The sequence below is a fragment of the Sabethes cyaneus genome, chromosome 2 (assembly GCF_943734655.1).
Source record: "Sabethes cyaneus chromosome 2, idSabCyanKW18_F2, whole genome shotgun sequence".
Taxonomy (NCBI): Eukaryota; Metazoa; Arthropoda; class Insecta; order Diptera; family Culicidae; genus Sabethes; species Sabethes cyaneus.
In genome coordinates, this window is record NC_071354.1 from 159,868,982 (window position 1) to 159,937,006 (window position 68,025).

The 68,025-nt window shown below is 40.5% G+C and overlaps 1 protein-coding gene across 3 annotated transcripts; it reads right to left on the bottom strand.

Annotated features, from left to right (window-relative positions):
- Window positions 1-1,605: 1,605 nt before the first annotated feature.
- LOC128733888 (protein I'm not dead yet-like) lies at window positions 1,606-59,873 on the bottom strand. 3 transcript variants are annotated; one of them, XM_053827738.1, is made up of 9 exons: window positions 59,540-59,873; window positions 12,021-12,143; window positions 11,436-11,949; window positions 11,292-11,377; window positions 4,576-4,824; window positions 4,308-4,514; window positions 4,146-4,243; window positions 2,746-3,026; window positions 1,606-2,692 (listed from the first exon to the last, which is right to left on the bottom strand). In XM_053827738.1, exons 2-9 carry the CDS (start codon window positions 12,062-12,064, stop codon window positions 2,417-2,419), a joined length of 1,755 nt encoding a protein of 584 aa, XP_053683713.1. In that variant the 5' UTR covers window positions 12,065-12,143; window positions 59,540-59,873; the 3' UTR covers window positions 1,606-2,416. The 3 variants fall into 3 exon arrangements, with proteins under 3 accessions (XP_053683713.1, XP_053683714.1, XP_053683715.1); XM_053827739.1 differs by having other exon boundaries at window positions 59,458-59,873; XM_053827740.1 differs by lacking the exon at window positions 59,540-59,873 and adding an exon at window positions 13,103-13,208.
- Between the last annotated feature and the right edge of the window lie 8,152 nt (window positions 59,874-68,025).

The following is a 68,025-nucleotide window of genomic DNA, read 5'->3' on the forward strand; positions in this document are numbered from 1 at the left end:
CTGCCAAGTGTTTGGTGAATTTGTCCACCTCCTTCTACCTTATCTTCTTAGGAACGGTCAACCGTGATATGGTAACATAAAATTTCTGCACTGGCAATTATTTGTGGCCACCTAGATGTAAGTCTTACGGTCCATCACAATGCACCTCGGTCTTATCAATCGGTCTCGGTACAGCTTCCTGGCGCGGGATTTGATCACCGTGCCTTGTTTCTCGTTCCGGTTCTGAAAAGAACTTGAAGGGATCTGGGATCCACAGAGCCTGGGGAAAAAGTTAGGCTCGAATTCGGTTATTACTGGCTCCCATTATAGCGTGGTTTGATCCGCGGCTCCCTCAGCTTTGGTAAAGCGGGACGTTATACAAACCTAATAAGCGTTGCTTCAATGACTTACTTAATTTTCCGCTCTTTCCCCTTTACGCCTTGTCTCCCCTGAGATTTTCTTCTTCCGCCCCCTCCGTTGATTGCAAAAAAATAAACTAACGTTAACGCTATTCAAATGTTAGTTGAGATGTTTTCTAAACTATGCCGTCCAATGGGGCGTTCAAGATCCGCGTTGTTTGAGTCAATCTTCGTTTTGAAGGTATCTAAATGTATTTGGATATCACCCTTTAGGACTTGCTTTTCTTAACCACACTGTTCAGCTAGTTGTAAAGACTTGACTGTTTCTCTTGAGCATTCGTAGGTGCGTAATACTGAATAATCGTAAGCTTGCCCACCCGTGTTTTGAATCTAAAAAAGGATTATTCTGTCGTTTGACGGTTTCCATCTCATCACGACCGTATGAGTTCCCGGCGAGCTCGACTTTTTGTTTTCGTGACACATTATCACTGGGTCACACTAATGTAATGACATAGTAAAACATGCCCAGATAATATCTTGTTTTCAACAGTGTTCGGCAAATAGGTCTTGCTCAATCTCGCGTTTTAAGCTTCAATTGCACGTAGTAAACTGCACTTTCCGAGAACAGGCAGTTCTTCTTTTCTAACAAAGTTTTGTACGCCATGTAGAGGTAAGACTTCATGTTGATGGACAGAGGTAGTAGATTTGTATAGGGTAACTCTTTTGCCAGCCCAGAAGCTAACAGGTAAGCAAATTGACCAGCGATGAAAAGAAGTGCAATGATAAAATCAATAAAATGTCAACATGGTGGAATAGCCGGTGAACGATTTTCTAATGCCCAACAAGCTCAGACAAAAGCAAAAGAAATATGTGAATGTATTTAAACCTCTTGACTATAAACTGTTCATATCATTGACTTTTAAAACAAAACGGAATATCATTCGTGAGACTAACGAACAGTAGCGTGCCCAAATTGCTACCTCGAGGGACTACACCTAAATAGTGAAGTAGTGTAAACTGATAGTTCTATATGAGATGAAGGTAGTCAATATCAATCTAGCGATACTTTAGTTCATTACTGAAGCAAAGACAGACAGAACAACTATCAAAGGATGTTTTGTAAAACCATGTAGCGTGGAATTGATATTTATCGTTGATTGTGGACCAGAATTAGGAAGCATAAGCCCTTGACCCTGACGTCAATTATTGGGTGCTGGAATTATTTTATATGTTGAAAAACCTTGTTACAAACTATTATTACATTATTTTATTTATTTTTTTACAAAATCATACTGCATTATCCTCTTTAACATACATCTTTCTAACAACGATTGTATTCTAGATTGTTGCAAATCAACAACGAAAAATAATTTTGCTATTCCTAGTGCATGTAACACGTATTGAATTATACCAGTAGTTACACTCTAGTTTCTCTAGTTCTTAAAAGTGCATCTTTAAATCTATTTGAATTCTGAGTACTGCTTGTGTCATTGGAAGACTATCATGATTTTCTCTAACTATTGTTAACGGGTCTATACTGATCTCTACCAAGTGCGCTACAGTACTTTGCTATTTGTATTAACCCTTCTCTTATTTAACCAACAAAAGTTGGTGTAACAAACAGAAACAGAGTTTGAAATGCACGTTTTAGTTTGCCGTTAAAATAAATTCCGAAGGCAGATATTAAAAATACCACTACAGTACACTTCCAAACGTACATATTTCTGAACCAGCACCTAATTCCATTCGGTTCGAAGAATGTTGTTGAATATCAATCCTTCCTACTTCCATCTAACTCAATTCGACGCCCGTATTTATTGCTCATATCAAAATATTAGAACACACCTTAATAAAGAGGCAAAATGCATTATCATCTAACACTGCGCGTTCCGTTCATCTGTTTCCATCATTCAACTAACTAAATTCATTCCTGAAATATTGCATCTTCTGTAACCGCCAACGTAAGCTTTTTGTTTGCTTTTTGGCACAAGTTTTGGCTTCCTGCTGAATTCTTAAGTCTCACATAACCAATAATTACCATTTTGCGTTTTCTTTGTGATCCTGGGACCGTGACGAGTCTAATGCACAGTTAAATTTGATGGTCGGGCCCAATCTGGGAAGGTGGTCAGTTCCGGGTAGACAACCGCTCCCCAGGTTGGGAAGGTAGCCCATAGCACCACAACGGAGCAAATGGACGGACCAATTCCGGCAATGGCCATATCCTTGATCGCGATGTTACCCAATCCAGCTACGATCGCATTCGGAGGTGTTCCAACCGGCATATGGAAAGCGAAGCTACACGCCATCGCGGCAGGCATCATAAGATACAACGGATGAATCTCGATGGCAATGGCCTACGAAAGTGAATTTTAATATTTATTACTTGTAATGGATAGCAACTGGTTACCATTTCCGCCAGTACGGGCAGCATAATGTTGCAAATGGCGACGTTTGACGTAAATTCCGTAAGCGTTGAAGCAACGAAGCATACAACGAACAGCATCAACAGCGGTGGCAGAGTTTTCAATCCGGACAGTGATTGACCGAGTAGAGCGGACATTCCAGAGACGCGACCTCCTTCGGCAAGCGCGAAACCACCGCCCAGCAGGAAGATCAGACTCCATGGAACCTTCTGGTGGATGAATTTCCACGTAATAAGACCCGGAGTTGCTTCAGTCGGGAGGCGACCTGCAAAATGGAAAGAGATTGTGGAATTGAATTACCACTCGCATCATACAGAGGTTTAAAAACAAATGACCCATTTCTTAACGAACATGCGGTTTTCGACTCGCAATATATGAAGCGAAAATTTGAAACCTTGGAAAAGCGCACTAATTTAGAGTTTCATAATGCTTTTGAGCATAATAACTAACATTTTAACTTGAAAAAGCTATAATATTACAAACACTGGAGCACTCAGACTCGGGCACAGTAGAACATTGGGACACCGGGTCTCTATAAAATTTAATGCGAAACAAAATAATTCCTTAAGATGTAATCCATAAGTACGGAGTTTGTAATTCAATCGTCCAATATTTTTATTGTGATAAGTAAATTTATTGTCTAAAAGTAGATCCAGAATTGCATTGCCGCTACTCGTATAACAGTGGGGCTCAATAGGAAACTCCATAGAAAACGGGACGGTTACGCGAGTAGCGGCAGTTCAGGTATAAATTAAAGTCAAATTCAAAAGTTTTAAGTTCAAATTCAAATCCAGTTTCAAGTCCTGTTACAAGTAAAATGTCAAGTTCAATTTTAAGTCCTATTTAAAGTCTAACTTAAAGTTTATTTTGAAGCCCAATTTGAAGATGGATTTCAAATAAAACTTCAAGTCCCGGTTCAAGTCTAAACTCGAATTCAATTCTAAACTCTTATCTAATTACAAGTTCAATTTCAAATCCAATTCAAAACTGAATTTCAATTCCAATTTGAACTTGAATTTCTAGTCTAATTTAAATCCAATTTCAAGCCTGAATTTGAGTCAAGTTTGAAGTTTAATTTAATGATTAATTTAAAATAAAGATTCAAGTCCAATATTATGCCAATGTCGAGTCCAATTTCCAGTATAAATTGACGAACAGTTTGGAGTCAAATTTTAAGTCCACTGAAAGGTTCAGATTAGAGTACGTTTATTGTGAAAAAGAAATCCTCGTGATCCGAAAGTCGGGTATTCTAACAGTGAGTAAATTAATTGCATGAAATAGATCCGGCTTCTATTATTTGATTTTTCCAACGTTAAGCATGCTTTTGAAACATTGGCATTCCCCATTTATGTATGTATCTGGGTAAGTGAAGTATCAGACTTACCACTATTCCTGGTGCAGAATTTAAAGCAGCGCCAGCTGGCAGGTACGACGAACAGCAAAATCACAACCAATATGGCTGGTGTGGCATCACGGATTTTCCTACAATCGATAAGTCAAATATGAGCATTTTTCATTTCAATAGATTAAAACATTGAGCATTTACACAGCCGGCAGCAAATCAGCCCATCCGGTGATGAAACCTGGCTCACGGAAGAAAAACAACGCAACGGCAACCACGAACAGGAAAGCAACGCTCTTCTCATGTGACGACATCGGACCGAGCTCCTTGTAGCGGGTTTCTATCACTCGACGTGCAACTGCTTCACCCTCCTTACCGATGTTGGCAGCCTTGGCTTCGGGACTGTTTGGTCTGCAATTTAAAATCCCTGGTCAATTAGTTCATCCAAATTTTTTTCAAATAGATTATATACCTGAACATTCCCATGTACAGCCACTGTAGATAAACCCACGTAAGGTACGTGTTAGCCAACATGCCGGGTACATTGTAGAACATGAACTTGGGGAAATCAATTCCTGGAGCCGTCGGGAAACGACTTTCGTAGATACCTTTGAAGGTCAAATTCGTTCCGGATCCGACGATGGTACCGCAACCTCCGAGCGATGACGCATAAGCTGCACCAACGTAGTAACAGATGGTTTGTTTGGAAGGCTTCAGGGGTCTGTAAAAAAATAAGTTTTTAATAACTTGCTAGGTTTAACACCTTTTACAAAAAAAATTAAGATAGTGTTTTTTGATTTAATTTGGATCTGTTGAATGGTTCTAACCAATCTCTTACGACAATGTACCAAATCCTCATTAAACTGGTAGTTCTTTATGGACTTGAAGCTGTGACGTTGCTCAGGGAAGACATACGCATCTTTACTGTGTTCAAACGGGAGATGCTAAAAAGCAAAGTCATGAGTATAAACGTCTTTCAAAGCTTAACCCTTCCCAATCGACAGACTTCGCAGCCGGTTATTAGAGTACAAGAAATTTACGAGGCTAGTGCAAAGATCCACCGCTCAGTCGAGATTCGAACATACGACGACTGGCTTGTTGTGTTGTCTCAGCACTATAAGATGGTAGTCCCATCACGAGACTCGAAGGTGTGGCCATAGTAAGACAACTTAACCTTAAATCTACGAGCACTACACACTACGAGCAATCAAGGAAATTTGATTCGGAACATTCGCCATCGACAAAGGCGACGAAATAAGAACATGAAATAGATACTTGGAACCTGGAACTGCAGATTGCAAAATTGCGTGGGAGGCGACAAGGTGCTGGTCGATCAGTTAGAACACCGAAAGTTCGGCATCATGGCACTGCAGGACATCTGTTGCAAATGTGAGAAGATGTGGAGAATCCGTGGCAGGGAAGCAATGTATAGACCGAACCGAGAATGAGACCGCAAATCGACAAGCGAGGAATGAGTTAACCGTGATTCTGATGAGGAAAAAGGACAGAGATCGTGAAGAGCTAGAATAACTATTCCGGGCTAATGAGACGCGTAAGTCCAATGAGAAGGTGAACTAATCTCATGAAGGACATACACCGAGGCCAGATATGTGTAGGGACGAGGATAGATTCTTCGATGGGAATCTCAACGGCGATATAACAGAAGGAGAAGCAACGGAATTTAACTTAGGAGTGCCTACAAACGATAACATTGTGCTGTCTCGCGATTTCGAAGAGATCCGGTGAGAAATCGGTCAGTTGAAGAATAATAGAACGGTCGGAAAGGACGGATTCCCGCCAGAAGTTTACAAACTTCACTGGATTATTTCAAAGATCTGAGAAACGGGGGTTTGCTGGAGGATCTCTGCTGTATTTATCGTTCCATTACAAGATGTTCTCCCAGATTTTGTTACGTCGTCTATCCTTAATAGCAAGAGAATTCGTAGGGTAGTATCAGGCGGGCTTTATGGGGGTCCGTGCTACAACGCATCAATTTTTACTTGCCGACAAATTCTCCAGAAATGTCGGGAGTACAGCGTGCCCACGCATTACATACAAAACAGTCGAACGCCAATAGCCATGGCAGGTAATGCACGAGTGCGGTTTTCCGGACAAACTGACGCGACTGTTTAAAGCTACACTGGAGCGAGTGATGTGTTACGTGCGAGTTTCCGGGGCACTCTCGAGTTCTTTCGAATCGCACAGAGGGGAGCAACAAGGGGATGGACTGTCCTGTGCGTTATTCAACATCGCTATTGAATGTGTGATTCGGCAGGCCAGCATCGAAACGAGGTGAACGATGTTCAGTAAGAGTAGCCCACTTCCAGCCTTCGCAGACGACCTCAGCAATATTATTAGAAACCTTGCGATGGTGGAGGCATTCTACGCCAGATTAAAAATGGAGGCTAATCAAATATATGGTAGGAAGAGACTTCAGAGAAAACAACGTTTACCTACCACGGACAGTGAGTATTGACGGCGATGAACTGGAAGTAGTTGATGAGTTCGTATATTTGGGGTCTCAGGCCACCGCCGACAACAACACGTGTAAGGAGATTTAACTACGCATTCAAACTGAAAGTCGAGCCTACTTATCCTCCGTTAGACGCTTTGATCAAGGAGCATACGCCGCCACAGAAACCTGACGATGTCGCGGACTATTTTTGGCGGAGTACAAACGGATAGCGGAGAATAGCGTAAAAAGAAAAGCAAACCTTAGGTGCTACATTCCGTTATCGAAACTTGACTTTCTGTTTTTTTTACGACAGACATCGTAGCCAGCTGTTAGAGTACAGGACAATTGCTGGGCCATTTGCTACGATCAGGGCTTCGACAGATCCTTTTTTTCTACCGCAGTCACACCAACGCGCATTGAAGTTCACACCTTCCGTTTAGAGGTGGAATACGAATACTATGCATAACACAACTGGCAGTTTGCTCAGTCAAACGCCGATTGCACGCAGCAGAAAGAACGCGTTCTAAAACTTTTTGACATTTTCGTTTCGATCAAGTTGCCTTTACCGTTTGGAGCAGCGAATGACTGCAAAACAGTCAAACGACTGGCAATCACCACGCTAACGAAAAGCAACCGCACAATCGTATGATTCAATACTACAAAGAATCAGAGGGGTTGTGTACAAGACACGACATGCGTTGTATGTAACATTTATCACAGTAGTAACATTGCATACGTTCAATTTTCAAAAGATTGTGCATTTGAAAACAATTCATCAAAATCAAGAACACAAACTATTACTTTCCTGCTACCTTATTGAAATTAAAGATTGTTTTTATTATCCATGGTTTCCCACGTTGAAAGGATTTTACCAATTCGATCCTATTTTATCAACAGTACATCTTTTCACTATACTTCTAATGAAACGGCAAGCATGCGTATTCATACAGAGCCGTATTATAACCAAACACTACAGCTGTAGCACATTTTTCCAACACAGATATCAAATTCGCCGAGGTTTAATAGTCACGCAGTAAAGAATTTGCGATCTGTTGGGGAAACGAACTTGTCATTTTTTCTGGCACACTTCCCTAACACAGACATCAGATTGGACTAGGTTTAATCGCGTTCGTAAGAAATCCGCTATGTAAGTACAAATCGATATCTTGTACTCTCATGGAATTGCCTTATGGAAAGTTTGTGAAGATTTGGTGCAAAGTTTTGTCTATCCTTTTCACTCTTTAACAAACCTGTGCACCGACTTCACAAATAGAACAAACTTTGTAAGGTGGCAGCACCGTTTCGCGCACATAGCGAATCTGTTGGCACGAGGGGGCTTTGTCACTCTCTCTGGCGTACTTCCCAAGCAAGGACATCAAAATGGTCTAGGTTGAACCGCGGTGTTAAGAAATTTTGTTGAAATGAGGAAGCTTTGTCACTTGTTTTGGCTTACTTCCCAAACACAGATATTAAATTGGTATAGGTTTAGATCATCGTAAAGAATCTTCCAACCAATCACGAAGCGAGAATTCTGGTAAAACATAGGTTCATTATTTTCAATTTTTCAATAGTCCAACATCAAGAATCCATACTTTTCTTCATTTGGGTCAATTCTTAGAAAATTTTCCGATCGATTGGTGTAAGAATATTGAAAATCGATCGTAAAACCGCTGAGCTATTAGCGCTCAAAACCTTTCATTTTTCGTGACGCTCGCATTTTTTGATTTTTTGGAATGACACCCTATCTCAAAACATGCCGTAAGACGTAGTCCTACGTCAAAAACAACCATTACATGTGCATGGAAGAAGTCGGTCGGACTCCGTCCAATACAAACCAATATTTTGCTTGCGTCCGACCGACGTCCGGGTGACAAACTATTACAGTGAGCAGCCGATTTGGAGACAAAAAGAGAAGCTTCCAGTCAGTTTGCAGTTTATATTCTCAAAGCGCAAAGCAAAACGGGAGATCGACTGTTTGCTTTTGCTGAGATGCCGCATGAATTGTAAGACGGCAGCAGCGCACGCGGCAGATTGACTGGATTCAAAAAACAGTCAAATGATCGTTCACAAAGCGGAGTTTGAATGCGGAAAGTTCGCATTCACGGCAGTCACATTCAACTTGCGATCCCTTTTCAAGCCCTGGCTACGATCCTATTGACTCTAACAGCCTCTCCCAACCGAGATTAGAACATACGACGACTGGCTTATTAGGCCAGCATCATACCTCGAGGCCAAAGGGAGGCAAGCGGAGAATAGCGTAGGCGTATGAATTACAGGTACTACTTGGAGAGATTCCCATAGTACAACTGGTGATAGTTGAAAGACTATGATGGGCCGGCTACGTCGCAAGAATGCCGGGCGACTGTTCAGTGAAATCCGTTCTCTTCAAGAACCTCACCGGCACCAGAAAGAGAGGGGCCCAACTTGCTAGATGGCTCGATCAGGTTGAAGTCGACTTGCCTGTGTCGAGACGCTCAACGAATTGGCGCCGAGTAGCCCAGAACCGAATGCAGTGGAGAGGAATTCTTGATACGGCAAGAGTCACCCCTGTTCTCTGCTGCTAGAAGTAAGTAAGTACGATCGGCAGTTGATCTGGAAAGCATTGAAAACTATCAAAGAAATCCCACAGCTCTCAGTTTTAACGAAATACAAGAGCGAATCGAAAGAGCCTAGCCGGAAAAAGTTGGGCAATTATTAAGAGGCGGTTGAAGGAGATTGAAAAGATATTGGAACGAACTGGTGGCAGAAGTTGACCAGCAGCATATTTAGTAGATAAAGATAGGAATTGCGAAAAGTTCGTGACGCTACCTGAACCCCGTCAGAATATAGAGCACTAGCTGACCCGACAAACTTCGTATTGCCACAAATTAACCTGTGTTGTACATAAATCATGAATCTCGGATGATCTTTGTCACTTCTCGAGTTTTGCAAGCCCCCCAGTGGGCGGCGCTTCCGACGGCGGGTCACCGGCAACACTCGCGACCGGCTCGTCCTGAATGATCTAGTGTTACTATAGATAGTTTTTGTGGTCTTGTTATTGATTAATGTTTTATGGAAGAGTCTCGAATTTCTCGAGTTGGATTAGTTTTTGAGTTTCGCAAAAATTTCTGTTTTATTTGTATGAGAGTCCATATCCCCCTACCACAGGGGTGAGAGGTCTCTAACTATCATAAAATAAATTCAAGACTCAAAAATCTCCTACATGCTAAATTTGGTTCCATTTGCTTGATTAGTACTCAAATTATAAGGAAATTTGTATTTCATTTGTATGGGAGCCCACCCTCTTAAAAGGGAAAGGGGTCGTAATACACCACAGAAAAAAAATTCTGCCATCTAAAACTCTCACATGCCAAATTTGGTTCCATTTGCTTGATTAGTTCTAAAGTTATGAGCAAATTTGTATTTCGTTTGAATGGGAGCCCCCCCCCCTCCTAAAAAGGTAAGAAGTCCTAATTCATCATGGGAAAAATGGTTGCCTCCAAAACCACCCACATGCCAAATATGGTTCCATTTGCTTGATTAGTTCTCGAATTATGAGGAAATTTGTATTTCATTTGTATAGGAGCCCCCCCTCCTAAAGTGGGGAGAGGTTCTTATTCATCATAGAAAACATTCTTGCTTCCAAAAACACCTACATGCCAAATTTGGTTCCATTTGCTGGATTAGCTCTCGAGTTATAAGGAAATTTGTATTTCGTTTGTATAGGAGCCCCCCCCCCCCTCTTAAAGTGGGGAGGGGTCCCAATTCATCATAGAAAAAAATTTTGTCTTCAAAAACACACACATGCCAAATTTGGTTCCATTTGCTTGATTAGTTCTCGAGTTATGAGGAAATTGGTATTTCATATGTACAGGAGCCCCCCCTCTTAAAGTGAGAAGGGGTCCTAATTCAACATAGAAAATTTTCTTGCCCTCGAAAACCTTCACATGCCAAATTTGGTTCCATTTGCTTGATTAGTTCTCGAGTTATGAGGAAATTTGTATGGAAACCCCCCCTCTTAAAGGGGAGAGGAGTTATAATTCCCCTTATAAAGAGGGGAGGGGTCTCAAATTACTCTAGAATAAATTCTTGTCACCGAAAACACCCACATGCCAAATTTGGTTCTATTTGCTTGATTAGTTCTCGAGTTATGCAGAAATTTGTGTTTCATTTGTATGGGAGCCCCCCCTCTTAGTGGGGGGAGGGGTCTCTAACCATCACTAAAACCTTTCCTGGCCCCAAAAACCTCTACATGCAAATTTTCACGCCGATTGGTTCAGTAGTTTTTGATTCTATAAGGAACACAGGACAGACAGACAGACAGACAGACAGACAGACAGAAATCCTTCTTTATAGGTATAGATTACTGCTCATCACTAAGGATGCGATGTAAAAGCAAAGCAAAGTAAATCCCGAAGATAGATGTAATGTTTAGTACCAGTTTCTAAGAGGACCGAAATTTACACAGTGGCTGGAAAATATGTAGCAGCCCGTCCAGTGATAGGATTGCTGATAATACTTTCGAAGTAGTTGATAGATTTATTCAGCTGGGTACACAAGGGTGAAATGCGAGATTAAGGTAAAACAAAAAACGAGAAACAAGACACCGAATTCAGATTTAGTTGATCATAAAGCATTGATGCTTTGAAGGAGTAAAGAAAAGTTTTTAGAGACAACCATAATTTAACATTAGTCTCGGTTAACAAAATAGTTGTACCTTCCTTATCTTCTAAATTAATACGTCAAATACTCACTCATCTGATTCATTCTTGTCGTTACCAAGCATTCCTTCCTCTTCTGTAGTTTTCTTTGGTCGAACGTACATCTCACACAGTCCTTGCTGAAATTATCAAGACATGTCAAGTTCACCAAAATCTTGTATGCATGGTACCGCATACCGATTCCAGTTCCTCCAGCACTGCCTGCATAATCGGACACATCATGGCAACGGCAGCAGTGTTCGAAATCCACATAGAGACGAACATCGTAACGGTGATCAAACCAAAATTCAGTCTCCTCTGGCTGCATCCGATAATCGAGATAACCTTCAGGGCCACCCTTTTATGCAGATTACAGTACTCAACCGCCAGGGCAATTATAATGCCACCGATGAACATCAGCATAGTTTCCTTCATGTACATCATTGTGGTCCGATCGGTGTCCAGCACGCCGAGCAAGGGAAATAGTACAATCGGCAGCATCGACGTGATCGCAAGTGGAAGGGCTTCCGTAACCCAGTAAAAGGACATAATTAGCACCACGTACATGCATCGGTAGGCAGGAGTAGTATCGACAGCAAAAACACCCGCCGATATAATGGGCGCGAGAACTACCACCAACGCACGCCAGTAAACGCAAATAAATTTCGCTATCCTTCGGCAGCAACCCACTCTGGGGGCGGCGATTGCTTCACTGAAATACGGAATGTGAACGTTAAAACTATATTTCCTACAAACATCTGGAACAGATCCAGTCAAACTTACAGTGCCATTGCATCTTGAACATCCTTGCTTTGTTTGGTCGCCATTTTGTCATACAGGATCTACAAACGGGCACCAAATCTAGGACTATCTGCTTTTTCGTGTAACGCTCATTGGGTTGAGTTTCTGTAATAAAACCAGCAAAAGAAAAACAATTTTAATGCGGAACTGTACGCCGTTGTTTGATTAGCGTTTGTTATCGGTGAGCCCGAAAATACCCGTGTGATTTCGGCGCAAGAATGCAAGAAGAGTTACAACTAAATCGAAAGGTTGATAACAGTGGGTTTCGATACAAAAAAAAAAAACAGTGCAATTTCGTTATCAATGTGATTAACAACAACGAAATTGTTTTATCGAATCGGAACTGAGATTTGAGCTGTGAGGTGCTTTTTCATGGAATACATAAACGTTTACAAAGTAGTTCTAAACAGAACTAAAAATATTCAAGAAGTATGAAACTTATTTTGGATGTTTATCACATGGAAAGAGAGTTTCATTTTATTTTTGAAACTTTGCAGTCATTTTTTAGCGAACACGACAATTTCAGGGCTGGTGTTATTTTTATTATTTCGATTCTATTGACTGTAACAGTCGCTTCTAATCGAGATTCGAATATTTGTGATGACGGTCTTGTTAGGCCACTGTCGTACCTCGAAACCAGCTGAGAGCCATATGCTTATCACAGCGCTACAGCGAAATTAATCGAAGGGTTTTAATTTGAGATCGAAGGTTATAGAAATGTAAAAAAAGTCGATGTCAAGCGTTATAAATATTTTCTTTCTAACTATCGTAACTATGTGAAGTAAACATAAATACTCTTAACAGAGTTAGGTGAAAAATATATATTGATTCTCTGGTCGTGTGAAATTGTGTTAGGTCATTATCAGTTACGCTTATTTATTATTATTATTGTTGTTATTATTATTGTAATGAGGTTCGAGGACACAACGCAGATGGTTGGAGTATTTTAACAATAAAATATAGCAAATATTTCATAAAGGGTCAACACAGAAATTTTGTACGTAATAGTTTACACGTGGAACCACTACTTGAAACTGAAATCACCCCTGTTAAATGGCACATACGCTATTATCACCAGTTAATACGATTTCCGTCAAATTACATCTCATAAAATGCAAATTTACGACACTATACAATTTCCTAGAAAGGTGTGCTAGACCTGCCCACGTCAGTGACCTTGACGTATAGCTATGTGTTTTAGAGCCGGTACCGTGCTTAGTCTATCGAGGAACGAAAGTGCAAGTCTGCAATTACCTACATAGCTCCTACTGATACAGAAGCCCATCAGAAGGCAGTAGATTAGCATTTATAACTACTTTGCAGCTCCCAGAACCTGTTCGCGCAGAAAAAATGCAGATGCTTAGACAAGTGGAAACACCAGTGCCTTGCGTAAATGTGACTTGTTTAAATGCAACTACCGTGTTTATGGAAACCTTTGTCAGAGAATATAAACCACCTGAGAACAGGTTACATATTTGAACATCAGAGTCAACTCATCAATACCCACAGGGACTGGGGAACGGTTTGCTCGAATGAAACTATTTGTTGTAACTTTGATTTCATTCGTGATAACACGCATTACTTTGTAGGTATTTACTGAATCTCAAGTTCATGTTTTTCGCCCAGCTGATGACGTCCAGCACCTTTTCCGATGTGGACGGATGAAGAGACAACATTCCATGTAGGTACCGATGTCGCCGAGCTCGTCACGTCGTCTGGAGCCAAAGTAAATAGAATAATGTGACGCCTTATGAATGGATGTTTTTACATGTCAGTTACTTATCGCAACCAATCTCTAGGAGGCCCGACCTGACTGTAGTTGTTGATACGAATTGTATTCTGTTATGATTGATTCTGTTGGTAATGAGATGAGAGGTGTTTTCTAGCCCAAACATTAAATTAGACGCTATATTTCTTGTCAATAGGATAGGTTGTTTTCGCTCAAATCCATAAATATTAACTTTCATTCGCGTTATTTTTCGTCACCAATACAGCGCAATTTCTATCGTTGTTTTAACTACATACAAGTGAACCATATCGAAATGGTACAAATTGCGATTTGGATTTCATAGTAAAGCATTTAGTTTCTTATCATTGACTTTGACTTGAAGTAACTGGCCGATAAGAGGCTAGGGTGTGTATTTTAGCATGTAAAAGACATCTTTTTTGAACGATTGTGGTTTTTACACCAATGTTATAAGAACTCGCGCATGTGTGAAAATATTTTTTCATTGTAGAATGCTCTGTATGCTAATTGCTCGGTAGTCACTTCGATTGAAATAAACGAACTACATAACACCAAATAACTAAGTGTAGGCCTACAAATTACGTAATGCAAAAATTTCGAGTTTTTGATGTATTCCCTACACTACCCTCCGCTATGTAATAATAACTACACACAGATACACAGTTTGTTTAATGCCTTTGTTCCATAAATCATCGTTTAATATTTGGCAGGTGAAGCTCACTGGAGTGGAAAGATAGAAAAGCAAAGTCTAGAGACGTTTAATTTCGGATTCGGAGCTTGACCTTCAGTTTTTATTCGACAGACTTTACAGGCAGGCAGTGCTAGTGCTACAATGCTGTTGTCTCTAATAGTCTCTTCCAGTCAAGATTCGAACATACGATGACTGAATTGTTAGAACAGTGTTGCGCTTCGCGAGCGATTGGAAGGCTAATGGGTGTGTGGAAAAATATAAATGTTTCTTTTCCGGTTCAGCTGTTTACAGAAAAAAGAAAGACGAACTACAACAAAACGCTATTACTAAAACATATTGATAAATTTTTGACAACCAAGTACCTACATATAAATTAGTTTCACCTGCTATCTTATCGCTACACAAACTTTATCTCAAGAATCTGTAGTACAAAGCTTAGCAGAGGTGGGTTGGCATGAATCCTCTTTTGATAACACTGCGAGACAAATTGAAATTGAAGATATCTTCAATAATTTAATATTTAAATTGAAATCATAATTGTTGCTAGCAGCAGGGAAGCAAAAAGTTGAATGCAATTATATAAGTATTGCATACGTAGCATATCTCTGCTTAGCTACTGCAGCAAATCTGCACAATCAATACACAATTGTAGAATACTAGAAAAAAGATAAGCTTGAAAACATCACGACAGATAGGCAGGGGATTTAATTACAGCAATTGACAACGATCAGAATAGTTAGGCAAATTGATTTATAGCATTACGCCACGGTAATTGATGTAACTCAGAACGAACAAATATGCGCTGTATCGATTCATTATGCTAATTGTCAACTCCATAGGCTGGTGTCAATATTGAATTCCAGAATTATGAATGTAAATAAATACTATTTATATATCCCTTAGTTTAAAACCAGTTAAGTTAAACAGTAATTTATTTGCGTTGTCAGCACATTTTGCACAATCAAACCGCGTCGGTTGTCAGCAATTTGTATGGAACCAAAAATAAACGACATTACGACTTTGATAATGGTAATAATGATTTGGAAACAATATTTGAATCATCTCGCTTGGCAATTTAAGTACCCTAAATAAAACTATTGTGCAACTTTTAACATATTTCTTATTTCTCCAAGCTTCCTGGTTCTATTATGTCACTGAAGTAAAGTCAAGTGAAATGGTCGTATAATATCATTAAATCGCCGTTTGCACCATAATCCTCCCTACTGATTTCAATTTTAAAACCACCATTGGAAAACGGAGAAAAAATGCTACAAGATGTTTCATCAAATTAGGTGTGCATTGGCATTAACTAAGGCTTGTTTGCGACAAAATTTGGACACCCCTAAACACACACAGCTTCGGAAATCCGGATCTCTCGTTAAGAAAACTTGCCAGAAAGCTTGGATTTTCTCCAAGCACTGTTCACAATGTTTTAAAATCGTAACTCGCTTGACAACAGCTAGGAAGAAGGGAAGTGGAACAAAACAGATCTGAGGAACAACCACAAGGATGCGAAGGTAAAACAAGTATTACGGAGGAGACCAGATCTTTCTGTACGCACTTCTAAGCAACGACAAGGCATGAAGTCTTTCAAGGTGAGGACTATGCCAAATCGTAATGGTAAGCAAAATACGACGGTCAAAACAAGCGCTCGTAAGCTTTATCGCGAATATTTAACGAAGTTTCCATGCGTTATAATGGACGATGAAACGTATGTCCTAGAAGACTTTAAACAGCTACCTGGTATGTCTTTTTACACTGCCATGAAACGGAATGGCGTTGCAGAGCATTTTAGAATAAAGAAGTAAGCCAAGTTCCCCAAAAAATATTTAGTATGGCAGGCCATATGCAGCTGTGGTCGAGCAAGCAAAAGTTACATCACGGTTAACAAGGAAATATACCGGGAAGAATGCCTGCAGAAACGTTACCGTTCCTACACAGTCATGATGTACCCTTGCTGTTTTGGCCTGATTTAGCATCCTGTCACTACGCCAAAGATGTTTCGGAATGGTATGATGCTAATGGATTCCATATTGTACCGAAGGAGGCGAATCCACCTAACTGTCCAGAGTTACGCCCCATCGAGCGGTACAGTGGACCCCCGTTCGGTTGAACGATTCCTCATGCAAACTAACGGGGTTAGTTTTTAATTTGAACAACTAGTAACCCTAAATTTGCTGGTACTTGTGTGAACTGGCTGCCCTGCTCTTTGTTATTGTTTTGGTGGTTTGTTTGATTCAGTTGGCAGTTGCAAGCAACGAATATTCATTCTCCGATCGGATTTCTACCATAATCGTTGGGAAAACGCAATGTAAAACAGATTAAACACGCTAGATCAGCACAAGCAAATCGTGTTTATGTGCATTGTCTGCATAAGCAAATGACGTCATATTGAGTATGACGTTTGAACCATTTTTAATTTGCACGTCGTGCAAACCAACGGGATTCAAATTAAAAAATGTTCAGATTAAAAACGGTCAAACGAACGGGGGTTCATGGTATTGAGCTTTGGTGAATAGAGAGAGCTGTCCCAGCACAAACAACAAGCAACAACTATAGATAAATTTCGAAAATCTTGGACAAACGCAGCTAAATTGGTTGCCAACAAGTCTGCACTGACCCTCATGGTAAGGGTAAACTCCAAAGTTCGCCAATTTTTCATGCAGACCAAATAAGTAACGTTGTTTGATAATTATTAACGATACACACATAAATGATATAAAATTTTTTCATGGATTAAACTTCTAGCAAATTTGTTGAGGTGTCCAGATTTTGGCGCGAACAAGCCTTGAACGAAACAATCAATTATCTGCAGCAAGATTTTTTTGTTAGATTATAGTCACTTGAACACTTTTAGGTCATTCGTGACTTCTTCGGGTTTGGGATTTGAACCCGGGTCCTCGGCGTGATAGGCGTGAATGCTAACCAATACACCGGGACTGACCCCCTGCAGCAAGGTTTACAATTCTCATGAAGTGTTAAATTTTGCTTTATAAAATAAATTGCTTAACCAGGGTAATTCAACAGCACATTAAAATTAATGAATGCTTCATATGGCATTCATATCATATTATCATTCATATCAGCATATCAGCATCATTCAAGGGTTACTGCTGGCGTGAGACAGGGCTGCATTTTATCACCGCTTCTGTTTCTCATCGTTATGGATGAGATATTAGTTGGAGCAATTGACAGTAGACCAAATCGAGGATTGCCTTGGAATCCTCTAACGATGGAGCAGCTCAATGATCTCGACCTAGCCGACGACATTGTCTTGCTCGCACAACGCCGAAACGATATGCAGAGCAAGTTAGATGACCTCTCCGTGAGCTCCCAGGCAGCAGGTCTCACAGTCAATGTAGCGAAAACTAAGTCTATGGTAGTGAACACTGACAATTCCACCAAGTTTACAGTAGCGGGACAACAAGTTGAGCAGGTAGCCGTCTTTCAATATCTTGGTAGCCAAACAACGCCCGATGGTGGTACCAAGACTGATATAGCCACACGGATCAGGAAGGCCAGGGGTGCCTTTGCAGGTCTGCGAAACATTTGGCGCTCAAACCAGATCACTCTACGTACGAAAACCAGAATCTTTAATTCAAACGTTACATCCGTACTGCTGTATGCCTGCGAAACGTGGTGCGTCTCAGCGGAGACAACGCAAAAACTGCAGGTATTCATTAACCGGTGCCTGCGATATATTATTCGTGCCTGGTGGCCTGATAATTGGATATCCAATGAGGAACTCCATCGTCGGTGTCATCAACGGCCGATAGCCACAGAAATTCGTGAGCGTAGGTGGAAGTGGATCGGACACACCTTGAGGAAAGGAGCGAACGAGGTTTGCAGAGCAGCACTCGACTGGAATCCACAAGGACAGCGTAGAAGAGGCAGACCCAGAGGCTCATGCAGACGGTGCTTAGCCAACGACATCCGGGCTGTAGACGAGAACCTGTCCTGGCGACAGGTAAAAGCCATGGCGGGTAACCGTCAGCAGTGGAGATCTCTAATTTCATCCCTTTGTTTTGCCGGACCGGCGGACATGGACACATAAGTAAAAGTAAGTAAATATCAGCATCATTCATATCAGCATTCCAATGGTGATCTCAAAATTAAAATCGGTAGGATCATGGTTAAAATGGCCATTTTTTGATAAAATCCAACATGGCAACCAAATTCCAGACGGCCGCCAAAAAATCGTACTCCATTTGAATACTCTGTTCTTTTGCTTTACGGAACCATGACATTTGTTAGTTGTTTCATTGCAAATTTAGGGAAAATTACTTCAAATAGCTCTCAAGGTGTGCTTAAAATTCAACAATTTTTGAAACTTTCGGGCCCATTGGCGAACGAGGGGTCCACTGTTTCGAGGTATTAAAAGTACAGTTATTATTTTTTAACTCTTTCAAGTGCAAAAGTTCCAATATTTGAAGACCTTGTGTTAGTAGTGGCCCCGTTTCCGCAAGAATTACGTTGGGCTTGAAATTAAACTTATAGTTTCAGCCAGGTGTTCATACTTAAGGGTGACAAAAAAGATTAAACCATGCCTAAGGCTTTGATGGAGAATAACTATATCCGCAATAAGTTTAAAAAAACTCTCCGTTTCGTGGAAACGAAGACCCCATTACTAACAAGACTGGCATCTCTGTTATTTTTTCATATAATCGTGGAGTCGAGCGTCACTATCACCGGCGCTTTTTTTAGGGAAGGTGGTAAATTTTGCAAAAATGTTAGTAAGCTCTCCAAAATTCTGTATTGGTGTTTGTTCGGCTATATTGGCATGGCTGTACGAATACAAGTACTCACTCACACAGATGCATCCAGAGACTCCAACCTCAATCCTTCCTGGCAACACCTTATCGGTATTACTTCAGGGAGAGCCTATTGTGCTTAAGAGGGTGCGTTAAGTAAAAAATTATGATAAAAGCTAATTAAACAGTGTAAAAACTTGTTTACCGCCCGTGAAATGAATTCAAATAGCTTCCACAAATAACAAATAGTTGTCAAAATATCAGAAGAAACAAATCCCAACGAGATGAACCAGCCCATGGCTGAAAATCTCGATAATAAAGAGAGAAAAAAAACAAATTCCATCCATTTCATACTGTGCGAAAGGCAAGAATAGTCCATTTTACCCAATTCACCCCAAAATATATAGTAAAACCTAATTAAAGCGATTAAAACTAATTCAAAGATAGAGGAATAAAGTCGAATAGCACCAATTCATTCGAAAAACATCAGGAGAGTTGAATGTCATCGATTTAGTACCGTGACGAATTCACAATCGGTACGTTTAACCTAATTCTCTCCTAGATCTACAAAAACACGTTCATTTGCTATTACGTAAAAAATTCGTAATTTTTCAACGATGGTGTCTTTAGAGAAGTTTATCAATAAAATACAGTGCATCTTTTTAAACTATTACGGTGATCTTCTATTCTGATAGATGAGTGATACAATCTTTTGTTTTTTTTAATACCGTCAAACGGGGTAACTAGCAACAGTTCTCAACTATGAGTGCAAGTAAAAACTTATCTGCAGCACATTTGAGGGCATTTAATTAATACGAAGTTATTAGGTCTAGAATAGAATAATTTCACATATTGAGAAAAAATATGCAATCGATATTGGTTGCTGTAGAAATCTTTAACTAGTTTGTTGCTAGTAACCCCTTCAACGGGGTAACTTGCAACAAGTAATATTTTTTTGGAAATTGAAATTTAATGATTTGTATGAGTTTCTTTTGACTTCAATATGCAAATGTTTATTCGACTGGCAATTTTCAATGCTTTTGCTATGAATATTCGCATAAATGTCCCATGTCATGTTGGTCAAAATAATTTAAGACCGCGTAACGGAATTTAAGTTTTTATGTCATTCATGCAGTTGATATTCCGTGTCTGAATCCGATAGAGCTTTTTTAAGGACTATTCACAAACTACGTAACGCACTTACGGGAGCGGGAGTTGTGTAACAACGCATTCCACGTCGTATATCCATTATACAAAATCACGCCACAAAGTTAAAAATCATCGATATCTTGGTTACGTAATATATGAATGTTCATTACTTTATGAGTGATCGTAACTAGAAACTATCATATTGCTGGTCGATTTCTTTCAGTGAGATTATGTTCTATTCGGCCTCTTATATGAATATTGGGGTATACTGAATCCAAAACAAACTGGCATATTTCCGACTTACTGAAAGCACCTTACACTCTTCAGCTGTGCTTTTAGTGTTGCTTGATGGAAAATTAAATGATAACTTGCTTCGTGAAGTTAACGGAAAACAGTTTTGTACATCTACCAGCTGTTGTAAGTTACCCCGTTTAAGTACTTGTTCTACGAATAATGCGGTAACAAGTAGGATCAACAAAACTAATCATCATAAATCAAATATTTTGTTTCCTTATTATTCACCTTTATATAAAAAATGCATGTTAGTCTTCTTTTATTTGAAGTGCTTGTGGGCGAAGCAAACCTTTTACAGAAGAAAAAATGGCAATAAATTTGACACCATGTTGTAAGATTTTTTAAAAATCACCAAAATAGCAGAAAATCAACATATCAGTTTCTAAGGCTTCTTTGACCTGTTGTTAACAAGATTCAGAGATTGATAGAGATTAAAAATTGCAGTAACAGATCAAAAATACAATAAATTCGATGGATATTGCGTTGTTCCATGTTATCCCGCTGTTGCAAGTTACCCCGTTTGACGGTACGTTAAAAAAAAAGTTTTCTTGAGAAAAATTGTAGAACACTATATATCTTTTGCTCGTTGCGAGATATAATGATTTGTTTAAAAAGTACACTTAAAAATCTATTCTGCACAATAGCTTTGAATCCAATTTATTTATTGCTTTCAGCTGTTCTTCAAAGTTATTCAATATGATAAAATACACATTCTTTCTGAAGCCTGTTTTTGCCTTTGAGTTACCTTTAATCAGGTTATCTATGTATATGAGGGTGAATTGGGCAAAATGGACTATTCTTGCATTTGGCGCAGCATGGAATGGATCGGATTTGATTCTTCTTATGTTTTGACAACATTTGGAAGCTATTTGAGTTCATTTCACGGGCGGCAAAGAAGTTTCTATATTAATTAACTAGCTTTTATTATAATTTTTGCAGGTTATAAGGCAAAATGGACCACTTCCCGAAGTCTGCGCAAGATGAAACCATTACCATTCGATTTTCTGAATTTTGACATAGGAATAGGTATCTTGTTAGATTCCAAACCAGCGGCTTCTAATTCTTGGGATTACGAGCTCGTTTTTGCCTTTTGTGCATTAGGAGATTCGTTGGTCACGATTTCGGTGATTAAAGGATGAGAAGTTCTCTCCCCCTTGTTCTGGTCACTGGTGGCCGACAGACTACTTCACAAGCTATCATAGCTTGGTTATGAGAACATTGCTTACGCCGACGATGCTGTACTTGTCGTCAGAGGAAAGTTTGTCGCAGTCGCTTGCAAGGAGCTCTTAATCAGTACCATGTTACGGTGCTCACAAGACTGAGCTTAAGCAATGAAGTCAAACGCCTCAGAATAAGTTCGGCACAACTTCTTCGGAAATTTTGTTCTTATTGCATATCAAGTATGGAGCTTAAATCCCAAAACGGTTTTATTAACCATGTAGTACGGAATTGATGCACATGACTACAACTATCCGGCTCAGCTCCATCAATGGGTATCAGCAGGCCGTAAATTGTGTACAGCAATCGGGGCTTTCCACAAAAGACGATCATTAAGCCTGTCGCAGTGGCTTTTTAACCCAATACCCTTCTGAAATAGCTTATTCTACGCTCTTTCCCCTTCACGCCTGGCCCAATTATGTTTGGATCCTATCAACACCTTTGTGTCATTACTTTCTTCTAGGTTCCCTCCGACCTATAGTCTAACCACAGACTAACAGACGTAACACTGAAGCCTCATTCCATCGCCAACAAAAACGATCATTTCAAATGGTAACTTAAGCCAAGACTCAAACAACAGTCGCTGCGCGAGAACGCCGCTCGTTTGCGCTGGCGCTGTTGTCAGATAATATACAAGTAAATTTATAGCATTGCTAACTTTATAGCAAGCTGCTTTACGTAGCGCGAAGACTGCACCAGGTGATGCTAGTGTTTTTTCCAAGTTGTAGGGGTGTCATTGAAACGACGTTTTGTTAGAAAATTTGTTCGAAGTGTTACGTCTGTTAGTCTGTGGTCTAACCTCATTAAAAGGTTAAGACCAAAACACGATGTTGGTCTGTTTTAGGTTACTGAGATGCTTACATACAAGCCATATTTCAATTGCGTCGGAAATGCTTATTTATTATCTCTGCTGTTATTTATTGTTTAATATATTTTATTTACATGTACAAATTTTAATCCAATTCAACTAATTACAAAGGCTAGTTAATTACAAGTATAATTACATCAATTTATTTAATACTAATATTTATATAATAACTCATGGCTTCAGTCATATTTCTGATGATCTAATTGTTTTGTTTATAACTGTTGTACATTATCACGCCTGTTTTTCTCTGCATAACTTTGCTTATCTTCTGTATGCCTTGAAGATTACGCAATTTTGCTGCAGATAGGTAACGGGACCGCAGAGTATGAGTGATTGGCAAATGGACTTTGCCTATCCCTAAAAATATACATTCTACTGAACACTGACACGTTAAGGTCAATTTCAATCGCATTCAAAATATTCGAACAATATGGGCAATGCAAAATCTTACATAACCCAGGGTGATCTTTCGGTAGTTCAATAGATCACCATTGCGCAAACAATGATGAGAACATAGTCGCGAAATTTCCCAGCCATATTTGTAATCCACTTGTCACTAGTGTAAATACAAGTGACGATAAATATCACAGTACACAAAAGCGGTAGCCGACAGGGCGGTGATAATAATCTGATTATGTAAATTTACGCTAGAATTATTCTCGCAAGCAGCGCAATGACGATATTGTCGGATGCCGCCATCAGACCAAAGTTTTGTAGCCGCAATTAACGAAAGCCTTTTATAACCGGCTATTCCAGAGTCTTATCCGGTGTCAAGCTGACACACAATCGTCACAACGTATCAACCGAAAGCAGTTCAACGCTGGTCGCATGCTAACTGCTAATTTATTTGGCAATAAAATGAGGACCACCGCGAACCAAATGCAGCTTAAACGTATGAGAGTGAAGAAAAATGGTGCACTATTAATCTAATGTGTATTCGTATGCATTCTTCCTGAACCACTTTAATGCACCAATCAGATATACATATTGCGCTTTAAAGCTCGTGCCGAGGAACGATTGATATATTAATTCTAATTGATAGATCAATAGTCAATCAATTCTGGCTTCGAGCAAACGATCGAGCATAACGTTTTGCGGTGGTTACTTGAAACTAAGAATCTTCAACTGTTTATAACTTGATGATCGAATGTAGATAAAACTGTCAAATAGGAGTAGGTTTGATCTGTTTAACCGCCAACAAAAATAGCTTTTGAGTACAATTCCGAAATATGAGTATAAACAATAGAACAATAAAATACAAGCTGAAATCATTACTGTTTCCCATTAGTACCGCCACTGTCGCTAGTACTGAATCCTCCTAAACCATTTTCACGGTACCTATTATTTGAAATATAGTTGTAAGCCTATTGAAAGCCTTTTATAATATATCACTAGATGAAATCAATATAACAAAAAATTGTTATTGTCATCTCAAAATTTATTCAACAAGTGCATAATTTCAATCTCAAGTTCATATTACAAATTGGGAAAACTTGTAATAAACTATTTCAATCGAACCGCACTATGCCGGCTGCCTATGCTCGACTGCCAATCGCGTAATCGAACTGTGAGACACTCACTCGAGCATGGTCGTGATCACGTAGCAGTGATGGTCGCCAGAGTAGGGGAATGACTGGATAACCGATTGCGATTGTGCATTCGACACCTACGGCAATAAATATTAATCGAAAAATGTATTCGGTGGAATCAGCAAAACGATTTATTATACACAATGTTATCATATTGCACTGTTACTATCTACGACGAAATACCTCAAATATTAAAAACGAAATTCATGCATTTGCACTCCAAGCATCTACAAATTCAAAGACATAACAATTGTGATCAAATTTAAAAAAAAATCATCTGAAATTCATTTCCAGTTTGGCGCAGTAACGGTTTATCGAGACAGTCTCGCATACAAATGCGAAAATCAGCTGGGACGAAATTGCTTCATGCTGACGCAGGCACGCGGTCAAGTTCATGAAACTCAATCCTCGTATGTAGGTAGGTACCAGGATTTGGCAAACGATCGACTACGGGCGTGTATGGACTTTGCTTCAAAAAAACTAGCAGACTGCTGAAAGCGCACAAATCTATTTTTGGACCTTCGCTTCGACACTGAATCCATACATAGGAATTTATAACAAAACATTTTTGGACCATTCAGGCTTGCCTGCTATTAATACTTTCAGCTTGTGTCAATCAGTTTTGTTTCAAGAATTGTGCACTTTTTTATTTATTTTTATATTAATAATATTTATAATAGCAATTTGAAATTTGCATTTGCATTTGCATTTGCTCTCGCTATTTCGCAGGTCATTGATACTAGTCAGCCAATTTCAATTTTTAGTGATGTATAATTAGCAGCATCTTTGGCTCGAGTAGCACGTTCCACACGTTCCGATATAATTAAGGAAAATGAAATATCATGAAATTGGCAATTTGGCAATGTACACTTAACTAAAAATTAGTCTGGACACTTCTTGTACGCCGTTAGCACACGTCTGGTTGTGGGAATTAAGATTATTTGACGGTATCTATATGCTATTTACACTTCTGTGAAGTACAATTTTATCACATTGCAAAAAATAGTAAAACACGAAAGAAGGAAAAATAACTATCACCACCACCATTATCCAATTTGGTTCGGTTTCAAATTAGCTAAAGTGACGAATTTACCAAAAATTAACAGTGCATTTGATAGGTAACCAGCCGTAAAGGCAAGACTTTTCATCACATTGTTTAACCTATTTAAAAAAACAAAGGGGTTGTGTACAAGACACGACCGCATAAGTGACGCGGGACTATGTAAGTCTCTATATAGCGATCCATGCATTCATGTATCCATGTATGTAATAATACGATTCTTCACGAATTCATGCTACATGCAGCATTGGGTAATTTGGAGGAATTTGGACGCAAATCACCTATTATCCCAAAACCTAGGCATCAAAACTCAAAAAAGTTGAATCGTATACTGAGATTTACTTGTTTTCTGTTTACCAGCAGTTTAACAATTGTATCTAGCTTAGTTTTGCTAAAATATGGCAAAGTAAAAATAATGATTTCTCGGCATCAAAATTTTGTTTGGGGTGATATGGACATCACCCACTGGGGTGAAATGGAAAATGTGTAGAAAACTGTTGTTTTTAACGAATTGTGGCTCATAGCAGATAACGTAGGAATACATATTAACTAGTAATAGTGTTTCGAGCTCAATTCGGTCTATCTGAGCGGACGAGCCAGTTCTGAAATTATACCAATATCACTTTAGTTTTTTCGCAAGTAAACAAAACCATACTTCGATGCATGTAGATCTTAATCGTATTGCACATTAGTTACATACAGGAGCTCCTGCATTAGTTCCTGGCGGCTCAGAGAGGGTGGTCAAACCTAAAGCTGAAGGTAAAATGACAGTTCGACATATCGATTGGGATAAAATACTTACGATAACAAAACGAATGTGACATTGCATTTTGCACAACCACAGACATTCAGGGATTGGCTCAAGTGCCTCAAAAATCACTTATTTAAATACGAATCTGAGTATGAGCGGAAATGACAAGAGTAAAATATTACATTTAGTCTCAAACACATCGAAATCCCATTATTAAGAGCCCTGAGTTTTGTTGCGAATTTGGCCTTTGACGATCATACAATAGAAAATAGAAGTGTAACGTTTGAATGAAAGATTTCAAATGCTAATAACTACTAAACTACTGAACGAAACTAAACAATTTATATGTCGTTGGATAGACAAAATGGCCAGCAATTTTATGAAGGGGGTAGAAAAGCAATTTTATGGAGGACGTAAAAGGGAGGGGGGGGGGGGCTTTACAAATGAAACCCAAATTTCCTCACAACTCGAAAACTGCTCAAGCAAATGGAACCAAATTTGGGATGTAGGATTTTTTTCTATGGTGTACTGAGACCACTTACCCTTCTAAGAGGGGGGCTTACATAGAAATGGAAGACAAATTTCTTTATAACTCTAGAACTAATCAAGTAAATGAAACCAAATTTGCCATGTGGGGGTTTCAAAAGGCAAGAATTTTTTCCATGATGAATTGAGATTCCTCCTCTCTTTAGGAGGGGGGCTCCCATACAAATAGTATACAAATTTCTACATAACTCGAGAACTAATCAAGCAAAAGGAACCAAATTTGGCATGTGGGGGTTTTTGGAAGCAGGACTTTTTTCTAAAGTGAATTAAGACCTTTGCCTTCTTCAAGAAGAGGTGCTCCCATACAAATGAAATACAAATTTCCTCATAATTCGAGAACTAATCAAGCAATTGGAACCAAATTTGGCATGTGGGGGTTTTTGAAGGCATAAATTTATGATGGTTTGAGACCCCTCATCCCTGTGGTAGGAGGATAAGGACTCTCATACAAATAAAACATAATATTTTGCGTATGTGCTATATGTTCTGCTATATAACAAGCGGTAAGCTGTGAAAATAAACTAGCAAAACCTTCTCGGAGAAAAAGACACTGAATCGACGCCTATTTCCATTCATATCAAAAAAGAAGGACATTCGAATGGCACGTCATGAATGAAATCATGAAGTTTGAATCGCTGTCAAATCATGACTGAACTCCCGTATCAGGCAGCAAAAAATCATGAGTATTATTCATAGTGTATTTTCATAAGGCATAAGCTAGAAACCTTAAATCATGAGTCATTTTGCTCATTTTGGAGATTAAATTTCTATCCGTTTTGTACTTATGAATCCCCGTCCACGTATTTTCAAAACCACCATTGCATTACAATGAAGAATTGAATTTGAATATTTCACTCTTCTCTTTTAAACATTCACTTAAACAATGGCACTCACAGATTCTTATAAACATACATATGCCAGAAATGCAGTTTACATTAGTCTTTGATCTAATGATCTGATATAGTCCTACGTCACCCTTTCGTACAACCCTTAGGGCTGTATACCTTTTAGTTTTTGTACTTTTACGGTATTTAGAATCAATTAGACCGAAGAAATGGCCTAAAATCAACTTGAACATTTCACCCCAAAAAAACTGTCCATTTCTCCCCACCAGCATACACGAAAACTTGAGTTTACTTTTATGCAATCTAGCTATAATTTTCTATCAAACAGTTCCTTTTATGTAGCCAAACAGAACTGCACTGCACAATAATTTGAAAAGTTTGTTAAATTTCTGAAAAAAACCTTAAAACCTAGAGCATAAAAGTTACATCCTGTGTCGTTTTAGGCAGTTGTTTTGTTTACGTTTATATTTAGTAACACCTGTCAAAGTTAAGCCCAATTTTTTTACGCACTAATGTATCCTACGAAGAAATCACGAAAGAATACGCAACCTCACCCAAATGGCTGAGATATAGAGGCATGAAAATTCAAGTAGAATCTTCAACTTGCATTGATTGGCATCCTGTGCTGTGTCTCGGGGTCCGAAACTACGAGCGCCAATTCATGAAACCATATCTTCTATTTTTTAAATGTCCAACCTCATGGGGCTGTCAGAGAGTGGGGAAGTGGTTTCTACATGAAAACACAATTTTTAGTATTATTTTGCAGTGTAATGTTCAGTATGCAGAAAATCCGAGTCAATTCGCCCTTTACGTTATCGAGAATTACATATTTAAAATGAGGCAATAAAAATGATAACAATATTCCTTTGCCACCCGGACAGCACAAGAAGGCCGGATCATGGATTTAATTACGGTAATGACCAATGCCGTATTTTTTGGTGAGCTTTCAGCGTATAAAGACGTAAACAGCATGGCAGGAGTATTTATTTTCACTTTTTGGGTGCGCAGAATTTGGAGCAAACATGCGCAGAATTAGGAACATGGGCAAGAAAGTGCGCAGAATTAGGCACCGTGGATAAGTTTACAAAACGAAAAATATACTCAATTGTTGGTCGACTTATAATTCCCATATTTTTGACCAGATATTATAGACCATAGCACTACACGTTGAGGCTATTCACGTTGTTAATTTAAATCTAGAATACTTAGAATAGCGGAAGAATCATAAAAATGTCTTAACTACGCAGAATATGGTACGTTTACGGTAATTGTAATGCTTGACTATTGATACTATGTAAAGAATTGCAGGCAAGTAACTGACGCAAAGCAGCAAATGAAACGTTCAAAACTATTTTTGGACAAGAGAGTCGCCGATTTTCCGCGTTTTGAGAATTGCTGTGTAACGTCACGTGCACAAATATCTCTTCAGCCCTGTTTACTGGTTGGACAACAGTTCCGAACAAATTCTTGAAGTACACATACCGACACAATCTGGCAAAAGGAAAGGATTACCGCTCACGCTCTATGACGATTCACTTTCAGGACATCAATTTGGACTAGATTCAATTTTCAAAGATAAACTCGGTGGAAATAAAAAGGTGGTTTCATACTTCAACAAAATTGTTTACTTTCAGGACATCAAATTGGACTAGCCTCAATGTTTAAACGATAACATCGGTTGAAGAAAAGGGGTGGTTTTGCACTCTGGCGTGCTTCCCAAGCACAGATATCAATTTGGTATAGGTTTAAACGTCGAAAAGAATCTTCGACCGGTTAGGACGAGGGGGTTTTGTTGTTTTTTTTCTAAAACGTAATCAAAATAACAGTAAACAGATGGTGTATTAACTGTCGCCTGTGAAACAAGGCGATTGCGAAGAAAATGTATGGGGATATTTGACCTTGAATCTTTTTGTTAATTTTCACTCATTCGTAATTGAAAAAGAAAGTTATAATAGAAATCACATAATTGCTACATCTATTATGAGTCGATCGCTATCTAAACCATGAAAATCCATTCATAATTGGCAGAGCGCTAGAAATCTTTCATATTTTCGAGACGCTCGCATTTTTCGATTTTTTGGTATGACACCCTATCCCAAACCTTGCCGTAACTCGTAGTACTACGTCAAAACAGGGTTTACCGGTCATAATCAGTCAGGAATCAGTACAAGAACAAGATGCGATTTGACCAGCTGTCACTGCTCCGAAACGCTGTCAGAGTCGCATCCAGTTAAGGAAATGGATTTCATGACAATGCATTTTTCCAAATTCTTCTCTGACGTTTCAAAACGCCTCAAGAGAATCCTGCTGCATCTCAGTACAATGTTACTGAGGTACAGCCATATCACGAACAAATAAGACACATCACTTATGGTTCTTACAAAACATTAGCAAACTGTAGCAGACAACAAATCACAATACGTATGCAGTCGACCACCGCTTCGTAGATAGGTTGGATTTAACCCGAAACTGGTTAGCGAAAAAGGTAGTTTTAATGTTTTGTAAGAACTATAAATGATGTGTCTTGTTTGTTCGTGTTAAGTTGCTCTTACGTTAAGCAAAAAAGTCAATTTATAAGTTGGTACAGCCATATCTGGCTGTGCAAGCCCACGAAGCTACTGTCGGCAATAGGTCGACTGGAAAGCCTACAACCATGCAGGAACAACGTGCCGAACTGTGCCCATTCCTAGTAAAACTAAGTGATGAGCAGTTTAGGAATCTAGTGGCCAGATTAAGCAACTTAAGAGAACATCTGTTAACAGAAGCAGTAAAGGCTGAAAAAGCTGATTAAAACGCATGATATGTATTATTATACGCATTAATTCACGATTGTAATGATACTAAATATAGATACTGCAATCCCAAGGAAGCTAGCAGTGTGTGAACTTGAAATTGCCGTAGTGCAATAAATGAAACACATGTTGAAACAATAACTTGCTGTGTTTAAGCCGTTGAAATTGCGTTGTAGGTAACATATCCGCCAATACGGTGATGGTTCGGGTTCAGATATTGCCATTAAAGAATTATGTCACGTTTAAATTAGTGAAACGGTATGCAACCGTTTGTGTTTTATACATGTGTTCTTTTATTTGTGGTTTATACATTTGTATGCTAGTTTTTTTAGTCTAAATAAAAATCCAAAAGATTAGGCATCGATACAAGAAATGAAAGCAACAGCACAGGATTGCTTTCCTAAAAATATGGAGTTTGAGATTTAGTGGAAAACATTTGGCAGAAAGTTTCAACTATCACAACGGAAGCGCATGCGATTCAAAAAAAAATTACTTTATAACGGCAGTTTTTTACAATCAACGGAAAGGTTGATAGAAGAAAGTAATGAAACAAAGATGTCGTCGTCCTGTCAGTAAAACGAGTTAGATTAAATTTCTCAGTCGGTGCACTATGGGCAAAAACGAGAGAAAAAACGGACACAATTAAGATACGGCCAGCAGGCTTATAAAATGTAGGTGATCTTATGTAAAATTTTCCGGAAAAACGCGTGGTACCCACCCCTTTCCTGTTTGTCATCGGGAAGTACCCCATTTTGCACATTTCCCCCTATTTTTAACATTTTTCATCCTCATTGGATTATTCCAAGCAGATTTTTGATTTTTGATTTTTCAGATTTTTAATAACCGCGGACTATTTTGGCGGAGTACAAACGAAAGGTGGGGAGTGATTTAGATACATGAACCGCAAGTCGCAGAGACTACTTGAATAGATCTTCGTTGGCGAAAGTCAAGAGGACGCGGTGAGCCAATTATGTTGCGAAGATGTCGTACGATAATACGACGAATACTGCACTCCTTAAGAGCACTACCAGTACTTGGAACTAAGAGGTCCATTGTGAGAACTTGCTCAACCAGGTTGAAGCTGACTTATGAGTGCCACGACGCCCGAGAAATTAGTGACCAGTAGCCAAGGACTAAAACTGGAGTTTTTGATATGTTATCCCAGCTTAAAGCTGCCAAAGCACAAGCATTTGGTGAGAATGCGCTGCTCTTTAACGGATATAATTTCAATTGTGATGGCTTTAGCTATGAAATATAGGAACTTCTAAATGAGCGTCCAGAAGCGGCCAGTTTTGGATTATAGGTAGCCCTGGCTTCTAAAATATTTCAAAATCATAGACAATTTTTTAAACAGCCGTTTTTGGAAAGTGGTAAAAGCTATCAAATTTACAAAAAGACATTCCATTGCTCCTAACACACCTATGATTTAAATGAATATCTTTCCTACTTCCCGAAATTGACGTATTGGCCTAGTTTTTAAAGTTATAACCTATTTTTCCAACTTTTAATAGTCTTAAGGTTAAGAACAAAACTGTTGAATTAAATACGTCTCACAAGAACAAAAATTAAAACCTAACATTACCATCGAGAAAACAGCACATAACACTATAGGATAATGTAATTATTTTTGATAGATTAGGAGAATATTTACCGTTATTTCTGAATGCAATGGTTGAACGCTACCCGTTCAGCTCTGCTAGCGACTAAAATCGAAAACTTTATTTAGTCATACCATAGAACCGGTTTTTCCCTTCTTGCTAACGAATGTGATTATCACATTCGGTGGGTTTTATTTAGAAATCTTTTTACTGCATGTGTGCTAATTAAACCAAATAATGAAAATGTTAAACAGAATTTAACCCGCTAATCAAATTACTAAAATATAATAAAAACAAAACAGTGAACCAGTTAGATATATAGAATTTTACCATGGTTGTATAAGAGAAACAAGTGGATGGGGAGATTAATAAGAGCAAACAGGAAGAACCAGAAAGCCATATTTAGTTAATGATCAAATTAAATACATATAAACTGTCTTTAGAGACACAAAGATGATTGGACGTAAGCTTAAGTATATTCTATACTTTGTTACATATTGGCACAAAGATGATGGATCTTTGAAAGATGCAATAAAATGAGAAATAGACCTTCTATCGACAGAATTTGGCATTTTCCGTAGTATTAAAAAAATCTGCATTCCATAAGCATGTAGTATAGAAAAATTCACGATCGCAAGGTCAAACTTTCTTCATCCATGCAGTCAAAATAAACCAGATGACGTAAGCAAATATACACATCAAAGAATGGTGGTTTAGTAGAATCAATATATATAGAATGCCAGTGTCGCTGTTTTTCTATAGGACTCATTGTGGTAAACATGATGCTAACAATCTGTATCAAGTCTGTGAATCGGGAACTTCGTTGTCAAAGTTGCTCATAGTTATTTATCTGTTCTTTATCTGTGCGCTGGTTGGTGCTGTCATCAGTGCGTTCTCCGCTGTGTTTTTATGCCAGTGAAATGGTTTTAAACGTTCTTTTTCTTTTCGTCCGGATGAATAGAATCCCACAGCTGCGCCCTTTAGCACCGATTTTTTCAGAAATTTGCAGCAAGCGAAGTTTCCAATCACATTACTTGGCAGCCATAATTGAAATTTTAAACTAGTTGCCAAAGTTTGACAATGAGATTCCCTTTTTGGTGAATCTCAGGCACACACACATTTGCATATATAATGTAAATACATTATCTGAACATGTGTGATGTTTACCACGCGCACTGCAGCGACACTGGCATTCTATATATATTGATTATACTGGTGGTTTGCGTCAAAGTGGCTCTCTAAAACTTGCCGACAGGATGAAACCCAAACAAGTACATTTCCAAACAAGTCCAAGCCTTCTAATGTCCAAGCATTGTTGGAGGTTCTAATAAGTTCGAACTGCTTGTGCCGAGTTTATATATTTTTCAATTAGCGGTAACATCAACAACGGCAGAATCTGGAGGAAGATGATCAGCACAATTGCACATGTTTGTGTTACGAATTCAAATATTTGGCCACAATTGCTCAAGATCAATATTGTCATTCGGTTTTTGGGTTAGACGATATTCGAAGAACACCGTCGCCCGACGTCTTTGCTCTTCTAGTTTGAGTTAACGATCGTTACGTGACAATTGAAGCTTAATAAATGAAAAATAGACCCAAACTACTAAACTGATTTTTAAATCGGTACAAAAAAATCACTAGAAAATTGAGAAATAGTTACATTTAACGTGCTCAATACAGTAAAGAAAATTAAACAAATTTTAAAATTTTCTTTGAAGATTTATAAACAACTGCAAAATCAGAATATGTTTTTTCCACAAACAACAAACTCTTCCATAATGCAATCTCCAATATTAATCAACGTTGAAGACATGCGGCATTTCAAGTTATATGATCGTGAAACTTTTGGTCAAATTTGATTAGCCAGTTGTTGAAAGTAAGTACGCGAATCGATGTAAACAAGTACACACGCACGTTCAACCTCGTGGCAAATGTATGAAAGCTTTTCTCTGGTAATGAAAAGCACACTTATTTTCCCATCGTTATCAACAAATATTTATTAGACTCGGAATATTCTAATGGTAAATGCCATAATAAAATCCTCTCAAAACTGACCGCCTCATTTAGCCACTGCACACGCAATTAATTACGTCCTGCCGTTCAAATCAAACCCATTACGTATGAGCAGAAAACATTTTGAACCAACATATGCGCGGCGCGTAATTCTCAGCGGATTCCAAAAATAGCCCGCCCATCCTATGACACGTATCCCTTGACTGATCGCAGAAAATTTACACTTGAAATGCTTTGTAAATTATCTAGATGACCGAATATTTTGAAAAGGTGTCAAGGTCAAACAAAACGTAAACTAAAACTATCCATCGGTACTTTCTCCAGCATCGAAAACTGGTTTTTAAGAAGAAAAGGAAACGTTCTGAAGATGAGCTACGAAGAGCTGAAGATTGTGTGCATATTTCATCACCACCCGTGTTAGGCCTGCCTGTATCATATGACTTTCCGAAGTGATATTATTTCGAAACCTTGAATCAGCCGTGCGGCACAAACATTCACAGGCGTGTGACTCTGCTGCGTCGTCACTCACGTAAACGTATCAAAAAAAATGTGTGCAGACTTTTTACTGGCAACTACGTGTGTTCGTAATAATTATCAGACACTGACGTCTTCACCATTTTTTAGTTCAGAATCGCAAAGTTTTCTAATACAAACCATTCTGGCTGTAGGTTGGCTGATGATCAGAATTACACTGCAGAAGTTCTATTGCAATTGTACATCCAGAAATAGCACTCGAATGACCTTCCCGGCTCCTTGAAATATTTCGAATACAACCGCTTGGGCCAACAGCATGAGCTTGTAATACCTACTTTATTCCAGGCAAATTTTGACGTCAATGTGCGTTTTTGTCGAGATATAATTATCTATGTAGGTATATTGCAGCGCGCAAGCACTGCAAAACGATAAAGTTGAAGTTTTCTCAGATATCGGAAACGATGAACTATTAATGACCGTTCCTTTTGGGATGGGTACCTTCTACCTATATGACTAAAAGCAGTTGATCGGATTCAGTTCCCACGTGTTTGTGATTAGCTATTTGAAGGCAAATTATAAAATGTTTACATAACGCATTACAAAAACTATTTTTATGCCAACGTAAGAACCGATAACTCAATATTTAGTGAACGGGACATAACACTAATAGTTCTTACAAACGGATAGTTTACCTTTTAAACCGACCGGTTTCGGGAAATATGTTTCCCATCAACGGGGTGATGTCCAACTGATTATCTTGAAGAGATGGAGCATTTACATCCTTAACTTAGTCAAACTGAAGAGCGGCGATATTATTGGAGCATCGTCCTCGTTCATTAGCGGTTGCTCAGCTGTAGATATTTGCATAGACTCCCAGGCATTTAAGTGTGACGATTTTCTCACATTTTTTAACATTTTTGCACTGTCCCAGTCTATTTGATGTTGAAGACTAATGGCATGCATCGCCACACTGGAGTCGTTTATGCGTTTGTTCTCTGTTGCATTCCTATGCTCCTTTATCCTGGCTTGGATTTTACGACGAGTTTGGCCGATGTATATTGACGGGCAGTCTTTACAGTTGATTTGGTAGATTCCTGACCTATCTTTGGTAGGAACCTTATCCTTCGCGTTGCACAGTGAATCACGTATGGTATGGAATCACCATACGTGATTCACTGTGCAACGCGAAGGATAAGGTTCCTACCAAAGATACTTTCGAGTTATTTTGAGACGCGGCGAAAGTTGGGACAAGGTGACGGCTTATTTTGCATGCTATTCAACATCGCACTTGAAGGGGTGATCCGACGAAATCAGGGTCTAGGACGAGTGTTCTAAACATAAATGCGACCAAGACCAAATACTCGAAGGAAACAAACGCGTGCCTCTCGCGAACGGTAACTGTTGATGGCGACGAACTAGAAGTGGCAGATGGACTCGTGTATTTGGGATTGCTGGTGCACACGGGCAACAACACTAGTAAGAAGATCTAGTTGCGCATTTAAGCGGGAAATTAGGCTTCCTTAGCCCTTCGCAAAACGCTAGGCATACGCTATTTTCGAGCGGAAGGTACTGCGGACGATATTTGGCGGAGTACAAACTGAAAGCTGAGAGTAACGGAGACGTATGAATCATGAGCTACAATCACTGTATGAAGAGATTGCCATCGTTATCTGGCGAAAGTCAGTAGACTACAGTGCGACGAAAATAGTTCTCTTTAACAACTGCACGACTGCACCAGCATCAGGAACAGGGAGGCTCAACGTGATAGCTCGACCAGGTCGAAAGTGGTTTGCGACTTCTGTGAGTGGGAAATTTGCAACGAGTGGCCCAAGATAAAGTTGAATGGAGACGAACGCTTTAAACAGCATGAGCCGGGGTGGCTACTGACGACGACGACAACTACGCTTTTGCGATGAATAGTGAAAAAGAAAATATCTACACAGCGGGAATATATACACTGAGTTTTTTCCCGGTTTCCAATTCCAATGAGGAAAATTTCTGGAGGGCGCCTGCAGAATTCTGGAGGGGGCCTGGTACCCCAGGCACCCCCACTAGCTACGCCAATGATCTTTGGTCACCGCCGACAATAATACGAGTAAGGAGATCCAACGACGCATTCAAGCTGGAAATCGAGCGTACTTTTTCCTCCGCAAGACGTTTCGATCTAGGAACATACGCCGCCGCACAAAGCTGACGATGTACAAAACGCTAATAAGACCGCTAGTCCTCTACGGACTTGAAACAGTAACTTTGCTTACGGAAGATATACGTGCACTTGCCGTTTAGGCGGAGTACAAACGGAAAGCGATGAGTGGCGGAGGCGTATGAATCACAAACTACAGGCATTGTTTGGAGAGTTTCCCATCGTACATCTGGCGAAAGTCAGTAAGCCGCACACGTCGTAAGCATGCCGGACGACAGTACGGGTAAAACAGTTCTCTTCAACAACCCCAACCGGCACCAGAAACAGGGGGCTCAATGTAGATTGTAGATAGCTCAATCAGATCGAAAGAGATTTGCAACTTCTAAGGTGACTAGATAACGCGTTGGGCTCCTCTATTTCCGGACTCTTGGAAAGAATAGATTTCGCTACACAGTCATCAGTCATTCTTGCGACATGTTCGGCTCATCGTAGTCTTACGACTTTTGCCAGCTGTACGATGAAAATCTCTCCAAGTAGAACCTGTAGCTCGTGGTTCATACGCTTGCACCACTATACGTGTAGGTCAAAAATATTTTTCGTACAAATACGGCATGCGTACTTATATCTTTCATAAGCAAAGCTACTGTCTCAAGTCCGCAAAGGACTACCGATTAGTGATTAAAGTCTTTTATACCGTCAGCTTTTTATTGCGGCACATGTTCATTGATCGAAACGTCTTGCGGAAGGAAAAGTAGGCCCAACTTCTAGTTTGAATGCATCATTGAATGTTCTTCCTCGTGTTATTGTCGGCGGTGACCAGATATCCCAACTATAAGAACTCATTAAACACTTCCAGTTCATCACCATCAATAGTCTCTGTCCGTGGGAGGCGAACGTCGTTTTCTCTAGAGCCTCTTTCTATCATATATTCCGTTTTTGACGCATTGGTCTTTAGCTTAATCTTCCATCTGTAGTCCGCCGTAGGTTGCCTCCACCGTCCCAAAGTTTCCAGTAATGATGTCAAAACCGTCTGTGCAACTTAAGAGGTGGCCACTTTTGCTAAAGATTGTTCATCTCGTTTTGATATCCGCCCACCGGATCACACGTTCAGGAGTGACAGTTAATCCTCTTGCCGCAACCCTCTGCGTGATTCGAAGGGACTCAAGATGCCCAAGGGACCCAAACATGCACGTAGGACTCGCTCACACACTCCAGGTGAGGTGATCAGCTGCGTCAGTTTGTCCAGCAAACCTTTTTTGTGCATTATCTGCTATAGATCTTTACACTCAACTGGATTGTATACTGGCCTGAAATCCTTGAATATATTATGTGTGGGCACTTTGTACTCTCGTTCTGAACTGCACTATAAAGTGGTTTGCTATTGAGGATAGACGACGTAACAGGAGAAAACCTTTTTCACATGCCCGTATTGAAGATGGGGCAAATCCATCCACAGCTGCGGTAGTTTCTCTTCCTCCCAAATCCTGAAAATTACCTTATGGAGTGCCGTTTCTATTGTTTTCTTACCATTTTTGTAGGGTTCTGCCGGGAGTCGGTCTTAACCGGCGGCTCTGTCAGTTTTCAGCAGTCAGATTTCTCGTTGAACCGCTTCGAGATAGGGAACCAGGATGCAATTATGGTTTGTAGGCACTGCCAGGTTAACTTCTGTTGCGCCTTCTCCTGTTATATCGCTATTGAGTGCTATTGAGCCTTGTGTACTTATTTCTATTCGAAAAATGTTAGACCCATCCGTTTTGTCGATGTTTGCCCTTAGACCTTAGACGATTTCACTAGTTATGGTATCAAATGAAAGATGTCTTAATAAGAAATATATTGGAATGAATCCCAACTTTTTTTTTTATTTTAGCAAAAATATTAGCTATAATCTATTTTTGCGTTTTAGATTATCCCTTTTTTATATATTTTTTTTAAATTCAATTCATTACTAGTACTATTGAGTACTATTGAAAGACTCTCTTTCGTGTCCCTCTCTTACGATTATTTCCTACGGTGTGGGTGATTTTCATATAAAGCTGACTAGCACACATTTTAAATATTTTCTTGATTATTTTTCACAATCGAATGGTTTTCTCTAACAATGCGTTATGTCTCAATATTTAGTGAACGGGACATAACACTAATAGTTCTTACAAACGGATAGTTTACCTTTTAAACCGACCGGTTTCGGGAAATATGTTTCCCATCAACGGAGTGATGTCCAACTGATTATCTTGAAGAGATGGAGCATTTACATCCTTAACTTAGTCAAACTGAAGAGCGGCGATATTATTGGAGCATCGTCCTCGTTCATTAGCGGTTGCTCAGCTGTAGATATTTGCATAGACTCCCAGGCATTTAAGTGTGACGATTTTCTCACATTTTTTAACATTTTTGCACTGTCCCAGTCTATTTGATGTTGAAGACTAATGGCATGCATCGCCACACTGGAGTCGTTTATGCGTTTGTTCTCTGTTGCATTCCTATGCTCCTTTATCCTGGCTTGGATTTTACGACGAGTTTGGCCGATGTATATTGACGGGCAGTCTTTACAGTTGATTTGGTAGATTCCTGACCTATCTTTGGTAGGAACCTTATCCTTCGCGTTGCACAGTGAATCACGTATGGTATGGAATCACCATACGTGATTCACTGTGCAACGCGAAGGATAAGGTTCCTACCAAAGATAGGTCAGGAATCTACCAAATCAACTGTAAAGACTGCCCGTCAATATACATCGGCCAAACTCGTCGTAAAATCCAAGCCAGGATAAAGGAGCATAGGAATGCAACAGAGAACAAACGCATAAACGACTCCAGTGTGGCGATGCATGCCATTAGTCTTCAACATCAAATAGACTGGGACAGTGCAAAAATGTTAAAAAATGTGAGAAAATCGTCACACTTAAATGCCTGGGAGTCTATGCAAATATCTACAGCTGAGCAACCGCTAATGAACGAGGACGATGCTCCAATAATATCGCCGCTCTTCAGTTTGACTAAGTTAAGGATGTAAATGCTCCATCTCTTCAAGATAATCAGTTGGACATCACTCCGTTGATGGGAAACATATTTCCCGAAACCGGTCGGTTTAAAAGGTAAACTATCCGTTTGTAAGAACTATTAGTGTTATGTCCCGTTCACTAAATATTGAGACATAACGCATTGTTAGAGAAAACCATTCGATTGTGAAAAATAATCAAGAAAATATTTAAAATGTGTGCTAGTCAGCTTTATATGAAAATCACCCACACCGTAGGAAATAATCGTAAGAGAGGGACACGAAAGAGAGTCTTTCAATAGTACTCAATAGTACTAGTAATGAATTGAATTTAAAAAAAATATATAAAAAAGGGATAATCTAAAACGCAAAAATAGATTATAGCTAATATTTTTGCTAAAATAAAAAAAAAAGTTGGGATTCATTCCAATATATTTCTTATTAAGACATCTTTCATTTGATACCATAACTAGTGAAATCGTCTAAGGTCTAAGGGCAAACATCGACAAAACGGATGGGTCTAACATTTTTCGAATAGAAATAAGTACACAAGGCTCAATAGCACTCAATAGCGATATAACAGGAGAAGGCGCAACAGAAGTTAACCTGGCAGTGCCTACAAACCATAATTGCATCCTGGTTCCCTATCTCGAAGCGGTTCAACGAGAAATCTGACTGCTGAAAACTGACAGAGCCGCCGGTTAAGACCGACTCCCGGCAGAACCCTACAAAAATGGTAAGAAAACAATAGAAACGGCACTCCATAAGGTAATTTTCAGGATTTGGGAGGAAGAGAAACTACCGCAGCTGTGGATGGATTTGCCCCATCTTCAATACGGGCATGTGAAAAAGGTTTTCTCCTGTTACGTCGTCTATCCTCAATAGCAAACCACTTTATAGTGCAGTTCAGAACGAGAGTACAAAGTGCCCACACATAATATATTCAAGGATTTCAGGCCAGTATACAATCCAGTTGAGTGTAAAGATCTATAGCAGATAATGCACAAAAAAGGTTTGCTGGACAAACTGACGCAGCTGATCACCTCACCTGGAGTGTGTGAGCGAGTCCTACGTGCATGTTTGGGTCCCTTGGGCATCTTGAGTCCCTTCGAATCACGCAGAGGGTTGCGGCAAGAGGATTAACTGTCACTCCTGAACGTGTGATCCGGTGGGCGGATATCAAAACGAGATGAACAATCTTTAGCAAAAGTGGCCACCTCTTAAGTTGCACAGACGGTTTTGACATCATTACTGGAAACTTTGGGACGGTGGAGGCAACCTACGGCGGACTACAGATGGAAGATTAAGCTAAAGACCAATGCGTCAAAAACGGAATATATGATAGAAAGAGGCTCTAGAGAAAACGACGTTCGCCTCCCACGGACAGAGACTATTGATGGTGATGAACTGGAAGTGTTTAATGAGTTCTTATAGTTGGGATATCTGGTCACCGCCGACAATAACACGAGGAAGAACATTCAATGATGCATTCAAACTAGAAGTTGGGCCTACTTTTCCTTCCGCAAGACGTTTCGATCAATGAACATGTGCCGCAATAAAAAGCTGACGGTATAAAAGACTTTAATCACTAATCGGTAGTCCTTTGCGGACTTGAGACAGTAGCTTTGCTTATGAAAGATATAAGTACGCATGCCGTATTTGTACGAAAAATATTTTTGACCTACACGTATAGTGGTGCAAGCGTATGAACCACGAGCTACAGGTTCTACTTGGAGAGATTTTCATCGTACAGCTGGCAAAAGTCGTAAGACTACGATGAGCCGAACATGTCGCAAGAATGACTGATGACTGTGTAGCGAAATCTATTCTTTCCAAGAGTCCGGAAATAGAGGAGCCCAACGCGTTATCTAGTCACCTTAGAAGTTGCAAATCTCTTTCGATCTGATTGAGCTATCTACAATCTACATTGAGCCCCCTGTTTCTGGTGCCGGTTGGGGTTGTTGAAGAGAACTGTTTTACCCGTACTGTCGTCCGGCATGCTTACGACGTGTGCGGCTTACTGACTTTCGCCAGATGTACGATGGGAAACTCTCCAAACAATGCCTGTAGTTTGTGATTCATACGCCTCCGCCACTCATCGCTTTCCGTTTGTACTCCGCCTAAACGGCAAGTGCACGTATATCTTCCGTAAGCAAAGTTACTGTTTCAAGTCCGTAGAGGACTAGCGGTCTTATTAGCGTTTTGTACATCGTCAGCTTTGTGCGGCGGCGTATGTTCCTAGATCGAAACGTCTTGCGGAGGAAAAAGTACGCTCGATTTCCAGCTTGAATGCGTCGTTGGATCTCCTTACTCGTATTATTGTCGGCGGTGACCAAAGATCATTGGCGTAGCTAGTGGGGGTGCCTGGGGTACCAGGCCCCCTCCAGAATTCTGCAGGCGCCCTCCAGAAATTTTCCTCATTGGAATTGGAAACCGGGAAAAAACTCAGTGTATATATTCCCGCTGTGTAGATATTTTCTTTTTCACTATTCATCGCAAAAGCGTAGTTGTCGTCGTCGTCAGTAGCCACCCCGGCTCATGCTGTTTAAAGCGTTCGTCTCCATTCAACTTTATCTTGGGCCACTCGTTGCAAATTTCCCACTCACAGAAGTCGCAAACCACTTTCGACCTGGTCGAGCTATCACGTTGAGCCTCCCTGTTCCTGATGCTGGTGCAGTCGTGCAGTTGTTAAAGAGAACTATTTTCGTCGCACTGTAGTCTACTGACTTTCGCCAGATAACGATGGCAATCTCTTCATACAGTGATTGTAGCTCATGATTCATACGTCTCCGTTACTCTCAGCTTTCAGTTTGTACTCCGCCAAATATCGTCCGCAGTACCTTCCGCTCGAAAATAGCGTATGCCTAGCGTTTTGCGAAGGGCTAAGGAAGCCTAATTTCCCGCTTAAATGCGCAACTAGATCTTCTTACTAGTGTTGTTGCCCGTGTGCACCAGCAATCCCAAATACACGAGTCCATCTGCCACTTCTAGTTCGTCGCCATCAACAGTTACCGTTCGCGAGAGGCACGCGTTTGTTTCCTTCGAGTATTTGGTCTTGGTCGCATTTATGTTTAGAACACTCGTCCTAGACCCTGATTTCGTCGGATCACCCCTTCAAGTGCGATGTTGAATAGCATGCAAAATAAGCCGTCACCTTGTCCCAACTTTCGCCGCGTCTCAAAATAACTCGAAAGTATCTTTGGTAGGAACCTTATCCTTCGCGTTGCACAGTGAATCACGTATGGTGATTCCATACCATACGTGATTCACTGTGCAACGCGAAGGATAAGGTTCCTACCAAAGATAGGTCAGGAATCTACCAAATCAACTGTAAAGACTGCCCGTCAATATACATCGGCCAAACTCGTCGTAAAATCCAAGCCAGGATAAAGGAGCATAGGAATGCAACAGAGAACAAACGCATAAACGACTCCAGTGTGGCGATGCATGCCATTAGTCTTCAACATCAAATAGACTGGGACAGTGCAAAAATGTTAAAAAATGTGAGAAAATCGTCACACTTAAATGCCTGGGAGTCTATGCAAATATCTACAGCTGAGCAACCGCTAATGAACGAGGACGATGCTCCAATAATATCGCCGCTCTTCAGTTTGACTAAGTTAAGGATGTAAATGCTCCATCTCTTCAAGATAATCAGTTGGACATCACTCCGTTGATGGGAAACATATTTCCCGAAACCGGTCGGTTTAAAAGGTAAACTATCCGTTTGTAAGAACTATTAGTGTTATGTCCCGTTCACTAAATATTGAGACATAACGCATTGTTAGAGAAAACCATTCGATTGTGAAAAATAATCAAGAAAATATTTAAAATGTGTGCTAGTCAGCTTTATATGAAAATCACCCACACCGTAGGAAATAATCGTAAGAGAGGGACACGAAAGAGAGTCTTTCAATAGTACTCAATAGTACTAGTAATGAATTGAATTTAAAAAAAATATATAAAAAAGGGATAATCTAAAACGCAAAAATAGATTATAGCTAATATTTTTGCTAAAATAAAAAAAAAAGTTGGGATTCATTCCAATATATTTCTTATTAAGACATCTTTCATTTGATACCATAACTAGTGAAATCGTCTAAGGTCTAAGGGCAAACATCGACAAAACGGATGGGTCTAACATTTTTCGAATAGAAATAAGTACACAAGGCTCAATAGCACTCAATAGCGATATAACAGGAGAAGGCGCAACAGAAGTTAACCTGGCAGTGCCTACAAACCATAATTGCATCCTGGTTCCCTATCTCGAAGCGGTTCAACGAGAAATCTGACTGCTGAAAACTGACAGAGCCGCCGGTTAAGACCGACTCCCGGCAGAACCCTACAAAAATGGTAAGAAAACAATAGAAACGGCACTCCATAAGGTAATTTTCAGGATTTGGGAGGAAGAGAAACTACCGCAGCTGTGGATGGATTTGCCCCATCTTCAATACGGGCATGTGAAAAAGGTTTTCTCCTGTTACGTCGTCTATCCTCAATAGCAAACCACTTTATAGTGCAGTTCAGAACGAGAGTACAAAGTGCCCACACATAATATATTCAAGGATTTCAGGCCAGTATACAATCCAGTTGAGTGTAAAGATCTATAGCAGATAATGCACAAAAAAGGTTTGCTGGACAAACTGACGCAGCTGATCACCTCACCTGGAGTGTGTGAGCGAGTCCTACGTGCATGTTTGGGTCCCTTGGGCATCTTGAGTCCCTTCGAATCACGCAGAGGGTTGCGGCAAGAGGATTAACTGTCACTCCTGAACGTGTGATCCGGTGGGCGGATATCAAAACGAGATGAACAATCTTTAGCAAAAGTGGCCACCTCTTAAGTTGCACAGACGGTTTTGACATCATTACTGGAAACTTTGGGACGGTGGAGGCAACCTACGGCGGACTACAGATGGAAGATTAAGCTAAAGACCAATGCGTCAAAAACGGAATATATGATAGAAAGAGGCTCTAGAGAAAACGACGTTCGCCTCCCACGGACAGAGACTATTGATGGTGATGAACTGGAAGTGTTTAATGAGTTCTTATAGTTGGGATATCTGGTCACCGCCGACAATAACACGAGGAAGAACATTCAATGATGCATTCAAACTAGAAGTTGGGCCTACTTTTCCTTCCGCAAGACGTTTCGATCAATGAACATGTGCCGCAATAAAAAGCTGACGGTATAAAAGACTTTAATCACTAATCGGTAGTCCTTTGCGGACTTGAGACAGTAGCTTTGCTTATGAAAGATATAAGTACGCATGCCGTATTTGTACGAAAAATATTTTTGACCTACACGTATAGTGGTGCAAGCGTATGAACCACGAGCTACAGGTTCTACTTGGAGAGATTTTCATCGTACAGCTGGCAAAAGTCGTAAGACTACGATGAGCCGAACATGTCGCAAGAATGACTGATGACTGTGTAGCGAAATCTATTCTTTCCAAGAGTCCGGAAATAGAGGAGCCCAACGCGTTATCTAGTCACCTTAGAAGTTGCAAATCTCTTTCGATCTGATTGAGCTATCTACAATCTACATTGAGCCCCCTGTTTCTGGTGCCGGTTGGGGTTGTTGAAGAGAACTGTTTTACCCGTACTGTCGTCCGGCATGCTTACGACGTGTGCGGCTTACTGACTTTCGCCAGATGTACGATGGGAAACTCTCCAAACAATGCCTGTAGTTTGTGATTCATACGCCTCCGCCACTCATCGCTTTCCGTTTGTACTCCGCCTAAACGGCAAGTGCACGTATATCTTCCGTAAGCAAAGTTACTGTTTCAAGTCCGTAGAGGACTAGCGGTCTTATTAGCGTTTTGTACATCGTCAGCTTTGTGCGGCGGCGTATGTTCCTAGATCGAAACGTCTTGCGGAGGAAAAAGTACGCTCGATTTCCAGCTTGAATGCGTCGTTGGATCTCCTTACTCGTATTATTGTCGGCGGTGACCAAAGATCATTGGCGTAGCTAGTGGGGGTGCCTGGGGTACCAGGCCCCCTCCAGAATTCTGCAGGCGCCCTCCAGAAATTTTCCTCATTGGAATTGGAAACCGGGAAAAAACTCAGTGTATATATTCCCGCTGTGTAGATATTTTCTTTTTCACTATTCATCGCAAAAGCGTAGTTGTCGTCGTCGTCAGTAGCCACCCCGGCTCATGCTGTTTAAAGCGTTCGTCTCCATTCAACTTTATCTTGGGCCACTCGTTGCAAATTTCCCACTCACAGAAGTCGCAAACCACTTTCGACCTGGTCGAGCTATCACGTTGAGCCTCCCTGTTCCTGATGCTGGTGCAGTCGTGCAGTTGTTAAAGAGAACTATTTTCGTCGCACTGTAGTCTACTGACTTTCGCCAGATAACGATGGCAATCTCTTCATACAGTGATTGTAGCTCATGATTCATACGTCTCCGTTACTCTCAGCTTTCAGTTTGTACTCCGCCAAATATCGTCCGCAGTACCTTCCGCTCGAAAATAGCGTATGCCTAGCGTTTTGCGAAGGGCTAAGGAAGCCTAATTTCCCGCTTAAATGCGCAACTAGATCTTCTTACTAGTGTTGTTGCCCGTGTGCACCAGCAATCCCAAATACACGAGTCCATCTGCCACTTCTAGTTCGTCGCCATCAACAGTTACCGTTCGCGAGAGGCACGCGTTTGTTTCCTTCGAGTATTTGGTCTTGGTCGCATTTATGTTTAGAACACTCGTCCTAGACCCTGATTTCGTCGGATCACCCCTTCAAGTGCGATGTTGAATAGCATGCAAAATAAGCCGTCACCTTGTCCCAACTTTCGCCGCGTCTCAAAATAACTCGAAAGTATCTTTGGTAGGAACCTTATCCTTCGCGTTGCACAGTGAATCACGTATGGTGATTCCATACCATACGTGATTCACTGTGCAACGCGAAGGATAAGGTTCCTACCAAAGATAGGTCAGGAATCTACCAAATCAACTGTAAAGACTGCCCGTCAATATACATCGGCCAAACTCGTCGTAAAATCCAAGCCAGGATAAAGGAGCATAGGAATGCAACAGAGAACAAACGCATAAACGACTCCAGTGTGGCGATGCATGCCATTAGTCTTCAACATCAAATAGACTGGGACAGTGCAAAAATGTTAAAAAATGTGAGAAAATCGTCACACTTAAATGCCTGGGAGTCTATGCAAATATCTACAGCTGAGCAACCGCTAATGAACGAGGACGATGCTCCAATAATATCGCCGCTCTTCAGTTTGACTAAGTTAAGGATGTAAATGCTCCATCTCTTCAAGATAATCAGTTGGACATCACTCCGTTGATGGGAAACATATTTCCCGAAACCGGTCGGTTTAAAAGGTAAACTATCCGTTTGTAAGAACTATTAGTGTTATGTCCCGTTCACTAAATATTGAGACATAACGCATTGTTAGAGAAAACCATTCGATTGTGAAAAATAATCAAGAAAATATTTAAAATGTGTGCTAGTCAGCTTTATATGAAAATCACCCACACCGTAGGAAATAATCGTAAGAGAGGGACACGAAAGAGAGTCTTTCAATAGTACTCAATAGTACTAGTAATGAATTGAATTTAAAAAAAATATATAAAAAAGGGATAATCTAAAACGCAAAAATAGATTATAGCTAATATTTTTGCTAAAATAAAAAAAAAAGTTGGGATTCATTCCAATATATTTCTTATTAAGACATCTTTCATTTGATACCATAACTAGTGAAATCGTCTAAGGTCTAAGGGCAAACATCGACAAAACGGATGGGTCTAACATTTTTCGAATAGAAATAAGTACACAAGGCTCAATAGCACTCAATAGCGATATAACAGGAGAAGGCGCAACAGAAGTTAACCTGGCAGTGCCTACAAACCATAATTGCATCCTGGTTCCCTATCTCGAAGCGGTTCAACGAGAAATCTGACTGCTGAAAACTGACAGAGCCGCCGGTTAAGACCGACTCCCGGCAGAACCCTACAAAAATGGTAAGAAAACAATAGAAACGGCACTCCATAAGGTAATTTTCAGGATTTGGGAGGAAGAGAAACTACCGCAGCTGTGGATGGATTTGCCCCATCTTCAATACGGGCATGTGAAAAAGGTTTTCTCCTGTTACGTCGTCTATCCTCAATAGCAAACCACTTTATAGTGCAGTTCAGAACGAGAGTACAAAGTGCCCACACATAATATATTCAAGGATTTCAGGCCAGTATACAATCCAGTTGAGTGTAAAGATCTATAGCAGATAATGCACAAAAAAGGTTTGCTGGACAAACTGACGCAGCTGATCACCTCACCTGGAGTGTGTGAGCGAGTCCTACGTGCATGTTTGGGTCCCTTGGGCATCTTGAGTCCCTTCGAATCACGCAGAGGGTTGCGGCAAGAGGATTAACTGTCACTCCTGAACGTGTGATCCGGTGGGCGGATATCAAAACGAGATGAACAATCTTTAGCAAAAGTGGCCACCTCTTAAGTTGCACAGACGGTTTTGACATCATTACTGGAAACTTTGGGACGGTGGAGGCAACCTACGGCGGACTACAGATGGAAGATTAAGCTAAAGACCAATGCGTCAAAAACGGAATATATGATAGAAAGAGGCTCTAGAGAAAACGACGTTCGCCTCCCACGGACAGAGACTATTGATGGTGATGAACTGGAAGTGTTTAATGAGTTCTTATAGTTGGGATATCTGGTCACCGCCGACAATAACACGAGGAAGAACATTCAATGATGCATTCAAACTAGAAGTTGGGCCTACTTTTCCTTCCGCAAGACGTTTCGATCAATGAACATGTGCCGCAATAAAAAGCTGACGGTATAAAAGACTTTAATCACTAATCGGTAGTCCTTTGCGGACTTGAGACAGTAGCTTTGCTTATGAAAGATATAAGTACGCATGCCGTATTTGTACGAAAAATATTTTTGACCTACACGTATAGTGGTGCAAGCGTATGAACCACGAGCTACAGGTTCTACTTGGAGAGATTTTCATCGTACAGCTGGCAAAAGTCGTAAGACTACGATGAGCCGAACATGTCGCAAGAATGACTGATGACTGTGTAGCGAAATCTATTCTTTCCAAGAGTCCGGAAATAGAGGAGCCCAACGCGTTATCTAGTCACCTTAGAAGTTGCAAATCTCTTTCGATCTGATTGAGCTATCTACAATCTACATTGAGCCCCCTGTTTCTGGTGCCGGTTGGGGTTGTTGAAGAGAACTGTTTTACCCGTACTGTCGTCCGGCATGCTTACGACGTGTGCGGCTTACTGACTTTCGCCAGATGTACGATGGGAAACTCTCCAAACAATGCCTGTAGTTTGTGATTCATACGCCTCCGCCACTCATCGCTTTCCGTTTGTACTCCGCCTAAACGGCAAGTGCACGTATATCTTCCGTAAGCAAAGTTACTGTTTCAAGTCCGTAGAGGACTAGCGGTCTTATTAGCGTTTTGTACATCGTCAGCTTTGTGCGGCGGCGTATGTTCCTAGATCGAAACGTCTTGCGGAGGAAAAAGTACGCTCGATTTCCAGCTTGAATGCGTCGTTGGATCTCCTTACTCGTATTATTGTCGGCGGTGACCAAAGATCATTGGCGTAGCTAGTGGGGGTGCCTGGGGTACCAGGCCCCCTCCAGAATTCTGCAGGCGCCCTCCAGAAATTTTCCTCATTGGAATTGGAAACCGGGAAAAAACTCAGTGTATATATTCCCGCTGTGTAGATATTTTCTTTTTCACTATTCATCGCAAAAGCGTAGTTGTCGTCGTCGTCAGTAGCCACCCCGGCTCATGCTGTTTAAAGCGTTCGTCTCCATTCAACTTTATCTTGGGCCACTCGTTGCAAATTTCCCACTCACAGAAGTCGCAAACCACTTTCGACCTGGTCGAGCTATCACGTTGAGCCTCCCTGTTCCTGATGCTGGTGCAGTCGTGCAGTTGTTAAAGAGAACTATTTTCGTCGCACTGTAGTCTACTGACTTTCGCCAGATAACGATGGCAATCTCTTCATACAGTGATTGTAGCTCATGATTCATACGTCTCCGTTACTCTCAGCTTTCAGTTTGTACTCCGCCAAATATCGTCCGCAGTACCTTCCGCTCGAAAATAGCGTATGCCTAGCGTTTTGCGAAGGGCTAAGGAAGCCTAATTTCCCGCTTAAATGCGCAACTAGATCTTCTTACTAGTGTTGTTGCCCGTGTGCACCAGCAATCCCAAATACACGAGTCCATCTGCCACTTCTAGTTCGTCGCCATCAACAGTTACCGTTCGCGAGAGGCACGCGTTTGTTTCCTTCGAGTATTTGGTCTTGGTCGCATTTATGTTTAGAACACTCGTCCTAGACCCTGATTTCGTCGGATCACCCCTTCAAGTGCGATGTTGAATAGCATGCAAAATAAGCCGTCACCTTGTCCCAACTTTCGCCGCGTCTCAAAATAACTCGAAAGTATCCTCGAGATGCACACGAAACACAACACTCTCTCCAATGTTGCAAAGCTCAGTTACATCAGTTTATTCGGAAAACCGTGCTCGTGCAGTATCTGTCATAGCTGGCCGCGATCGACTGTATCGTATGTTGCTTTGAAATCAATAAACATGTGATGCGCGGACAGGTTGTATTCCCGACATATCTGGTAATTGCGCGGACCCTCATCAAGCACGGCTGGTATTTCCCTACAATATCTTGTGCTATCGGCGACCGCCAGAGTAACAAGATCATAATCAAAATTTTTTTGGAAGGCACCCCCTAGGCCCCCTCCAGGGAAAGTTCCTAGCTACGCCAATGCCAAAGATCCCAAATATACGAACTCATCAACCACTTCCAGTTCATCGCCGTCAATAGTCACTGTCCGTGGGAGGCAAACGTTACTTTCTCGGGAGCCTCTTCCTACCATATATTTGGTTTTCGCCGCATTAATTTGTAACCCTATCCTCCTAGCCTCCGTTTTTAGTCTGGCGTTGATTGCCTCCGCCGTCCCATGTTGTCTAGTAATGATGTCGTGGTCGTCTGCAAAGGCTAGGAGTTGGCTACTCTCGTTCCTCTCGTTTCGACGCCCGCTCGCCGGATCGCATGTTAAATAGCGATATTGAATAACATACAGGACAGTCCATCCCCTTGCCGTAACCCTCTGCGCGATTCGAAAGGACTTGAGAGTGTCTCCGGAACGCGCACGTAACACGTCACTCGTTCCAGAGTAGCTTTAATCAGCCGCGTCAGTTTGTCCGGAAAACCGTACTCGTGCATTATCTGCCATAGCTGTTCGCGTTTAACGGTATCGTATGCTGCTCTGAAATTCACGAAAATATGATGCGTGGGAAAGTTGTACTCTCGACATTTCTGGAGGATTTGTCGGAGAGTAAAAATTTGATCCGTAGTAGCACGGGCCCCCATAAAGCCCGCCTGATAGGGGAACTGAGGGTAAAATGAACACCCTTAGCAATTTCGCCATTTTCTCCCCCAGGAACCAACCAAATGCTGAACACACTGAAAGCTGGATTCATATTCCACGTAGCAATATATAAAGATGTTTGAAAAAGGATGATTTTTCATGAAAAAATCCTTTTTTTCGAAAGCGTCACATTCGAGCCTGATTTTTTTCGTGTGGGCAAAATGAACATGTCATAGAAAACTGAAGTTAACATGCAGTTTGGATAAATTAAACATTATTTTATATTATCCTTGTTCCGTAGATATTCAACAGGGCTGTTGGAATTAAAATGGGACTTCGCAAAGTTAACATAATGTATCTTCGCCACGTTCATACAATGCTTGACCTTCAACTCACATGATTTTCCAGCGCTCGGTCATTTTCCGTCATTTTTCGAGAGACTCGATCATTTTTATTGCTTGAATTGTAATTATTTCGTGGCTACTGGTAAATAGAAAATAAAACATCATTATACACACTGTTCATTTTGCCCCCATAGTGAGGTGCTCATTTTACCCCCAAAACACCGATTGTTTTCAAGTGTTTGTTTATAACAAACAGTTGATAAAAATATTTGGAATTTTCGACAGATCCGCAGGATAGTGATAAGCAAACAACACTAAATGATACCAATAGTCGAAATTTAATTTGTTTCACCAAAATAGCCTATTTACTTATAGTGGAAATTACCATCGGCGTCAGATTTCAGCAAATATTTTTTACTTTTTGAATTTTTTTCACATTGGAAAGCTTATGCTCACCACATATTGTTTCAAACTTGCTGAAGCCGTTGCTGAAGCCGTTGGCAGAATGAAACAGTGCTATTGCCCGAGACCTGACGGCATCCCTGCTGTGCTGTTGAAGAAATGTTGTAAAGTTTTGAAATCGCCAATCGCTTCATTGTTCAACCTCTCCATGCAATGTCAGCAATTTCCTCGTATTTGGAAATCCTCCTTTATGTTTCCTGTGTTCAAGAAAGGTGACAAAAGGAATGTGGAACACTACCGAGGAATTACTTCTCTGTGAGCTCGCTCAAAAGTTTTCGAGGCAATTGTTTATAAGCATCTCTGGTTTCATGTTAAGAACTACGTCATAGCATGGTTTTTTCCTGGAAGATCTGTTTCGACTAACCTGCTAGAGTTCACCTCTCTATGCTTGCGCACAATGGACCAGCGTTTTCAAGTTGATGCAGTCTACACTGACTTGAAGGCTGCATTTGATCGCGTGGACCATGAAATTCTACTGGCTAAGCTTGATAAACTGGGTGTGTCTGGTGGTTTAAGAGCCTGGCTCCATTCTTATCTACGAGACCGCAGGATGACAATAAAACTTGGTGCGTCTCTATCTTGTTGGTTCCAAAACAATTCAGGAGTACCTCAAGGTAGCACGTTATGACCATTACTGTTTTCTTTGTTTATAAATGATATATCCCGTCGATTACCGTGCGGCAGTAGATTGCAGTAGAAATGGCAGTAGAAATTTACATGATCGTTCGCAACTCCGACGATTGTCTGAGACTTCAAGAACTGATTGACCGGTTTTCTCAATGGTACATTTACAACTGCATGACTATAAGCATCCCAAAATGTACCGTCATCAGTTTCTCTCGGAAAAAACATACTTTAGTATACGACTACCGCATCAATGATCAAATCTTGCAACGTGGTGATAGGGTTACTGATCTCAGATAATTTGGATGAGCAAATAACGTTTAGACAACATTACGAGATGATCATCAGCAAAGCAACTCGACAACTGGGAATGGTACTAAGGATTGGCGAAGAATTTCAAGACCCTGGAACATTGCGCGCTTTATACTACTCGCTGGTTCGTTGCATTTTAGAAACAAGCTGCACTGTATGGGACCCCCACTATGACTACTGGTCCCAACGAATTGAAAGAATTCAGAAGCGTTTCGTCAGGAAAATTTGCTATATGCTGCCTTGGAGGAATCCCGAAAGTCTACAATCTTACGAAAACCTATGTAGTCTAATTGGCATTACCTCACTTGAACAACAGCGGAAAGATATCATCGCTAGCAGTGTTGGGCACCGCTAATTCGCTAATTCGCTAACCGATTTGCTCGATAATCGTGGAAATATCGCTAATCACTAATCGCAAACTGCAAATTAACAGTCACTATTTATTTTTGAACATATCGCAACAACTTGCATTGTAATCTATCACTGTACAAATTATTACTAATTTGTATATATTACACGACTTTTCTTAATTTAACTAAGATAAACACCTATTTTAATGGATAAAATGCTTTGCAGTTTAATAATTTTAAAACAAACAGCGGCACTTCATTTGGAATTATGGACCAGCAACAATTCGCTTAGTCTCAGTATAAACTATAAAGTATAACTAGCGTTTCTCGATTGGTCGGTTAGCGAATTAGCGAATTAGCGGTGCCCAACACTGATCGCTAGTATGGCACACAAGATACTAGTGGGGATATACGATAGCCCTGCTGTACTTTCCTCACTCCAACTGTATTGCCCTTTGCGCCCTCAACGACATCAACAGCTTTTACGTATAGGAACACACCGTACCAACTATGGCCTGCATGAGCCAATTCGACATTTGGCAGTAGAATACAATCATAGTAGACTACTTTTTGACTTTTAATACTTGACCAATTGTAATTGTATGTGTATATATGGAATTTAGTGTGATATGTAATGTAATATGCTATTTGCTATTGTCCTAAAATGTATTTATGGTTAAGAAAAGATGCTGGGTTTTTATGCCTCTTTGAGGATGCGTGATTTGGGCATTCTCAAGGCGGCTTATCCCAGCCAGCATTTCATTTAAACCAATGAGTCGGTTGAAATTATTCAATAAATATCAAATATCAAACAGCTTGAAATACTTCCAAGAGAAGATACCTATTGATGTGGAATTGATTTTAATCGATTTACTGGGAATTTAGCTGCCTGTTCATTTTACCCCCCCCCCCCTGTTCATTTTAACCACAGTTCCCCTACTGCTCTATGAAATCTTTTTGCTATTGGGGATAGACGACGCAACAAAATCTGGGAGAGCACCTTGTAGGCGACATTGACCAGCGTAATACCGCGGTAGTTACAGCAGTCTAGCCGGTCGCCCTTTTTGTAGATGGGACAGACTGCGCCTATAGAACTTTTACTATAAAAAATACCCTAATTTTGGCCCCGGGCTGGTAAACGGCTGAATAATGCGTACCGTCGGTGCCTTGTGCACGTGTAGGCATAAAATAGACCCTACAGTGGTTCATAGCCTCTTATTCAGCAACTCCTATTCCTACCGCCTCGTGGTACCAGCCGGGATACGAGCAACTTTGGTGGAGATCGGGTAACCAACCCCGGTGGAAGCCAAGGTCGTATGCTGACAGGAAAGGAGGGCTCTTTCGAGCTTCGTTGGCCCTCCGGCGAAACAGGGGGTTGGTGTAGCAGGCTTTGCAAGCCGTCACCACGAAAAATATTAAAGCATGGAACGAAGAACAAATATATTCTTACTGGAACAATCGGAATAGACCCACGCGACGAAAAAGGACTATGGATTGGAAACTCGGGACGTGGAACTGCCGGTCTCTCAACTTCCAAGGGAGCACTCGAGTGCTCTCCGACGTATTGAAGAGCCGCAAGTTCGACGTCGTAGCGCTGCAGGAGGTGTGCTGGAAGAGCTCAACGGTACGTACGTTCAGAGATGGACATACCATCTACCAGAGCTGCGGCAACACACACGAGCTGGGTACAGCTTTCATAGTGATGGGCGAGATGCGGAAACGGGTGATTGGGTGGTGGCCAATCAATCCTCGAATGTGCAGGTTGAGAATCAAGGGCCGATTCTTCAACATAAGCATCATCAACGTGCACAGCCCTCACCTCAGAAGTACCGATGACGACAAGGATGAACTCTACGCGCAGTTGGAGAGTGAATACGACCGCTGCCCAAAACATGATATCAAGATCGTCATCGGGGATTTCAATGCTCAGGTCGGCCAGGAGGAGGAATACAAACCGGTGATTGGAAGGTTCAGTGCACACCAGCGAACCAATGAAATGGGCCTAAGACTTATCGACTTTGCCGCCTCCAAGAATATGGCCGTACGTAGTACCTTTTTCCAGCACAGAATCCACCATAAGTACACCTGGAGGTCACCAAATCAGACAGAATCACAGATCGACCACGTTTTGATCGACAGTCGGCACTTCTCAGACATTATCGACGTCAGATCCTATCGAAGCGCTAACGTTGACTCGGACCACTACCTAGTGATGGTTAAGATGCGCCCAAGACTCTCCGTTGTGAACAACATTCGGTACCGACGCCAGCCTCGGTTAGATCTCGCGCGGCTGAAGCAGCCAGACGTCGCCGCAAACTACGCGCATTCACTCGAAGCTGCACTGCCGGAAGAGGACGAGCTGGACGAAGCCCCTCTCGAGGACTGTTGGAACACTATCAAAACAGCCATCAGCAGTGTAGCGGAGAGCTCCATCGGGCATGTGGCCCGGAATCAGCGGAACGATTGGTTTGACGATGAATGTAGGAGGGTGATGGATGAGGAGAACGCTGCGCGGGCGGCCAAGATGCGCAGTGCCACACGTCAGAACGTGGAAAGACACAAACAGAAGAAGATGCAGCGAAACCAAATCTTTCGGGAGAAAAAGCGCAACCTGGAAGAGCAGGAATATGCGGAGTTGGAGCGGCTGCATCGTTCTCAGGAAACGCGGAAGTTCTACCAGAAACTGAACGGATCCCGCAAAGGCTTTGTGCCGCGAGCCGAAATGTGTCGGGATAAGACTGGCAGTATTCTGACGGACGATCGTGAGGTGACGGATAGGTGGAAGCAGCACTTCGACGAACACCTGAATGGCGCCCAGGCGGAAAACCATGGCGGCGGGGAAAGCGATTTCGACGGTGCAGCAAACGGGGAAGAGGTGCCAGCCCCAACGATAGGCGAAGTTAAGGAGGCCATCATGCAGCTAAAGAACAACAAGTCAGCTGGAAAAGATGGCATCGGAGCGGAGCTTATTAAAATGGGACCAGAAAAGCTGGCCGTTTGTCTACACCGACTAATTGTTAGAATTTGGGATACGGAACAGCTACCGGAGGAGTGGAAAGATGGGGTTATCTGCCCGATCTACAAAAAGGGCGACAAGTTGGACTGTGAGAACTATCGAGCGATCACCGTTCTCAATGCCGCTTATAAAGTGCTGTCCCAAATCATTTTCCGCCGTCTATCACCAATTGCGAATAGATTTGTGGGAACTTATCAAGCCGGCTTCGTCGAAGGTCGGTCTACAACGGATCAAATATTTACACTGCGGCAAATCCTCCAAAAGGGCCGTGAATACAGAGTTCCCACGCATCATTTATTCGTTGACTTCAAAGCCGCATATGATACCATCGACCGGAAAGAGCTATGGAAAATCATGGACGAGAACAGCTTCCCCAGGAAGCTCATCAAACTGATTAAATCTACGATGGATGGTACGCAGTGCTGTGTTCGGATTTCGGGTGGATTGTCAAGTTCATTCGAATCACACAGAGGGCTTCGTCAAGGTGATGGTCTTTCATGCCTGCTGTTCAACATAGCGCTACAAGGTGTTATGAACCGAGCGGATATCAACACGCGGGGCACGATATTCAACAAATCTAGTCAATTCGTCTGCTTTGCCGATGACATGGATATTATCGGCAGAACATCTGTGGCGGTGGCTGAACAGTACACCAGACTAAAGCGCGAAGCAGAAAAGATTGGGTTAAAGGTAAATACGTCTAAAACAAAGTACATGCTGGCCAGCGGAACCGAGGCCGAACGACACCGCTTGGGCAGTAGTATATTGATCGACGGCGATGAGTTTGAGGTAGTCGATGAATTTGTCTACCTTGGCTCACTGGTAACGGCGGACAATGATACCAGCCGTGAGATTCGGAGGCGTATTATCAGCGGAAGTCGTGCTTATTATGGGCTCCACAAGCAATTGCGGTCGAGCAGACTAAGTCCCCGTACAAAGTGCACCCTGTACAAGACGCTTATTAGACCGGTTGTTCTCTACGGGCATGAAACATGGACAATGCTCGAGGAGGACCTGCGAGTGCTCGGAGTTTTCGAACGAAGAGTGCTAAGAACGATCTTCGGCGGCGTACAGGAGAACGGAGTATGGAGGCGGAGGATGAACCATGAACTCGCACAGCTCTATGGCGAACCCAGTATCCAGAAGGTGGCTAAAGCTGGTCGGATGCGATGGGCAGGGCATGTTGCAAGAATGCCGGACAACTGCCCTGCAAAGATGGTGTTCGCCTCAAATCCGGTAGGAACAAGACGACCAGGAGCGCAGCGAGCAAGATGGTTAGACCAGGTGGAGCGAGATCTGGCGGAGAGTACTCGGTGTCCGAGGAATTGGAGAGCGGTAGCCCTCAACCGAGTTACATGGAGAAATTTTGTTCAACAGGCTTTGTCTTAGGACGGCAAGCCACCTAAGTAAGTAAGTAAGTAATTTTGGCCCCGAATTACTCGCAAGAATGCATCATTTTATTTAGAAACCCCAGAGAATCAGAATAGTTTCAAGCAGGCTGAAAAGTTTTATAAATCATGTTTAAAACCACAAAAGTTAAACAAAATTTGTAGGCTTACAAAATCGGGATAAAAAGCTATTAAAATCGGGGGTAGAATATTTTGAAAAACTTCCAAGATATAAAATTGTCAACTAGGTACGCATTTATCAAAACAATAAAGCTTTAAATACTATCTAAATCTTAGTACAACATCAGCAACCGGCATGTCCTATGTTAAAAATTTTCCTTCTGGAGTATTTAGAATAACAGAAATAAAAGATCAAAATAGCTTCTGCTAAAACGGATGCAAAAAGTAGATTCAGAAATTATTTTTAGTATATCTTGACTAACATTAATGCTCTAGTGCCTAACCCAGCCATTTGACGAATTAGAGGTTTTTTACTTTATGTCACTGATACTTCATTTTTATACATGTGTATATTAATATTATAGAAGGAATTTAATTATAGTCTAATGTATCCATTCCTATTCTTAGTCTGATTTGTTGCATTGATTTGCTACATTTATGTCTAGCCACGCTATAAAGATTTCCAATTGGGATTAACAATAAAGAAAAAAGATTTAGGTACTGATAATTGTACATTTATCTAAATTAATAAACAAACATTTTGAAATTACATAATCCAGGTTGCATATAGAAACTCGATTGAAATTGAAATGAAAAATCGACAGAGAAACAACGACAGACCAACATCATAATCATAGCCTACGTGCACTGCATTCGTCATATCATCTACCCTATACACGCATCAGTTGCCTCAACACACCACTCCCAAGAACCAATTACTGTGTGCGGTCAAGTTCATCGACACAAAGATCCGTGTGTCTCGATTCACTTCGAGGTCTCATATATACGTAAAAACTTCCTACAGGCCCCAAGAAGGCCATTGTCTGCCAAGAATGCACGTTGTATCTGATTCGTTCGCTTTTTGTTTCGCAACGTTGCATAATGCAACGAAGACGATTGAAGCAAAAACTGCAACAGTCTGCAATTGGTTGAGGAACAGACAAACGCAGAAGATAAGTAAGGTAGGTAGGTATATTTCATTTTGCCGCGAATACTCTGGTGTATTTTATGCACCACAATCAATAAAATTCCGACAGTCAAATGCCGAAAGTTTATCGCTATACAAACGAAACTCCTTATCACTAGAGCTAGAGCGTTCCGAAGTGATTTAGCGGTTAGAATATGAAAAGCTGAAATCAAAAACTCGAGCTTACAGAGGAAATTACCGGATTCACAGTCCTTGAGATAATAAGAGCACATCAGCTCATAATAATTCATCTACATTTAGTAGCACGTTTTCAACACACATAGTGCAACTCGGATCTGGTTTTCATTGTTGCTTCTAGTTTTAATAAATCATTCGGTTGCTATCACTGTGCACCAAATTTATGACCACGATCTTTTTTGCCAGTAACTGAAGCTACGTATTTTACCATAACAATATTTTACAATCGTGGTATATTACGTAAGCAGTGTTATCAAATTTTAATTCGAAATCAACTAACGCACTGTGGTTAGGTCACAAAGTTCACAATGCAAATGTTCTATCGAAATTTGGTTTTGCACATAAGAACTGTATCGCTAAGGGAGTGCGACATGCGCAAAGTCATTAGGGCATGGCAGTGTTCTTCCCCTGATACATAGTCGCTCAACAAACCAAGCAGTCGTATTTTCGTTGATCGATTTATTTTTAACCATTTGCCGGTTCTTTCATTTATCTTCACAATGTTACCGTTTGACGATTATTGGACAAACTTAATTTGATTAATGATTCGACTAAATTTATTCCTAATGTAGTCTTGTTTTTGAATGCTAATTTGGCATTGTGAATCCATTCACAAATTTCCAAACCTCATCCACATGACCCCAGTTTCACAAAGTATGTTTGCTCAGTAACTAAATACCTTTCGGAGTGGGTATGTATCACAACAGTTGCAGGACATGAATTAAATTGAACTTTTAATTGAAGCGATGATTAACACTCACAAGTTTCATGAAATAATTCACGCGGCCCTCACTTGCTTCGGCCAATTCAGCAAGTGATGAAATTTCACACACGCACACGTTCCGCCTCCAACTTCCAACTTTCCTTTGTCGCCTGTCAGAAAAGCGCACCAGGAAAACACACCGCCGTCTGCCACGATTATCACACCAGCACTGAATCACAAGAAAATTTAAATTTGAACCCGACTTGCTACCGCTGCGCTGCCATTCATTTAGAACCGGGACCGCGAACTGCAGAGCACCAATACGGGAAGCTTAGTCGTACACTGCCGTACAATGCCACAGACAGCGAACGGCGTCACTTAGTTTAGACTGAACTGAACACCGCGCAGGCCGGCCTCTATGGGTGCTGTAATGAACTGCAATTCTCCACATGGGAAAAGAAAAGCTGCAAAAAAAAATTTATTCCGCTCTCTCCGGCACCGCGGAGATAAGAGCAACCGGCGCAGAGATGGAACGACTGCGAAGCGCATGGCTTCGGACAGTCATGCCCTGCTTTGTGTGGTTGAGAAGCATGACTAAATTGACATAAACAAATATTGAATTCAATTTTATACTTCTGCTACTCCATAGTCGCAAAGACGGCCTTAATAAAAAATAGTATTTATTTCAAGGAATCGACCAGGAAGATAAAAAGTGTATTACAGAGCAACCATCGAATGCTTGAACTTTTGTCATTTTCTGCGAAAATTTTACAATCAAAAAATTTGCCATAAGTCCAAACTTTTCTTAATAATTTCGGAAAACATTCTAAACCGCATTTTCAAAAGCAGTTTATAATATTTTGTATGGAAAATAAAAATTTTAGTTTGACTTCTCGAACAGTTTTAACCTACTATCCTCATTTCATACGAATTGCTCTATAATGTTTCTTAGCTAAGCCGCTGATTCATCTCTGTGGTACTCTCTCGTGTGAAAAATCAGAGAGAGATTTTTTCCCCATTATGCTTCTGAGCAAGTGCAAAGCAGCATATCTATGCTACATGAGGAGCCGCATATCTGAACCGCATGAAACTGTTACTCTACTCAAGGAAAGCGGAACAACAAAAGCAACTTAGTTTAATTCTGAATGTTTCGTTTCTAGACTGTACGCGCATCGTTAGCATGTGTTATGTTTACACAAACTGTCCGCAAGCATTGGAAACGAGCATATTGTTTGCATACTCAAACCAACCGAACCGATGAGCATGCGATGTATTAGGTACTAAAAGTAGTTGTAGTGAAGAGGTGAATGAAATCAGTCGAAATAAGTATGAACTGAACATACACGGAAGACTGACTAAATCGATGACCCGTAGAAAACAGTGATTACGCTGGCTAGTTCAATGTTATAGCTTTATAAGGAAGATAACAAAAATATTATTTTCGACACTGGTTTCCTTGACTGAAACGAATATTAACCTACTTATTCAACATTAACAAACATGCCAGGGACCTTACTTTAGCAAAAAACATATGCAACACCGTGATTTTATTAAGCTTGTGGTTTGAAAAAAATGCATTCTTCGATAAGGTTTTATTCTAAACTTGTTGAAAAAGTATGCATAAAAATGCAAACAAAAATATTGTTAGACATATAATTACGTCCTACTGCACCGTGCACCGGCAGGCATGATTCGATCACTTTGACTCAATTTTGATTCATTTGACAGCGCCGTCTCAGCCGAGCAAAATTTGACAAAGTTGTGTATGAAGCATTTGTAGTACTAGTTATTATCGACAATTTTGTTGAATAAAGTTTTGCAGTAGCTTTTCTTTTTACGGCGCTAGAATGCTAGTACCTCAATAGTAATTAAGTGAACGTTCATTTAGTTACTAACGAGGTACTAACGATGTAGCTCCGTAACTACAAAAGATACAGCAAAACTTTGTTCAGCAAAATTGTAGATCATAATTAGTTTTACAAATGTACATACATACATTTGTACATACATAACTTTGTGAAATTTTGCTCGACTGAGACGGTACTGTCAAATGAATCAAAATAAAGTCCAAGTGATCGAACCATGCCTGCGCACCGGTGTTATTCTAATATTTTAATTCAGGCTTTCCGTGACGAAAAATGAAAGACTTTGAATGATAATAGCTCTGTCAATTCTCAATTAGTTTTGATGGTTCGCATAACACGGATTCATACCAGATTCAGCAATTATGTGGTTCTAATGAAAAGATTGGAAAATCAACAAAAACTTACAAAGTTATTTCCCTTATAATATTCGTCTGAAAGCCTTGCTTTTCAGGCACAGGTATTCATTATGCAAAAATGCTGGAGTACCGATGGGAACCTCTGATTCTGGCTCTGCCAAAAATCTTTGTTATTTGCATCTCAAAATAACTCACTTATTAAAAATACGACAACATGTTAATCAAGTTTAGCATGCATTCTTATCTAAAGAGTAAGTAAACTCATAATTTTATGATAATAAGAAAAAGATGATAGTTGCGATTGTATAGAAAAATAATACTAATACTATGCAATTTGTTTTTTCTCAGATTTCGTTGTACGTGGACAGGGGCGGATTGGCCTACGGCACTATGGGATAGAAATTAGAATTCCGCGACAAAAATATTTGCTCTATGTGGTCTTCGGCAAAATTTGAATGAAAAAAAGATGCGTCTTTTGAAAGCGTCCAATATTTAGGTGTTACCTTAAAATTGTAGTAATAACTTTTTGAGTAAATTTTTTTTCAACTTTTTAGTTTCAAAATATTAAAGATAAACCAATTTCAAGTATTTTCTCTAAGTACAGTGGAATTTCGAATTTGGCATGGTTCGATTTTGGCATGCCTCGATGTGGGCAATAAAAGTATCCGTTTTTGGCAACACCAAATATTTTACCTTCAAAAATGTGCTTAAATATCAGTTGGTTTTCGCATACATACTTTAAATGACGAAAAAATATTGCCCTAAGTGTGTTCATGAAAAAAAGTTTGCGGTTATGGAATGTTTCGAATATTTTTATTGCCGTAGGACTACGTCTTACCGTAGGTCGCCAAAAAACTTGCACCACACGGATTGCTCTTGGCAGATTTTGTGAACATAAAAAGGTTGCAACCGTTGATTTATAACATTTAGCCAATTTCTAACGCATTTACATTCAATTTTTTCATATCAAAAAGGCTCTCGATTTTGGCACGGTTTCGATTTTGGCAACATAGGCGACACGTACTTATGTCCAGAATCGTGTGCTATGCTACAACACGGAGTAGGGTCAGAAGTGCGTTCCAATCACCGCAAGGGTTCCGAAAGGTTCCATACTGGGCCCGGTGTTATGGAACGTCATGTATGACGAGGTGTTGAAGCTAAAGTTCCCGGTAGGGGTGGTGATTGTCGGCTTTGCGGACGATATCACCTTGGAAGTCTACGGTGAATCTATCAGAGATGTTGAGTTGACGGCTGCCCACTAGTCGAAGCATTGTCGAAGACTGGATGCGCTCCAGGAAACTGGAGTTGGCGCGTCATAAAACGGAGGTTATCGTGGTGAACAACCGCAAGTCGGTGCAGCAAGCAAATATCAGCGTCGGGGATTGCACTATTTCGTCAACGCGGTCCTTAAAACTCCTTGGAGTCATGATCGACGACAAACTCAAGTTCGGGAGCCACGTCAACTATGCATGCAAAAAGGCTTCCACAGCTATTTCGGCATTGTCTCGTATGATGTCTAATAGCTCTGCGGTATATGGCAGCAAGCGAACGCTATTAGCCAACGTGGTCCAGTCCATACTCAGGTATGGCGGGTCGGTGTGGTCATCGGCGTTAGGTACCAAAAGATATCTAGCCAAGCTGTAAAGCATCTATGGTCTCATGTGCTTGAGAGTGGTGAGTGCGTATCGCACAATTTTGCATGACGCAATCTGCGTCTTAGCGGGTATAATGCCTATTGGCATCATCATCAGCGAGCACGTAGAGTGCTTCTACCAACGTGGAACTAGAGGCATATGGAGTACCACAATATCGGCCTCGATGACCACATGGCAGCGGGCATGGTTTAATTCCACAAAAGGTCGGTGGACACATCGACTTATTCCGGAACTATCCGGGTGGGTCAACAGGCGCCACGCTGAAGTCAACTTCCACCCGACACAGATTCTGCCAGGGTTTTAGACAGTATCTGCACAAGTTTAGCCATGCGGGTGTCTGATAGTAGTTTAGCCATGCGGGTGTCTGATCAGGTGTCTGATAGTACCGTATCGTCTAAGGTGCTCAGCAGGTTTCCCTACTCGTAAAAAAAGGTCACACGTACTTGTTGCCAAATTCGAAATCCTACTGTACATCAATCTTTTACCTTTTGGGGGCCCGAGATATACGAAATTATCTAATTAATTTATTTATTATATATAATTCATCTAACCTTAAAATTGTCTACATGAATAAAATCTTTTTCTAAATTAGCTCTACGCAATCTCTGTGCAAACAAGTGTGACGGTACACCAAAGTCAAATAGCTCCTCTACATTAGAAAAGGTCCTGAATCAGGCATTCAATTTATCGTTTCAAATGCATGATATTCAATGAATTTTGCCTACTACGACTCATAACCTTGCAAAAGAGAAACGAGAATGTTTTATACATATGTATCGTCGCTCGTGATCGCAGGCTATCCATATTTTCCTTTATCCGTAGAAACACGCGATCATGATTTGTTTATTTTAAATTTTTCGTAACACGAGTTTATCCTCTCTTTGTTGTGAGAGGATAAAGCAGTATCAGCCGTTTTTCAGAGACAAAAATACACAGGTTACTATTAAATTTACCAAGCAACCAGCCAACAAGAGAGAGACATATAAAACAACCGAATTTATGTATTTGGGTATCACCAAACCATGATTTTCGTTTGCTTTGTTCAAACAGATACGCACAAAATCTAGTTATCATATGAGAATAATGGGTGAGCGAAAAACGTTTATCCTACATGTGAGTGAAAATTTTAATCACTGCTCCCGAGTAACTGTAAAATCAATAGTTTATTCGTTCGAAGTATTTGAGGTGCTGTTCACGTATCTCCGTTTCATTTTGGTATAACATAATTTGAAAACACCCTTATTCCCCCATTTGACCCTTATTCTCAGATTTTGCTCCATAATCATAGTACGGTTGTTATCCAAGATTTAAAATGTTTATTTTCTGGTTATAATATCTTTAATTAGAGTACGGGTGCGTATTTCCAGCCCATTAAGTGGAAGCCTGAACAATATTCAGGAACTACGTTGAAACTATATTTATTCGAGGCAAGATTTTTATACCAGTCGCTAGAATAATATTTACTGAATATCGGCGTGCATTTTGGTCTTAATAAAACGCTACTGAATTTGAGTTATAGTCGCGAGAAATGATGAAGTCTGCGCTGCGGCTAAATTGAGCCCATTTTCTATAGTGGTATCTGTGTTTTTTTAAATCCGACAGGCCGAAATAGCCAGCACAGCGATTAAATACTTTTCAAAAACAGATCAAAAGAGATAAGAAAACAGAGACCGATATATAACTTCTCGCTATTGCTTACATTCCGGGCTCATTGAGGATAATTAGTTTTGCAGTGACAACAGCTTACTGCTGGCGCTAGTGTATCATTGAATCTTTCATGTACACTAGCGCCAGTTGCCACTCGAATACCAGATATGTCAGCACATATATTGGTAGTAGTGTAAATAACGCACCATATGCTGGAATTAAAAATAAAATGCTGCCAATGGCTAGTGAATGAAAATTGATTTATATGTTCAAATCAGAGGGGAATTTTTGTGTTCTTCCGTGATAAAAAGAAGTAGAATTGATCTGTGATAGCATATTCACAGCTGTTTAGTTTCTAGAATAAGTAAACGTGATCATAATTGTGTGTTTTCCAAACCATCATCAAGAGCGGATACGCGTAAGCGATTGCTGCTGGTTTTTTTTCAGCCTGGTTACGTGGTTTATTGAATAAAATTTAGCAAATTACTTACATTTTTATGATAATAGTTATAACACGTTAAAGCCTATGAGTGCTACATTGGTTTCAGTATTGTTATATAGCGGCAAAGTTTTTATTTGGGAAAATGTAGCCAAAAAAGGTAATGTATGCCGAAATTAGTAGCGTGATGGGAATACCCTCCCGTACCCTACTACTAGCAAAGTATCAACGTATTCTATTCGTTGTGAATTCGTGTTACTCTGGTCCATTTATGCAGTTCAAAAACCGCCGTTGTTCCATTTATCTTTTATTTTTTAATAGGTAAATGCAAACCGTGATAAAAATTTCGATTAAAAAAGTACAAAACTTTTTCTAAAACCTGTATTATTTTACTTCAAAATTTTTAATAAATAATATTTAGCGCCCCTCCCTTTTTCTTCTTCTTAGTGGTATGTATTAAATTAACATCCCCAGTGATATATGGTAGCAAATTACACACTATGAACATGGAAAGATCACAAGTTTGAATAAAAACGGCCTAAAACTACTTAAGTGCACTGGCAATTTCTCGTTTGTTTGAGAAACCCCAAATATCCATCAACTTTGAAGCCTTGTAATTTCAGCTAGGATCATTGTTTTGATCAAAAGATAAGTCTACATAATGTATTTTAGATATTATCATGGAACCTCATACCAAAAAATATCAGGATTGGTTCAAAATTTTGAGAAAACCAGTTTTTTGTTGTTTTCCAACAATAGTGTCGAGTGGACTTGTGGGGTTTCTCAAACAAACGATTCAAACAGTCTCTAGCCTCCAGTGTGTGAATAAAAGAGCTACCGCGTACTCTTTCTGCGCAAGATGAGTGGTTGTAAGAGAAAACAACAGTCATGCATCATTCAGAGGCACAGCCAACAGCACGAGGCTACCAAGCATAAGGATGGTATCAGTAGAAAATGCGGCAGCACAAACCTGGAGAACACCAGGATGGTAGTTAACAAATTTAAGGGTCAACCCAACATTTCAATTCGAGAAATAGCAAAAAAGGTGGAAGCTTCTATTGGCTTTGTACAAAAAAATGACACGTTCCGGACTTCACACATATAAAATTTGAGAGGCACAGAACCGGAATAACAAACAGCGCACGGTGGCCAAAACTTGCGTAAGGAAGCTGTACAGGAATTGGTTTCCTAAGACCAACCTCTACCTCTCTACCTCTACCTCTACCTCTACCTAAGGTCAACCTCTAGAAAATGAATACTATGTTTGTGAGATATTAAGGGCAAAACCGAGGTATTAGTCCTTGTAAATTTGTTCGTTGACGGCAGGCTTGTTTTTGCTCGTTTTAATCACGAAACGGCATAGAGACCAAGTTCTGTTCAACGAACTCGGAAACGGTATTTCTGTCCCGGCATTTGTCTGATTTCACCATTCATTACAATGCAGAACGGTTTTGTACGCCACTTCCTATATAGTTTCCTTGCGCGAATGTGCGCGATAGTGTTTTGTTTATCGATTCGGCACCTACCGAACTTTATACACGTGTCGTTCAGAAGGTTTCATTAGACTAATCTCAAGATTTTAGTCTTGACCTTGGAATGAGGTCATACATATATTAATATTTTTTTGAAATGATGGTTCTACAATTGATGAAGGGACGGTAGGGGAACGAAATGAAAATTTTGGTGAAGGAGGGGGAAGAGCGGAAAGGAAGGGGGGGGGTATTGGTAGCTATGCTTGACAAGTAGTCATTTTGACATTGGACAAAAGGTAGGAGTCAAAATGACTACTTGTCAAGCATAGCTACCAATACCCCCCCCCCCTTCCTTTCCGCTCTTCCCCCTCCTTCACCAAAATTTTCATTTCGTTCCCCTACCGTCCCTTCATCAATTGTAGAACCATCGTTTCAAAAAAATATTAGGTTTCATTATTTTTTGCACAAAGCAATCAGAAACTTTCGCTATTTTCTACGCTCCAAATTGAAAAACAGGGTTAAATATTACCCTGGTTACTCCAGGTCTGTGGTGCCACGTTTCCTACCGTTACCGACCCATTTACCATTTTTTCTGTTGTTAGTCTGATGCTTCTTGAACATTCTGATCACTTGTGATCAATATTTCTTTTAACGATCTGTACAGACAAACCTTACAACATATCATGTGTATTGCTTGATTGTGTCGCGAAATATAACAGATACAGACGATCGGTTGGGTGCAGTGCGTAAATCCTAATACAAACAACAACAACAAGAGTAATATTTTTTCTCGCAGCTAGGTAAAACGAACACTGTGATCGACGGCTGAGAATTTATAAGTGAGCGAAATCTTGTGATTAAAAGATTCAGTGTTTGTCATGAACTGTACAGATCATGATACGTGTGTGTGGCGATAACGCACAGATTTGATCAAAATCACTGAATTTCCTTTTCTGGTTTTGCCTCATTACTGAATGACATGGTATATTGGAAAATAATGTAGAATAACAATTCATATAATTCATTTTCGTTCGTCCAAGCAAATTGTATAACTGATTTATGGATTTAAAATTTTAAACTCTAGCTCTAGTCGATATATGCCTAAATTTT

Bases quoted from the DNA above. Each gene is read 5' to 3' on its own strand.
- LOC128733888 (XM_053827738.1), bottom strand. From the start codon at position 12,064: ATGGCGACCAAACAAAGCAAGGATGTTCAAGATGCAATGGCACT. The intron at 11,950-12,020 runs GTAAGTTTGACT...TCCGTATTTCAG, and splicing joins GTTCAAGATGCAATGGCACT to TGAAGCAATCGCCGCCCCCA. The intron at 2,693-2,745 runs GTAACCAGTTGC...TCACTTTCGTAG, and splicing joins TGCCCGTACTGGCGGAAATG to GCCATTGCCATCGAGATTCA.